The following is a 56,038-nucleotide window of genomic DNA, read 5'->3' as shown; positions in this document are numbered from 1 at the left end:
CTTTCCTAGGTCTATTAGCAGGGAGCTGGATCAGAAGTGGAGCAGCTGGGATTCAACCCAGTGCCCATATGGGATGCCAGCATTACAAGCAGCAACATTAACCACCACACCGCTATGCCAATCCCCAAATTTTGGACTTTTAAACAGAAATTTCACTGATTGGAAGCTAAAGATGTTTGTTATCCATTCCCTCATAGACTTGGCACTGTTTACCAATAAACCCAGAGTGCCCAACTTTACTGTTTAGATTGCCTGTCTACACTCAGGTACATGTATTGCGAGCTGTCACTTCCCTGTGTGATTTGATTGTACTTAAAAACAAAGCAAAGGAAATACTAGCACTGTTCACTGACATAAAATTTAAAATAAATATATAGACCTTCAAATGCACAACAGTCCATAGTTTCCCAGTTTTATGCTGTAAATTTTCAAAACATCATAAGCCAATAAGAATAAAATGAACAATAAGATAAAAAGAAAATACTTAGTAATACTGCTAATGACAATAATGTTAACATTTTAGTTACCAATTATTTTCTTTCAAATTGTGACTCAAGCACACAGACCCCCATAACTAGCTTAATAAGCACTCAGGAATCTAGAATCTTACGTAGAGAAGTGCTAATCTAACCCAGCTTTCATTGGACAAGAGAAAGCATGACAATCTCTAAGATTCACACTGATGTATCATAATAAAGGGGAAAGAAAGCCAAGGCTAAACAGTCTAAATGAGGAAAACTTTGCACACTGAGATTGCAGATCATAAATTTTACAGGTGTTCTTATGGATAATCCCCACATACATAATTTATCTTTCATTTTCATTGATTTAATTTTTCAAATAGGGCAAAATGTAGTCAATAATCTTTTTGAAAGGCATTACAGAAACTATTAACCAACACTGCATGGGAGTATAACCTAGACATTCATTTCTCCAAGTTGGGACAATGAAGATATTTAACTAGCAAGTGGTTTTAATCAGGATTTCTAAAACTCAATAAAAACACTTAAGAAGAAATATTTGTCTAAATACGTTTTTATTATTCAGTCAACTAGTTTAAAACCCTGAAGAAGCCAGCACCGTGGCTCAATAGGCTAATCCTCCACCTGCGGTGCCAGCACACCACGTTCTAGTCCTGGTCGGGGTGCCAGATTCTGTCCCGGTTGCCCCTCTTCTAGGCCAGCTCTCTGCTATGGCCCGGGTGTTCAGTGGAGGATGGCCCAAGTGCTTGGGCCCCGCACCCACATGGGAGACCAGGAGGAAGCACTCTCTGTCCACTCTGCCTGTCAAAAAAAAAAAAAAAACTAAAGAAAAAGAGTACTTAAAACTCAAGTCCACTCTCACTGTATTCCAAACTTTTCACTCTGGTTCTAAATTAAAATTGCATCAAAATTTATTTTCAGGCTCCATAAATACTCAGAATGTAAGTCTACTGCCTGGATGGGAACATCAGTTGTGGCTGCCCTACATTGCAGTGGGTGAAACATGGGGAGATTTGGAAAGTACATGGAAAGAGACTTAAAAGTATGAGTTTACTTTGGTATAGTTTTTTGGCAAAAAAGACATTTTTTTAATATATGCAAAGTGTGTAAGCTAAAAATGCATTTTATGAATTCCAAATATTTACTGCACCAAAATAAAATCATATATTTAATTTTATTTATGAACCCTTAAAAAATATTTTTTATTTGTTTATTTGAAAGTCAGAGCAACAAAGAGAGCTGTCTTCCATCCTCTGGATCATTTCCCAAAAGCTTGCAACAGCCAGGGCTGTGCTAGTCTAAACCCAAGACCAACAAATTCCATCTGGGACTCCCATGTGGGTGGCAGTATCGAAATACTTCTGTCATCATCATCTTCTTCTTTTTTTTTTCCAGATTTGCTTATTGCTCTCTTCTCCCTTCTCTCTCTCTCTCACTCTTTCCTCTCTCTCTCTTTCTCTCTCTCTCTCAGCTCTTCTCATCCCTGCTGTCTCTCTCCCTCTCTCTCTCCTCTCTCCTGCTCCCCTCTCTTCTTCTATTACTTTCTTTGTCCTTCTTCACCCCTTCCCTCTAGTCTCCTGGGTTTTCCCCAATAAACCCTTACCCTTAGGAAAAAAAAAAAGATTTGTTTATTTATTTGAAATACAGAGTTACTCAGAGAGAAAATGAGAGGCAGAGAGAGAGGTCTGCAATTCTTCTGGTTCACTCCCCAACTGGCTGCAATGTCAATCCAAAGCCAGGATCCATGAGATTCTTCTGGGTCTCCCATATGGGTGCAGGAGCCCAAGGATTTGGGCCATCTTCTACTGCTTTCCCAGGCCATAGCAGAGAGCTGGATCAGAAGTAAAATAGCCAGGATTTAAACTGGTGCCCAAATGGGATTCCAGTGCTACAGGCAGAGGCTTAGCCCACTATGCCACAACACCAGCCCCTAAAAATTAATTTTTAAGTTACAATAACTGACCCTACTTAGTAAAGAGTAGGTTTTTTTTTAACATGGCTATTAAAGCAATATGCAGTATGGATAATTAAATTAAATCTATGCAGACAGGGACTAGATATCATTAACCTTGATGTATAAATGCAGTTAGCCACAATGTAAAATTTGGGCTTTTCTGGATTTTTTAACAGCTATTCACTTTATTAATCTCTTTAATTAAAAGCACACTCCTGAAAAGGTCATGTAACTATCTTGTAAGAAGGGCCTTTTCAATGGTTCAACTACAAAGTTTGCCTAGTTTTGCCACAACTGCTAGTACCTTAGATTTTTTAACAGTTTCTAAATGCATAGTATAAAGGGAGATGCATACAGCCACAATGTTCAACTATTGTTTCTATTACACTATCTTGAATTTTTGTATGAGTTAATATGCGATCATAATTCTCACAAAAACAACTTGGTTGAACATTTTGTAACTTGGTCACTGCAGTTTCACTAAAATCTATCACAGTGGAGCAAGGTCAGAGAAGTTTTGTTACATTACATTATTTTCAGCAGAATTATTTTAATGTCTCAAAATAATTTACTATGCTAGACAAAACTTTAAAGAAAAATAGCATCAAAAATGGCAGCCTAATCAGGATATACCGTTGAATCCAATGTGCCAAAGACAGCATGTTAATAGCATGTGTAATACCAAAACAATGTAAAATTTTACACTTAGTTTGGAGATGGCTTTTCTATGGGACTGGCGCTGTGGCTCACTCAGTTAATTCTCTGCCTGTGGCGCTGGCATCCTGTATGGGTGCCAGATTCTAGTCCTGGTTGCTTCTCTTCCAGTCCAGCTCCCTGCTGTGGCCCAGGAGGGCAGTGAGGCCCTGTACCTGCATGGGAGACCGGGAGGAAGCACCTGGCTCCTGGCTTCAGATCAGCACAGCTCCGGCCATAACAGCCATTTTGGGGGATCAACCAATGGAATTAAGGCCTTTCTCTCTGTCTCTCTCTCTCTCATGGTCTAACTTTGTCAAATAAAATAATAATAATTAAAAAAAGGAAATGGGTTTTCTAGATCTGTGATTGAAATGCTCTTAGAACACCAGGTACATTGAACTAGGATGGCATCTGAAATTAAATTGATTTATTGATCAGGGTCAATCTTTACTCTTCCCCTTATTGTTTGATTTTATAGGTTATGATTGCTGAAATTTTATTTTTACTACTGTTAAGAGTGTGGTGGGGGGCCAGTGCCATGGCTCACTTGGTTAATCCTCACCTGTGGTGCCAGCATCCCATATCAGCACTGGGTTCTAGTCCCGGTGGCTCCTCTTCCAGTCCAACTCTCTGCCGTGGCCCTGGAGGGCAGTGGAGGATAGCCCAAGTGCTTGGGTCCCTGCACCCCCATGGGAGAACAGGAAGAAGCATCTGGCTCCTGGCTTCGGACTGGTGCAGCACTGGCCATTGTGGCCACTTGGGGGTGAACCAATGGAAGGAAGACCTTTCTCTCTGTCTCTCTGTCTATAACTCTACTTGTCAAATAAATTAAAAGAGTGTGCCATAAGGCACATTGTTGAGATTTTTATTACTGTTGAAAATTGAATATATTGGCTACTTATGCACTTAACCATAATTTGGTTACAAAAGTGTGAGCAGTGTCTAAGTGTTAATGGATTGGATAAAAACTGCTTATGTTTTCTTTGTTAATTGCCTCAGGTTATCTTTTTTTTAGATTTTTTTTACTTTTATTTAATGAATATAAATTTCCAAAGTACAGCTTATGGATTACAATGGCTTCCCCCCCATAACATCCCTCCAACCCGCAACCCTCCCCTTTCCCACTCCCTCTCCCCTTCCATTCATGTCAAGATTCATTTTCAATTCTCTTTATCTACAGAAGATCAGTTTAGCATACATTAAGTAAAGATTTCAACAGTTTGCTCCCACACAGAAACATAAAGTGAAAAATACTGTTTGAGTACTAGTTATAGCATTAAATCTCAATGTACAGCACACTAAGGACAAAGATCCTACATGAGGAGTAAGTGCACAGTGACTCCTGTTGTTGACTTAACAAATTGACACTCTTGTTTATGGCATCAGTAATCACCCTAGGCTCTTGTCATGAGCTGCCAAGGCTATGGAAGCCCCTTGAGTTCACCGACTCTGATCATATTTAGAAAAGGTCATGGTCAAAGTGGAAGTTCTCTCCTCCCTTCAGAGAAAGGTACCTCCTTCTTTGATGACCCGTTCTTTCCACTGGGATCTCACTCGTGGAGATCTTTCATTTAGTTTTTTTTTTCCCCAGAGTGTCTTGGCTTTCCATGCCTGAAATACTCTCATGGGGTTTTCAGCCAGATCCGCATGCCTTAAGGGCTGATTCTGAGGCCAGAGTGCTGTTTAGGACATCTGCCATTCTATGGGTCTGCTGTGTATCTCACTTCCCATGTTGGATCGTTCTCTCCCTTTTTGATTCTATCAGCTAGTATTTGCAGACACTAGTCTTGTTTATGTGATCCTTTTGGTTCTTAGGCCTATCATTATTATCAATTGTGAACAGAAATTGATCACTGGGACTAGTGAGATGGCATTGGTACATGCCACCTTGATGGGATTGAATTGGAATCCCCTGGTATGTTTCTAACTCTACTGTTTGAGGTAAGTCAGCTTGAGCATGTCCCGAATTGCACATCTCTTCCCTCTCTTATTTGCACTCTTATATTTAACAGTAATCACATTTCAGTTAGGTTTCAGCACTTAAGAAGAATTGTGTATTGATTACAGTATTCAACCAAAAGTATTAAGTAGAACAAACAAACAAAAAATACTAAGAGGGGTAACATAATAAGTTGCTCATCAACAGTCAGGGTGAGGGCTGATCAAGTCACTGTTTCTCCTAGTGTTCATTTCACTTTAACAGGTTTCCTTTTTGGTGCTCAGTTAGTTGTCACCGATCAGGGAGAACAAGTGGTGTTTGTCCCTTTGGGATTGGCTTATTTCACTCAGCAAAATGTTTTCCAAATTCCTAACAGGGATCACTTTTCAGTTAAAATTTAAACACCAAAGAATAATTGTGTGTTAATTACAGAGTTCAACCAATGGTACTAGAACAAAAAAAATACTAAAATGGATAAAGTATTACATTGTACATCAACCGTCAGGACAAAAAGCCGATCAAGTGATTGTTTCTCATAGTGTCCATTTCACTTCAACAAGGTTCCCCTTTGGTGCTCAGTTAGTTGTCGCTGATCAGGGAGAACATATGATATTTGTCCCTTTGGGACTGGCTTAATTCACTCAGCATGATGTTTTCCAAATTCCTCCATCTTGTTGCAAATGACTCGGTTTCGTTGTTTTTGACTGCTGTATAGTATTCTATAGAGTGTATGTCCCATAATTTCTTTATCCAGTCTACTGTTGATGGGCATTTAGGTTGGTTCCAGGTCTTAGCTATTGTGACTTGAGCTGCAATAAACATTAATGCGCAGACAGGTTGTTTGCCAACTTAATTTCCTTTGGGTAAATTCCAAGGAGTGGGATGGCTGGGTTGAATGGTAGGGTTATATTCAGGTTCCTGAGGAATCTCCAGACTGACTTCCATAGTGGCTTAACCAATTTGCATTCCCACCAACAGTGGGTTAGTGTCCTTCTTTCCCCACATCCTCTCCAGCATCTCTTGTTGGTAGATTTCTGAATGAGAGCCATTCTAACTGGGGTGAGGTGAAACCTCATTGTGGTTTTGATTTGCATTTCCCTGATTGCTAGTGATCTTGAACATTTTTTCATGTGTCTGTTGGCCATTTGGATTTCCTCTTTTGAAAAATATCTATTGAGGTCCTTGGCCCATCTCTTAAGTGGGTTGTTTGTTTTGATGTTGTGGAGTTTCTTGATCTCTTTGTAGATTCTGGTTATCAACCTTTTATCAGTTGCATAGTTTGCAAATATATTTTCCATTCTGTTGGTTGTCTCTTCACTTTCCTGACTGCTTCTTTTGTCTTTTTGTACAGAAACTTCTCAATTTGATGCAATCCCAAATGTTAATTTTGGCTTTGACTGCCTGTGCTTCTGGGGTGTTTTCCAAGAAGTCATTGCCGATACCTATATCTTGCAGGGTTTTTCCAATGCTCTCTAATAATTTGATGGTGTCAGGTCGTAAATTTAAGTCTTTAATCCATGTTGAGTGAATTTTTGTGTAAGGTGAAAGGTAGGGGTCTTGCTTCATGATTCTGCACATGGAAATCCAGTTTTCCCAGCACCATTTATTGAATAGACTGTCCTTACTCCAGGGATTGGTTTTGGATCCTTGATCAAATATAAGTTGGCTGTAGATGTTTGGATTAATTTCTGGTGTTTCAATTCTGCTCCATTGGTCTATGCATCTGTTTTTGTACCAGTACCATGCTGTTTTGATTACAACTGCCCTGTAGTATGTCCTGAAATCTGGTATTGTGATGCCTCCAGCTTTGTTTTTGTTGTACAAGATTTCTTTAGCTATTCGAGGTCTCCTGTGTCTCCATATGAATTTCAGCACCATTTTTTCCAGATCTGAGAAGAAGGTCTTCGGTATCTTGATTGGTATTGCATTGAATGTATAAATTGCTTTTGGGAGAATTCACTAGGTCCTAATCTCCTGTTAATTCACCCCCTCCCCCCAGAGTCAGGTTTTTCTGCTAGGTTCAGGGCTGGTGCAGACCAGAGGTCACTCTGCTTATGACGTATGTCCAATATGGTGCCTGCTCTTTGTCTTGCTCGCCTTTGAGAGGTGAGCAGAGAGAGAGAAACCCGTGTCCGTATCAGTCACTTTTTTTTCTCTCTCTCTCTCTTCTAGTTAGCCTGGTGAACTTTTCCCCACGGGGTCATTCCCTCTAGTCTCCTCTTTCCACTTGCCTGCCGGTGTCTTGGGCTATTGAGGTTCGGCTCACCTCGTGTTCCAGTGATGGTGTGTTGAGTCTGCCGCTGGTGTCCTGAGCTGTGGGCTCCCACGCTCTCCACGAAGGTGCACTGTGAATCACTAGTTCTGGAAGAGTTTCTTCTGCTGTTTCTTCCCCTACTCTTCCTTGAATCTGCAGTATCTCCACTTTTATTAAACTGTCTCTCCCTGGACTATCAGTGTGCTCCCTTCCTATTCCACCATCTTTGAAAAGAACATTTTCTTGAAAATTCTAGAAGATTCTCCCATTTCCTGTAGTCACTGGATTGAAATTGCTAAACACACACACACACACAAACACACACACACACAATTATTTAGGTTGCTGAATTAGGATGCCAGTTGAATTCTCAACCTTCTATGTTTTTTTCATGTGAAATTTATGGGGATTATTGGTAACGAGTGAGATACTGACATTTGGAATCAGCACATCTTATTTGGACCCCAATGAAACTCACCATATGAAACCATTTAGTCATTTTGGGATCCTCTTACCAGAAGTAATTTACAGTCCAGTGTCCAAGAGACTAGCTTTCCTCTGAAAACCAAAGCATCATATGGAGTGGAATCTTCAAAAAGGGATGATCATTGGCTTCCTGGCCCACTAGAACTGTTCTGTTGCAACTAGATGTACTTGGGTGCAAGCACATATTGTGACCCAGGAAGAAGTAACATCTTTACTGTTGTTGTCTAGGCAAATCATAAAAGTGCACACTGGCTGGCTTACATAATATAAATCTTTTTGTTCATAGTACTGAAAGTTAGAAGTCCAAGATGAAAGTATCAACAGGTATGGTTCCTTCCAATGCCTCCTTCTTTGATTTGAAGATGGTCACATTCTTGCTGTATGTTCACCTGTTCTTTCCTTTGTGTGTGAACATACCTGTTCCTTTTGTCCAAATATCTTTCTTTTGTAAGAACATCAGTCCTTGGATGAGAGTTCATCCCAAAAGGCTCACTGTATATCAGTTATTTATTTAATGGTCCAATTTCCAAATAACTTTATATTCTAAGGTACTAGGGTTTAGCTTCTTCAAATTATGAATTTTTAGGGTACACACTTTCTCCCCTAACACACACCAACAAGAAATGTGGGAGCAGAGTGGTAACTGTTATAATTGTACATTTTTGTACTATTTAACTTTTACAAACGTCTTGATGTATTACACATGCAATCAAACAGGAATCGAGTGATAATGTCAGAGAGTATAAAACAGGAACAAACAAACTTAAATGAACTTCAAATGAAAAACAACCACACTGAATGGGGTAAAACATATCCAAGTAAACTTGTATACATTATTTTGATTATGATACCTCAGTATAAAGACAGATAAAACCGTGAATAGATAATGAGTTCTACTATGCTTGATTTTTACTGCAGTATGGATTAGCATCCTAAAACTACATGTTTATATATTCTAGAATTGATGAAATTATAAGATTAAGATTAAAATATTATTTAAACTAAATAAGTGCTGTAATCCTTTCACTTACATCTTATTTTCTGCGTATTCTTCATTGCAAGGAAACAGGTTTATAGTGCAATGGCTTCTTCCAGACTGAAGAAAGAGACTAGTATTTAGAAATGACATTGGAACATTTAATCATGCCAATAAAATGGAAATGATTAGATTAATGGAGAGAATTCAAAAGGATACAGAAAGCAGCTTGAATGGCTACCACTGGTCAAATACAGGAGTTGAGTATCTAAATAGTAGCACATTTTAATTTGTTAAGTAAAATAAAATTCTATGAGCACCTCTTGTTATAAAAGTGGATAAATAGGTGTGGGAGAAGGGATCACTTTTAATAAAGTAGGACAACCACTGTTATCAGGTGAAACTGCTGTCTGCAATGCCAGCATCCCATATGGGTACAGATGGGAATCTTGGCTGCTCCACTTCTAATCAAACTCCCTAATGATGTGCCTAGGAATGCAGTGGAATGGCCATGTACCTGGGCCCCTGCACTCATGTGACAGACCCAGCTGAGGCTCCTGGCTTCTGGTTATGGCCTCACTCAGCCCTGGCTTTTGTGTCCATTTGAAGAGTGAACCAGCAGTTGGAAGACTCCTCTTACTCTCCCCCTATCTCTCTCTGAAACTGTGCCTTTTGGATAAAGTAAATCAATCTTTTAAAAAATAAAATTAAAAAATAAATTAAAATAACAACTAATTAAAACAAAATAATGGCAATTGTAAAAACAACCATTTAGAAAACATGCTAGTAATAACAGAACCAAACAATAATTATCAATAAATACTAAAATGGTGGATGAAATTTTCCTAATAATTTAATTACCATTTCAAAGTATCTCACCACAATTTATTACAAATAGATAACTACCAATTTCACAGTAGAGAAACATGGTAGATATCACCTTAAGAAATTATGAAATTAACATCTCCAAAGATAGAGCAAGTCAGCATCATGTATCTCCTGACCCAATGTGCTGAGAAGGACACAATATCACTTCTGGGGTGGTTTTGCCACAAAAATCAAAACCTGAATGTGGTGTAGAGAATCACAAGGCAAATCAAAGTTAACTGGCTTATCCATTTAATGAAAGAAAAAGAAAGACAACAATTCTTCCAGGTTGAAAAAGGTTAGAAATATGGTAAATAAATTCAATGTGTGATGCTAAACAGGAATAGGAGTGGTACATAGAAGAGAGTAAACTGCTGTAAAGAACGTTACTGGGATGAGTGGAAAATTCAAATATAGAGTTTGGGGGTAAGTAACACTAGTATCAAACTGTTATAGTTTCTTAATTACTGTATTATGAATTAAGGGAATACTCTCATGCTTAGAAAATGTTATATAGTGAACTGCTTAAGGGAAAAGTGGCAAAAAGTTTGCAATTCACTTCCAAACAATAGAGATACAACAAGTATAGTATGTGTTTGTGTGTGATGTGCATGTAGAGAGAACAAGCAATTTCAGGGATTAACTTGTAAATCTGAGTAAAGAGTATCTAAGAACACTTGATTCTATTTTATAATTTCTTAAAGTTTCATTAAAATTTTAAAGTTACAGAAACAATGCACACTCTTAAATCATTCTCATGTTAAATTTTATGAAACTAAATGGGAATACATACTAGATAAAATGAATTGAAAATGAGAACAATATATATCAAAAATTGAAAAAAGAAATGATTGATAAAAGAATAATAAAATTAAACACCTCTAAATAAAGAAAACCAGGGCCAGTGCTGTGGCATAAAAGGTTTCACTGCCACCTGAAGTGTGAGCATCCCTAATGAGTGCTGATTCATGACCTGGCTGCTTCACTTCTGATCCAGCTCCTTGATAATGTGCCTGAGAAGGCAGCTGATGGCCCAAGTCCTTGGGCCACTGCCCCCAAGTAGCAAACCTGTGAGAAGCTTGCCTGGCCTGGCCATAGCCATTGCAGTCATTTGGGGAATGAACCAGCAAGATGAAAGATCGCTCAATCCCTCTCCCCCTTTCTCTCTCTCTCTCTCAACTCTGCCGTTCAAATAAATATTTTAAAAAATAAAATTAATAAATCCAATTTGAATTTTATTCTGCAATGAAAGAATATCTAAAAAGTGGAAAGTTAGCTAAGATAAAAAAGTAGAAAATAAAAAAAGTAAGGCTCAGTAACCCAATGCTAGCTTTTGAAAAGAAAGAATACCACTGAAGAACCTGTAGAATGTATGCGAACACATGGAGACAGAACAGCACACTCCTGAAAGAATGTGAGTCACAGAAGAAATCGAAAGGGAAATAAACAATTCTGGAGACCAAGACAAAAATACAACATATCAAAACCTATGGATGTAGCAAAAGCAGTGTTTAAAGGGAAGTTCATAGCAATTAAAGCCTACATCAAGAATTTAGAAAGGCATCAAATAAAAAATCTATCAATGCACCCAAGTACCTCAAAAAACAGCAAAACAACCCCCAAATTAGGAGGAGGAAAGAAATAATTAAAATTACAGGAAAAATAAGCACATATGAAACAAAAGAAAACCCTCAAAAACTCAGTGAATATATTTTGAAAATAAAGAAAATTGATACACCATTGGCAGAACCGAAAAAGAGGGGTAAGATTCAAATCCATAAAATCAGAGGTGAAAAAGAAGAAGTAATAATGGACATCAGAAAAATAACAAAAATCATCAGGGAATACAACTATATGTCAACACACTCGAAAATCTAGAAGAAATGACTGGATTCTTGGACATATAAAATCTACCAAAAGTGAATTATGAAGTCATGGGAACCTAAACAGATCAATAATCAAGACAGATATTGAACTTTTTAATCATTGTTGATTTTTCTTTGATTTCTCAAGTTTAGTGCACATGAAATACACATTAGTTTGTCCAGTTCCCTTGTATATATTTGTCAGGCTATTATTGCTCCTACATTATTGTGCACTATTAGTTCCAGTAATCAAGATATAGGCTATATATTAAGTATATTTCTTTTCATTGTTTATCTTTTTATATAAAGATTTATTTATTTACTTGAAAATCAGAGTTACACAGAGAGAGAAAGAGAGGCAGGGTGGGGGGTGTCTTCCATCCAATGGTTTACTCTCCAGATGGCTGCAACAGCCAGAGCTGCACTGATCTGAAGCCAGGAGCCAGAAGCCTCTTCCAGGTCTTCCATGTGGGTGCAGAGGCCCAAGCACTTGGGCCATCCTCTACTGCTTTTTTAGGCCATTACAGAGAGCCAGATTGGAAGTGGAACAGCCTGGACCTGAACTGGCACTCATATGGGAAGCCAGCACTGCAGAAGGCAGCTTTACCCGCTATGCCACGGCACCAACCCTCCATTGTTTATCTTTTATTTCCATGTCATGTATACATCAATGATGTACACAAAGGAAGACCTTTGTCTCTCTCTCTCTCTCTCTGTCCACTCTGCCTGTCAAAAAATTAAAAAAAAAAAAGAAACAATGAATGGCCTTTGTCTCCCTGTAAGAGAACAAGTCAGATGAGACAGAGGCAGCAGTAAGCAACTTAATGAGGCTGAATGAAGGTATACATGTGAGAGGCCAGGTGTTATTGTTACCTGCCTTTTACTTTGAAAGTCATACTGTGCCTGTGCTTTGGTTCTCTAGTACAATCCTGAAACGTTGTCACTATTGACACATGCAGGTAGAAATACCCTTATTGATGCAAAATACTTTACTGTGTGACTAGGAATGAGCCCAGAGAGGGTACATTCTTGGGTCCCTTCACAGCAGCCTCTGGTCAGCAATGACAGGAGGAGGGGGAGTGAAAGGCTGGTTTCTTAAGCTGCTCATTGCTGTCTTCATAGATCCTGTCCAGTCATGACAGGTGTCCCTCTTTCCTGTCATTTTCTCAGTTCTTGGTTTCAATTTCCTGATGTCCTGCACTGGGAGCCTCACCTCCCCACACTTTCTTCACCTCCCCTCCCCTCCAGGCCTGCATTAGGGAAGAAGGTGACTGATGACTCATAGTGGTGGAAGAGGCTTCCCATAGGGTCTGGGTACCTGCATGGCCTGAAGGAAGGGGTGGGGCCTCTGTGACAGTGTGGGTGGTAGTAGAGGCCCTGGCTGTAACCAAGTTACACTAAGCAGAAAGGGTCACCTCCAAAGGCTTAGAGAGGACTAAAGCTTTTGCTGTTTTAAAGGTTTTTTTTTATTTCTTTGAAAGACAGAGTTACACAGAGAGGTAGAGCCCTAGAGAGAGAGAGAAGTCTTCCATCTACTGGTTCACTCCCCAAATGACTACAATGCCTGGAGTGGGCTGATCTGGAACCAGGAGCCAGGAGCTTCCTCCAAGTCTCCCACGCAGGTGCAGGAGCCCAAGGACTGCTTTCCTAGGCCACAGCAGAGAGCTGGATTGGAAGTAGAGCAGCCGGTCTCGAGCTGGTGCCCATGTGGAATGCCAGCACTGTAGGCAGCAACTTTACCCACTATGCCACAGTGCCAGCCCCAGGACTAAGGTTTAAATAGCAGTTCTCCACCCCACCCCTCCCCTACTCCTGTTCATTCTGCAAGTGGCAGAGGGAGCTTCAGATTCAACAGTGTGCACACAAGCCAGATCTGGCAGTAGGAGGTCATGTGCTCCAGGCAGACTCCAGAGGTAAGCAGAGCAGCTGGGGGCTGAGCAGAGATGCTGTCTCTGCTCCTGTCTGTCCCCCTGGGGGCTGTGGCTGCACAGAGCTGGGAGCACAGGGATGGGGGTGCCAGCCCAGAGGAAGCTACAGGGACAGGATGTGTCTGGGGACACTGGCCGAGAGGCTACAGGTGACTTTCACCAAAACAGGGTTGGGTGGGGGCTGGGTGCCATTCTGTATTTCCACAAGACTCTGGGTGTGAGCTTCTCCCATCTGCACCACAGCCTCTGGCCCAGAGCTGGCTTGGGGACCCAGGCTTTTGGGAGAGCCACTCAGCTTTGTGAGGCAGCGTCCTTCCCTGACTGCCCTCTGGGGAGACCCTGGCTGCAGTGAGGTCGGGAAATCAAGGCAGGCCTCTCTCGATGATCTGATTTTCCAGCTGTCTGAACGACAGGTCCTGGCCCCGGATGACTGCACAGCCCTCATTCCTCCCACTTCTCAGAAGCTTCCTTGGATTCTGACACACCCGGCTAAGGCAGCTCCTGCAGATTCTGGCTAAGCCTGACCTTCCTCTGAACCAGCTTGCCTGAAAAAGCCCCACCCAGCCTCGGTTGGGCCCAAGTGGCTTTCTCTGAAGAGCCCTGCTGTCACAACAGGAATTGCTGGCTGTCCTGGCAGCAGACAGGAAACATCATTCTGTTGGGGGAAAATAACCCTCTCAGCACAAAGTGATAAATAAGTGGCTAGCTTATATACTGTGCTAAATTGACCCAGGGCTGACTCTGCCATGTCTGAGCAGAGCCTCAGGGGTGGAGTGGCCAGGACCCTCCAGTGAGCATCCTGGTGTTTGGGAGGCAGGAGCAGCCAGTGAAGGAGAAGAGGACAGAGGACACCTGTGTGGTCACATGGCAGGGGAAGGAGGAGATGCAGTGAGGTTTCTGGTCACAGCCAGAGTGGTGTCAGGCACTGGGTCACCTCACTAAATGTGATGAAATGCAGCTTTCCACTCACATCAGGACCTGGTTCTCTGTGTCCAGTAGGTGCAGTCCCATGAGTCCCCTCAGATGGTTGCAGTGGACACCAGCAGGATGGGGAATCCTTGGCAATGCCCACTAGGGAGCCAAAGACCAGGTTCCCTGGCACAGCCGCCCCCTTGCAGAGTGTGTTCAGGGAGAGGAAGCCTGCTGCCCTGCAAGGAAAGAGACACGGACAAGGTTGAGAGGACACAACCAGCAGGGTCAGTTGTGGTCACTGTCACTGACCCTCACATAGGTCTTGTTGCAGACACGGTTCTTCATAACACATTTCCATGGATGGTTTGACGCCCTCTAAGCTTGGATTTCAAACATTTTCTGCACCCAGGTAAACCCATCTTTTGATTGCCTTTTCTATAGACTTGCAGCCATCTCCTCCGGTGTCGATGCAGCAAACAGCAATGGCTGTCAGAAAAGATGGCAGGGAAGCCAGGCTGCCAGAACTGCTCCCTCATCCTCTGCTGTTTTTCTCACTATACCTCTGCCAGTTCATGTTCTGCCCAAAGCTTCACATCTATCATAACTGGAGAAGAAAGGGAATTTTAGGAGCAAAAAATCTTGGGGCTAGTGTTGTAGACAGCGTGTTGAGCCACCACCTGAAACACTGGTATCCCATATGGGAGTGCCAGTTGGAGTCCAGGACGCTGTACTTCTGAGGCAGCTCTCTGCTAGTGCACATGGGAAGGCAGCAGAAGATGGCCCAAGTATTTGGGAACCTGGAACTCACATAGGAGACCCAGATGGAGTTCCAGGTTCCTGGCTTAGACTCAACTGGTGTAGCCATTTGGGGAGTGAATCAGCAGATGGAAGAACTCTTTCTCTCTGTTACTCTACTTTTCAAACAAATGAAACAAAACAAAACAAAAATAAGAATCCCTTGGCACGGTGATGTTGGAAGAAAGGGATCTTTCAATGAAAACTAATTGTGACTGACCCAGAATCTCCTCTCAGGACAGAGGCAGGCATGGAGCAGGGCTCAGGCTGGAGAGGCTGGTCAGTCCCTGCTCAGATGCAGGTGTTGGGCCACCTCCCTCTGACTGTAGGGAATTAGGCCACCTCCCTCTGACCCAGGCCAGGTGGGGGGAATGTGGAGCAGCTTCCTATCCTGGTCTCCTTACAAGAGTGACCTGTGATTTTACATTGTCAGTTTCCACAATTTCAGAAACATCCATGGACAAGAGGAGATTTAACTTTCACCCAGAGTTAAAAAAAAAAAGATGTACAATGGTGACAATAATGTTAGAATGTCTCTTGCTTTATTCCTCTTATTAGAGGAATTGATGTGCTAGGCTTTAAGTAATTAGAGCCCATGGGATTTTTGGAGAAACTGGCAGGCATGGAGTCTCAGCTCTCATCTCCAGGGAGCCCTGCCTTCCTTACATGTTTTCAGCAGCAGGGACTGAGCTCCAGGCAGAGATTCCCCAGTGAGTTCTGGTGCCAGGTCTCAGACCCTCCCCAGAGCTCCCTGTCACGGTGAGGGGCATGGGTCCCAAGAACATTTTACAGGAGACTGGGGCCACTGTGCTGGAACTACAGTGAGACAGCCATCACTTACGGCAAATGAAAGGGAAGGAAAGCTTGTCCAATCTTCAGTGGATGTGGATTGAGTGACTTTATCAATGATTTTGAGTCAGTAAACTAAGCTTTGTGTGTGAGGGCACACAGCCCACCATACCCATGGAGTGTGAGATCCCATAACTCAATGCCAGTCACAGGGTGACTGTGTGTTAAAGGCACAATGAGCACAGGTGACCTGTGGACACCTAAAGCCCAATGAGAAAGCATCTTGCATGCTGCACCAGGGAGCATTTGGTTCTCGTCTGTCTTTGATCTGTAAATGCACCAGTGTCCTGAGGCCTCTCCTCACTGCCTGTGCTGTTCTCAGCTGCCTTGCCCACAGGAGTCGTCCTCGTATTCAGTGATGTCTGCTGTCTGCTGCGGTCATCACTCAGCCTCCCCTGCACCACACACACACACAACACAGGGAAGGACACAGTCTCCTCTAAGGACATGAACTTGTTCAAGTGTGGATGCAGACCTAGACCACACCTAACGCAGGACAGTGAGCCATGCTGTCCTCTGATTGAGACACCTGCAGAGCACAGGGAGTCTGTGGAGTGGTGAGGCTGCCACAACTGGGGATAGTGCAGAGGGAAATGGACACTCCGAGTGGAGGAAATATGAGCTCCATGGGGTGAGCTGGCCACATGGAGAGCCCTGGAACAGCAGCACCAATAGGAACTGCTGGAGGCTGTTTCATCCAGAAGGAGCTCATGTAGAATGGCAGCATCACCAGCAATGTGCACCTGACACCCTGGGCTCAACAGACTCAACAGGCTTCATTATGTTGGTCTTTTAAATTAACAAACTTCCCCAGCAACTTCCAGAGGCTTAAAAATTGCGTAAAAAGGGGTGTTTGCACTGCCCAGTTTCCCAGTTGTCATGATTAAGAGTGTATGCTTGCTGCTGCTGCTAAGCCAGCACCCAAACCTGATAATGGCCATGTCCATGGTCCATCTGCACATCCTGCTTGGTGCTGCATGCTCTATGGGCTTTGAAAAGCAAACAGCAACAGGTGTACCCATACAGGAGCACACAGGATGATGGCATCACTGATCTGGGCACCCCCGGGCTCTGCCAGTGCAACCCTGGGAACTCCTGGTCTTTTCGTATCTCCATGGCTTTGCCTGTTCCACATGTGCTATGGTTGACGTTATGTAGTGGGTACCCTTACACACCAGCTTCTCTCACCTTTTAAAATCAGACTCTAGGGTTTGGTGCTAGGCCTGAGGTGCTGGCATCCTGTATCAGTACCAATTTGAGTTCCAGCTGCTCTACTTCCAACCCAGCTCCCTACTGATGGCTTGGGAAAGCAGTAGAAGATGGCCCAAGTGCTTGGGACCCTGCACCCACATAAGAGACCTGGAAGAAGCTCCTGGTTCCTGGCTTTGGATCAGCTCAACTCCAGCCTTTGTGGCCATTTAGGGAGTGAACCAGTGGATGGAAGACTTTTATCTCTCACTCCCTCTGACTGTCTGTAACTCTACCTCTCAAATAAATAAATAAAATATTTTTAAAAAAGAAAATTTACAGAATTTTAATCCAATTGATGAAGACACAATGAAAAAGTTAACTATATTGGGCTTTTGTTCTCTGTACTAAGATTGGCTTACACTACAACATCATTGATGTATACATGACATAGAAATAAAAGATAAACAATGGAAGGCTGTCACTGTGGCATAGGGGGTAAAGCCACGACCTGCAGTGCTGGCTTCCCATATGGGTGCCGGTTCAGGTCCAGGCTGTTCCACTTCCAATCTGGCTCTCTGCTATGACCTAAGAAATCAGTAGAGGATGGCCCAAGTGCTTGGGCCCCTGCACCCATATGGAAGACCTGGAAGAGGCTTCTGGCTCCTGGATTCAGATCAGTGCAGCTCTGGCTGTTGTGGCCATCTGGAGAGTGAACCAGCAGATGGAAGACCCCTCTCTCTCTCTCTCTCTCTGCCTCTCCTTCTCTCTCTGTGTAAATCTGACTTTCAAGTAAATAAATAAATCTTTATATAAAAAAGATAAGCATTGAAAAGAAATATGCTTAATATATAACCTATATCTTGATTACTGGAATTAGCAGTGCACAATAATGTAGGAGCAATAATAGCCTGACAAATATATACAAGGGAACTGGACAAACTAATGTGTATTTCATGTGCACTAAACTTGAGAAATCAAAGAAAAAATCAACAGTGATTAAAAAATTCAATCTCTGTCTTGATTGTTATTCTGTTTAGGTTCCCATGATTTCATATCTCAATTTTGGTAGGTTTTATATGTCCAGGAGTCCAGTCATTTCTTTTAGATTTCTCAGTGTGTTGACATATATTTGTATCTCCTGATGATTCTTTTTATTTCACTGATGTCCATTCTTACTTCTTTTTCATCTCCGATTTTATAGATTTGAATCTTACCCCTCTTTTTTGGTTAGTTCTGCCAATGGTGTATCAATTTTTTTTATTTTCAAAAAATATTTGACGTCCAGCACCGTGGCTCAATAGGCTAATCCTCTGCATGTGGCACAGGCACACTGGGTTCTAGTCCCGGTCGGGGTGCTGGACTCTGTCCCAGTTGCCCCTCTTCCAGTCCAGCTCTCCGCTGTGGCCCGAGAGTGCAGTGGAGGATGGCCCAAGTCCTCAGACCCTGCACCCGCATGGGAGACCAGGAGAAGCACCTGGCTCCTGGCTTTGGATCAGAATGCTGACCTCAGCAGCCATTGGAGGGTGAACCAATGGTAAAGAAAGACTTTTCTCCCTGTCTCTCTCTATCTCTGTCCACTCTGCCTGTTAAAAAAAATTTTGACTGAGTTTTTTAGGGTTTTCTTTTTGTTTCACATGTGCTGATTTCTCCTGTAATTTTAATTATTTCTTTCCTCCTCCTAATTTGGGGGTTGTTTTGTTATTGTTTTTTGATAGATTTTTTATTTGATGCCTTTCTAAATTCTTGATGTAGGCTTTAATTGCTATGAACTTCCCTTTAAACACTGCTTTTGCTACATCCATAGGTTTTGATATGTTGTATTTTTGTCTTGGTCTCCAGAATTGTTTATTTCCCTTTTGATTTCTTCTGTGACTCATGTTCCTTCAGGAGTGTGCTGTTCTGTCTCCATGTGTTTGCATATATTTTACAGGTTCTTCAGTGGTATTCTTTCTTCTCAAAAGCTAGCTTTGGGTTACTGAGCCTTACTTTTTTATTTTCTACTTTTTTATCTTAGCTAATTTTCCACTTTTTTGATACTTTCATGGCAGAATCATATTCAAATTGGATTTATTAATCTTATTTTTTTAAATATTTATTTCAAAGGCAGAGTTGAGAGAGAGAGAAAGGGAGGGAGGAATTAAGAGATCTTTCATCTTGCTGGTTCATTCCCCAAATGGCTGCAATGGCTATGGCCAGGCCAGGCAAGCTTCTCACAGGTTTGCTACTTGGGGGCAGTGGCCCAAGGACTTGGGCCATCAGCTGCCTTCTCGGGCACATTATCAAGGAGCTGGATCAGAAGTGAAGCAGCCAGGTCATGAATCAGCACTCATTAGGGATGCTCACACTTCAGGTGGCAGTGAAACCTTTTATGCCACAGCACTGGCCCTGGTTTTCTTTATTTAGAGGTGTTTAATTTTATTATTCTTTTATCAATCATTTCTTTTTTCAATTTTTGATATATATTGTTCTCATTTTCAATTCATTTTTATCTAGTATGTATTCCCATTTAGTTTCATAAAATTTAACATGAGAATGATTTAAGAGTGTGCATTGTTTCTGTAACTTTAAAATTTTAATGAAACTTTAGTAAATTATAAGAATAGTATCAAGTGTTCTTAGATACTCTTTACTCAGATTTACAAGTTAATCCCTGAAATTGCTTGTTCTCTCTACATGCACATCACACACAAACACATACTATACTTGTTGTATCTCTATTGTTTGGAAATAAATTGCAAACTTTCCCCTTAAACAGTTCACTATATAACATTTTCTAAGCATGAGAGTATTCCCTTAATTCATAATACAGTAATTAAGAAACTATAACAGTTTGATAATAGTGTTACTTATCCCCAAACTCTATATTTGAGTTTTCCACTCATCCCAGTAATGTCCTTTACAGCAGTTTACTCTCTTCTATGTACCACCCCTGTTCCCGTTTAGCATCACACATTGAATTTATTTACCATATTTCTAACCTTTTTCAACCTGGAAGAATTGTTGTCTTTCTTTTTCTTTCATTAACTGGATAAGCCAGTTAACTTTGATTTGCCTTGTGATTCTCTACACCACATTCAGGTTGTGATTTTGTGGCAGAACCACCCCAGAAGTGATATTGTGTCCTTCTCAGCACATTGGGTCAGGAGATACATGATGCTGACTTGCTCTATCTTTGGAGATGTTAATTTCATAATTTCTTAAGGTGATATCTACCATGTTTCTCTACTGTGAAATTGGTAGTTATCTATTTGTAATAAATTGTGGTGAGATACTTTGAAACTGTAATTAAATTATGAGGAAAATTTCAGCCACCCATTTTAGTATTTATTGATAATTATTGTTTGGCTCTGTTATTACCAGCATGTTTTCTAAATGACTGTTTTTACAAATCCCATTATTTTGTTAGTATTAACTGCTTGTTATTATAATTTATTTTTTAAAAGATTGATTTACTTTATCTGAAAGGCACAGTTACATAGAGGGGAGAGTAAGAGGAGACTTCCAACTGCTGGTTCACTCTTCAAATGGACACAAAAGCCAGGGCTGAGTGAGGCCATAACCAGAAGCCAGGAGCCTCATCTGGGTCTGTCATATGAGTGCAGGGGCCCAGGTACATGGCCATTCTACTGTATTCCTACGCACATCATTAGGGAGCTTGATTAGAAGTAGAGCAGCCAAGATTCCCATCTGTACCCATATGGGATGCTGCATTGCGGGCAGCAGCTTAACCTGATAACAGTAATAGTCCAACTTTAATAAAAGTGATCCCTTCTCCCACACCTATTTATTCACTTTTATAACAATAGAAGCTCATAGAATTTTATTTTACTTAACAAATTAAAATGTGCTACTATTTAAATACTCGACCCCTGTATTTGACCAGTGGTAGCCATTCAAGCTGCTTTCTGTATCCTTTTGAATTCTCTCCATTAATCTAATCATTTCCATTTTATTGGCATGATTAAATGTTCCAATGTCATTTCTAAATACTAGTCTCTTTCTTCCAGTCTGGAAGAAATCATTGCACTATAAACCTGTTTCCTTGCAATGAAGAATATCCAGAAAATAAGATGTAGGTGAAAGGATTACAGCACTTATTTTAGTCTAAATCATATTTTAATCTTAATCTTATAATTTCATCAATTCTAGAATATATACACATGTAGTAGCAGGATGCTAATCCATACTTCTGTGGAAATTAAACATAGTAGAACTCATTGTCTATTTATAGTTTTATCTGTCTTTATACTGAGGTATCATAATCACAATAACATATAAAAGTTTACTTGGATATGTTTTCCCCCATTCAGTGTGGTTGTTTTTCATTGGAATTTCATTTACGTTTGTTTGTTCCTGTTTTATACTCTCTGATATTATCACTCAATTCCTGTTTGATTCCATCAACACATTTGTAAAAGTTAAATAGCACAAAAATGTTCAATTACAACAGTTATCACTCTGCTCCCACAGTTCTTCTTTGTGTGTGTTAGGGGAGAAAGTATACCCTAAAAATTCATAATTTGAAGAAGCTAAACCCTAGTACCTTGAATATAAATTTATTTGGTAATAAGACCATTAAAGGAATGAATGATATACGTGAGCCTATTTCAGTGAACTCTCATCCAAGGACTGATGTTCTTACAAAAGAAAGATATTTGGACAAAAGGAACAGGTATGTTCACACACAAAGGAAAGAACAAGTGAACATACAGCAAGAATGTGACCATCTTCAAATCAAAGAAGGAGGCCTTGGAAGGAACCAGACCTGTTGATACTTTTATCTTGGACTTCTAACTACCAGTACTGTGAAAAAACAGATTTCTATTATGTAAGCCAGCCAGTGTGCACTTTTATGATTTCCCTGGATAACAACTATAGTAAAGAAGTTACTTCATCCTGGGTCACAATATGTGCCTGCATCCTGTATTATGCTACATTGCACACCAATAGATCTAGTTGCAACAGAATGGTTCTATTGGGCCAGAAAGCCAATGATAATCCCTTTTTGAAGATACCACTCCAGATGATGCTTGAGTTTTCAGAGGAAAGCTATTCTCTTGGACTCTGGACTGTAAATTACTTCTGGTAAGAGGATCCCTAAGTGATTGGATGGTTTTATACGGTGAGTATCATCCGGGTCCAAACAAGATGTGCTATTTACAAATGCCAATATCTCACTCTTTACCAACAGTCTCCATAAATTTCAAATGCAAAACATGGAAGGTTGGGAATTCAACTGTCATCATAATTCAGCAACCTGTTAATTTTGTGTGTGTGTGTGTGTGTGTGTAGCAATTTCAATCCAGTGACTACAGAAAATGGGAGACTCTTCTAAAATTTTAATGAAAAATTTCTGTTTCTCAGGCTGTGGCTTAAGCTGAGTTTAGAGTGTGAACTTGTCAATGTTTGTTTTATATTTTTAAAGATTTATTTACTTGAAAGTCTGAGTTACAGAGCAGCAGAGGCAGAGAAAAAAAAAGAGAGAGAGATAGAGGGAGAGGGAGAGAGAGAGAGAGTCTTCTCCCTGCTGGTTCATTTCCCAAATGATCACAATAGCAGGAGCAGAGCCAATCCAAAGGCAGAAGCCAAGGGCTTTTTCCTGGTCTCCCGTGTAGGTGCAGGGGCCCATGGTCTTAGTCCATCTTCTACAAATTTTCCAGGGTATAGCAGAGTGCTGTATTGTAAGTAGAGCAGCTGGGACTCAAACTGGCACCTGTGAAGGATGCTGGTGCTACAGGCAGTGACCTTACTATGTCACAGTGCCAGCCCCTGTCAATATTTTTTTGTATGTGCCCAACAGGCAAATGAATCCACCTATACAAGAGTCCTTGTGAATGATCATTATGGCCATAATCAAACATAGCCACTATTTGGCTTCCAAGTCATGTGTTTTACTTGCCACTACATCAGAATCTACCACAACTTGTTTCATTTTTATGTCACTGCAGGTCACAGACTTCTAATACCAAAATCCCATTGTCACAGACTCTGCACTATAGTTAAGTCCAAAGGATTAGTAAAAAGAATGGAACAGATCTTTGCAACAAAGAATTAAGGGATGGTTAAAATACAGGGCCAAACTAATCCCTATATTCCATCTATATAGGCCTAGTTCCTTGGATGAATTCTGTAACAATCAATATCTAATGAAGAGAGAGAAAACACTAGTAACTTGAACTGAGAAAGTTTTATATAAAATTATCTGTAATACAAATACACTTACAAACAATTGCTGACTAATAAAGACAGGTCATTTAAATGTCATTAGATTGGCAGATATAAGGATGACTGAGGTAGAATACCCAAGAAAGAGTCTTTCCCAGGGTTAAGGTTCATATCTGTTGATATCTGTTGGTTAGGGCACAGCTGTGACTCACTGGCAGAATAATTTTTATGATGAAGACTCAGACTAACATGAGCCAAGTAAGGCATGTAGGGTGCAAAACAGGAAGAGGCCCTCATTCTTATATGTCAACTGTACCACTTCTGTGAGAATGAATGCCTTAGATTTTACATCTAAGTCTGGCATTATCTTTATATTCTCTTTAAGTGAAAATTACATGGACTCTTTTTCACTGGAAACCTGTATTTGTGCTTCTCACCTCATAAGTGATTATGTCAAATCACTCATTCATTTTAATCAAAATACAGTGGCTAGTGCTGTGGGGCAGAAGGTTAAACTGCTCTCTGTGATGCCAGCATCCCATCTGAGCACACGTTGATTCTTGGCTGTTCCACTTCCAATCCATTTCACTCCTATGGAAGGTGGCCCAAGCGCTTGGGACCCTGCCACCCATGTGGGAAACCCAGAGAGAGTTCCAGGCTCTTGACATCCCCCTGACCCAATAGAGGCTTTGTGCTCATTTGGGGAGTGAACCAAGAAATTAAAGATATTGCTCTCTCTCCTCTGTCTTTCTCTCTCCCTCCCTCCCTCCCACTCAGCTTTTCAAGAAAATAAAATAACTCTTTAAAAAAAAACAATTAAAATAAATACCTTGGGGCTGGCGCTGTGGTGCAGCAGGTTAACACCCTGGCCTGAAGCGCTTGCCTCCCTTATGGGTGTCGGTTTGAGTCCCAGCTGCTTCTCTTCCAATCCAGCTCTCTACTACGGCCTGGGAAAGCAGTAGAAGATGGCCCAAGTTGTTGGGCCCCTGCACCCACGTTGGAGACCTGGAAGAAGCTCCTAGCTCCTGGCTTCGGGTCAGTACAGCTCCAGCCATTGTGGCCAATTGGGGAGTGAACCATCGGATGGAAGACCTCTCTCTCTCTTTCTGCCTCTCCTCTTTCTGTGTAACTCTTTCAAATAAATAAATAAATCTTTTTTTAAAAAAATAAATACCTTACGAGTTCATCCCTTTTCAAATTTCACTTTGTCTTTGAATTATTACTATTACCTAGGTATATCATCACTAACCTAGTTTATGCCAACACTATAAGTAACCTGTTGATTTATTGGTAGGCACTATCATTGTGACATCATCAAGTAACTCAAAATTCTGTCGTTTGCTATAGTGATTTTATTGTACACAGCTCCCTATAACCAGGTATATGAGGATCTTTTTATAGGCACATATTAATTTTACTTTATTCTTACATTATTCAAAATTAATTATTGACTTGAAATTTTGTTATTTACATTGAAACACTGGTATCATCTTTTACATTATTCTAGTAATAGCCACAATATTTTCATTTAGTTCCTCACCATTACCATTTTCTTGTATGTTAGTGCCTGTAATGTTAGGCATACTTTTCAAATATTTCCGTGTATATTTGTGTCTGTCTGTTAATATTCATACCATATTATTCATCTCACCTATGGTAATCAAACTACAATGTGAATAATAAAATTAATGTCCCTTATTTATTTTCCATTTTGATTCTGAGTTTGTCACTGTCATATGTGTATATAATTAGTAATCTTTCTTTTCTTAATATCCTACCATGGGTAAACTGTGGCTGAAGAGTTAAAATTGTATATGTGCAGGTGTAAAAAGTTAAGCTTAAGCTTACAGGTTTAAACCTTCCTGGTACAGCTGTAAAAATATGACAGAGTGAAGTAGCACCTTGACAGTAGGGACTCCATTTTGGAGCACTTGAGACTCCATTCTGGGAAAGCACCCCCCCACCGTGAGACTCTGGTTTGCAACCATGATCTCAAATAGTCGGACAATAGCAGTGCACTACATCACCCTTGGCAGAGCACAAAAACCCCCTAGCATGATTGCTCAAGCTTAAAAGTAGAAAGGTTGCACCTGGGTTACCTGGGCTAATAATAAAGATGTGATTTGTCTGTGTCTTACATTAATGTCAAGTCCTAATTGCTAATTGTAATATTGTAACTGGTATTGTCAAGATTATGATAAATATTAATTTCACTTAGGTTTTAGGTTATGTTGACCCCAGTAACCATATACTCTCTTTTGATTTTATGTACTCTCTTTTGATTTTAGCAACTGTGTATAGCAACCGTGCATAGCAACCATGTATTCCCCCCCTTCCCAGTTTTGCGGTTTTTGCCTTTATAAACCCAAATCTTTGGTTATTCGGGGCTGCTCTGTTCATGTATGATCAGACAGCCCCCGCATGCTGGATAATCAATAAATCTTTAACCCTTTGCTGGTTGCATGAGAGAAAAGTCTCTTGGAGTCGTTCCTCGGGCGGTGGGCTTTTTCAGACTCTAACATGGCCATCCTGGTTTTCATTTTGTTGCTATTGTTGTTATGCAGTCATCAATCTCCTGCATATTCTGGTGGAATACTTTTTTTATCTTGTATTTTTAACTTTTAAAATGCATATTGCATACATATATGCAAGCAAGAGAATGTTTACCTTTAAACTATGTGGCCATATTTGTCATTATTGCAGACTCATCTTACTCAGAGTAACTTTGATGTACATATATTTCTCAAAATCATGTTGATGTCAAAATTTTCCATACATTAGATTGAAACTCTGATAATACTGTTTTACAGTTTTTCTACAAATAGCTTGAACTTGTACAGACTTAAGATACTGTAATATTTCCAAATTGTATTGGAAGAGATTACTTAGGAGTATTTTTCAAACATGATCTCTATCTTCTTGGAACTTTATAATCAAAACTACTAAGTTACCATTTCTTGTTTAATTTTTCATTTATTTTGTTTGAGGAATACAACTTAATACATTTAATACATACAGATTTGGGAATACGATACTTGTCCCTCCCCACCCAGACTCCTGCCTTTCTTCCTTCACCCTCTTCCTTTCCTATTCTTACTTTTTAGAGATAAATTTTTAGTTAATTTGTAGACTCATAAGGTTAACCCTACACCGAGCAGAGAGTTTACTGATTAGTATGAAGAAAAAAAGAAGTAAAGGACAAAAACAAAAAAGAAAACCATTGTTCTCTAACAATCAAGGGCTAAGTTATCCATTTCTACCCTTAATAATCATAACAGAATATATAGCATTATACTTAAACCAATTTTATTTTGTTTTGTCTTGTCATTGATTATTGCCACTTGTTTATATTTTCAATAATGTTTACCAAATCTCCTATGAGGAATCTGGATGTATTCTGGTTTACTTGGTTTTTGTTTTACATTCATCAGAATTTAATTTTCTTTTATTTCAAATACTTTAAAAACAAACAGGCAAGTTGCAGGCAACAGGTTGCACTTTTATGTTCTTGCATTGCAACGTCTTCCTTCTTCATCCATGCTTCAGGCAACAGTCAGAAAGACAGCGTCACCTGAGAACGTTCCCACCACTGTGTCTTCCCCCTAGGTGCTGCTTTGCACTGCTGCTGAGTAGGCTGCCAGACCCTGATGGCATAGCTAGCACACTGCCCAAGAACCTCCAGCTCTGGTGGCAGGGCCACTTGAAGCAGAGTCTCACAGAGGCTTTATAGGGGGAGCAAGCAACACAATGCAATGGCTGGTCGAGGCAGGTGCTAACTCCATGAAGACAGTCCATGGAAAGTGGATCCCTATGGTCAAAGAGAAGCATAGCAAGAATGTCATCAGGGGTAGCAGCTTTGCCAAGACCTCAAAAAATGAGCTCAAAGAGAAGGAATCTGTAGGACTGGTTATTGGTGCTCTTCATTTTCTTGTTTGTTGCTGTGCAACTCTCCAAATTATTCAAGCATCTTGATGGGCATGTGAAGTGACTAGCCTTTTAGATGCTTCCATTCTTCAGTGAATTTTAACTTGAACTCATCCCTGATGTTTGATACCCTTGTTAAAACAATTCAGTAAGCCTCCTCCTGCAGTGTCAGAATCCAATATTGATGATGGTTCAAGTCCTGCTGCTCCTCTTCTGATCTAGCTCTCTGCTATGGCCTGGGAAAGCAGTCAAAGATGGACCAAGTGCATGCCCCTGCATCTGCATGGGAGACCCAGAAGAAACTCCTGGATCCTGATTTCAGATTGGCCCAACTTCAGCTGTTACAGACATTTGGGGAGTGAACTGGAAGACCATTCTTCCTCTCTCTATGCCTATAACTCTCTGTAACTCTGCCTTTCAAATAAATTAATAAATTTTAAAAAATAATTTTTAAGATATGTTTATTGCTCTCTTCTCCTTTCTCTCTCTCACACTCTCTCCTCTTCCTCTCTCAGCTCCTCTTGTCCTCACTGTCTCTCTCCCACTCTCTCTCCTCTTTCTTGCTCCTCTCTCTTCTCTCTCTCTTACTCTCTTTTTCCTTCTTCACCCCTTCCCTCTGGTCTGCTGGGTTTTCCCCAATAAACCCTTTCCCTTACAAAAAAAAAAAAAAAAAGATTTGCTTATTTGAAAGGCAGAGTTACACAGAGAGAAAAGAAGATGCAGAGAGAGAGGTCTGCAATTCTGCTGGTTCACTCCCCAACTGGCTGCAATGCCAATCCAAAGCCAGGATCCAGGAGCTTCTTCCGGGTCTTCCATGTGGGTGCAGGAGCCCAAGGATTTGGGCCATCTTCCACTGCTTTCCCAGGCCATAGCAGAGAGCTGGATCAGAAGTAGAACAGTCAGGACTTGAACCGGCACCCAAAAGGGATTCCAGTGCTGCAGGCAGAGGCTTAGCCCACTATGCCATAGCACCAGCCTCTAAAAAAATAATATTTAAGTTTCAATAATTGACCCTACTTCATAAAGAGTAGTTTTTTAACATGACTATTAAAACAATATGTAATATGGATGATTAGATTAAATCTGTGTAGACAGGAACTAGAGTTCATTAACCCTGATGTATAAATGCAATTAGGCACAATGTAAAATTTGGGCTTTTCTGGATTTTTTTTTAACAGCTATTCACTTTATTAATCTCTTTAATTAAAAGCACACTCCTGAAAAGGTCATGTAACTATCCTGTAATAAGGGCCTTTTCAATGGTTCAACTACACAGTTTGCCTAGTTTTGTCACAACTGCTAGTACCTAAGATTTTTTTAACAGTTTCTAAATACATAATATAAAGGGAGATGCATACAGCCACAATGTTTATGTTTAACTATTGTTTCTATTACACTATCTTGAATTTTTGCATGAGTGAATATGCGAACATAATTCTCATAAAAACAACTTGGTTGAACATTTTTTAACTCGGTCACTGCAGTTTCACTAAAATCTATCACGGTGGAGCAAGGTCAGAGAAGTTTTGGGGTCCAGCCCGTGGCTCACTTAGTTAATCCTCCACCTTGCAATGCCGGCATCCCATATGGGTACCGGGTTCTAGTCCCGGTTGCTCCTCTTCCAGTCCAGCTCTCTGCTGTGGCCTGGGAGGACAGTGGAGGATGGCTCAAGTGCTTCAGTGCCTGCGCTCACATGGGAGACCAGGAAGAAACACCTACCTCCTGGCTTCAGGTAGGCACAGCGCCAGCCCTAGCAGCCATTTGGGGGGTGAACTAATGGAAGGAAGACTTTTCTCACTGTCTCTCTCTCTCTCACTGTCTATAACTCTACCTGTCAAATAAATTTTTTTTAAAAAAAGAATTTTTGTTATGTTACATTATTTTCAGCAGAATTATTTTAATGTCTCAAAATAATTTACTATACTGGACAAAACCTTAGAAAAAATAGCATCAAAAATGGCAGCCTAATCAGGATATACTGTTCAATCCAATGTGCTAAAGACAGCATGTTAATAGCATATTTAATACCAAAACAATGTAAAATTTGACACTTAGTTTAGAAATGGCTTTTCTAGATCTGTGATTAAAATGCTCTTAGGGTACCAGGCACATCAAACAAGGACAGTATCTGGAATTAATTCATTACTCTTCCCATTATTGTTTGATTTTATAGGTTATAATTGCTGAAATTTTATTTTTACTAATGTTAACAGTTTGTCATAAGGCATATTGTTGGGATTTTGAGTACTGTTGAAAATTGAATGTATTGGCTATCTATGCACTTCACCATAATTTGGTGACAAAAGTGTGAGCAGTGTCTATGTTTTAATGGAGTGGATAAAAACTGCTTATGTTTGCTTGTTAATTACCTCAGGTTATCTTTTTAAATAAGCATTTTTAAGAGGAACAGAAGAGAAATTTCCTACCTAGTCTATATAAACTGCAAAACTCATAACCTCAGATATGGAGGAGAGGAGAGGAGAAAACTGCAGTGGTTAGGATATATAGGAATTAACTACTCTGGAGTCAGAAAGGAATCAGCTGATGTTGGATCAGATTTTTAATTGAATTGTTATGTGCCTTTCTCACCAAGTAAATCAATCCCTGTATTTGTTTCCCCTTTGAAACAAGTCACGGTTAACTAATTCTATTTTATTCCATTTAAAATCAAAGTTATTTTTATAAATTCATAGCAGGTGCATTTACTTTAAATCAAATAATTCCATTTCAAAATTTCTTTTGGTTCACTATAGATAATTAGCTCTGAGTTTTTGTTTTCTTAATGTACGTTGTCTTGATAACTATTACTGCGGAATTATGATAGCTATAGCTAGCAACCATTTTACATGAAAATTGTATTCCCTTTGTGATCTCTGTGTGATTTACCAATTGAGTGCATTTGATATTCATGGGTGGGTAAATGAAAACTATGTCTATTTGATTTAACAATAAAGTTTCCTAATATGTGATGCTTTTCTTCTAAAACAAAATGATAAAGAATTCTTAATTGAGTATATTCTTTATAGTTAATAGAAAAATTTTTAAAGGCTGCCTAATGATATGTGATAATTAAATTGAATGATAGTATACAAAGAAACAGATATGAAGTTTATTACAGCAAACTGAAACAAAGGAAAATATATAAAAAACACAATGAACCAAATACTTCTCTGCTTAGAATTTACCATCTCATTATTACTCATGTCTGGTTCAAAGAGAAAGCACAGTTCTTTGATATTCCTTTCTCAGTTGCATTTTTACATATTATCTAATGTTGAGCACAACATGATAATAAATACTTTCTTAGGAAAAAACAGTAAAGTCACACAGAGCAGAAATTTGCAATGCATACATCTTCATACAACTTACATACAGATGTTTATAACTCAACAATAAAACAAGCCAATAAAAAATTTTTTGAACGCACTTCATAAAAGAACACATACAAATAAGAGCACATCAGGGGCCAGCATTGTGACACAGCAGGTAACGTCTTTGCCAATAATGGAGCATCTCATATGAGCACCAATTCATGACCTGGCTGCTCCACTTCCAATGCAGCTCCCTACTAATGGCTTGGGAAAAGCAGCTAAAAAATGTCCAAGTCCTTTCACTCTGCCACCTACATGGGAATCCCAGATAAGGTTCCTGCCTCCTGGCTGCTGGCTCCTGGATCCTAGTTTTGACCTAGACCAGCCCTGGTCATTTTGGCCATCTGAGGATAGAACCAGCAGATGGAAAACCTAACTCTTGCTTTCAAATAAATAACAATAAACATCTTAAAAATAAAACACATAAAAATGCTCACCATAATTGGTCATCAGTGAAATGCAAATTAAAACCTCAATGAGATACCTAGTCAAACTCAACAGAATGAAGTATATATTTTTAATAATTTATTTTATTAATATTAAAAGAACAGATGCCATGTAGTTAAAAACATAAAATTACAAGAATATTATCAATATTTAGACAGGGGCAAAAGCAAAGTGGAAGTTCCCTCCTCCATTCAGAGAAAAGTACTTAGTTCTTTGATGACCACTTCTTTCCACTGGGGTCTCACCCACGGAGATCCTTCATATAGGACATTTTTTGCCACAGTATTGTGTCTTTCTGTGCCTGAAATGCTCTTGTGGACTTTTCAGCCTGACCAGAATGCTTTAAGGTCTGATTCTGAAGTTTGAGTGCTACTTAAAGCAACTGTCATTCTATTAGTCTGCTGTGTGGACTGCTTCCCATGTTGGAGCACTCTCCTTTTTAATTCTATCTATGATTGTTACCAGATGCTTAATCCTATCTGTATGATCACGTTAACACTTAAGATAGTATTTTTACCTCCCAGCTTAAGGAGATTTGTGGTCTCATAGTGAGTTTTTAAACTGTACCATTATAAGTCAGTCTATGGAAAGTATGTAGAACTACTTTATAGTTACAAACTTAATACACTTCATAATTACAACTTTAGGAATATGGTGACCCTTCCTACCCACCCCTCTTCGTCCTCCCTCTCCTATTCCTATTGTTATTTTTTACTGCGATCTATTTTTTTCTGCTATTCTTTCTCTTTTTCTTTCCTTTTATTTTCTTTTTTTAATAGATTATTTATTTGGAAGGCAGAATTACAGAGAGGTAGAGGCAGGGAGAGAGATCCAGCTTTCATCTGTTGGTTCACTCCCCAAATGGCCACAATGGCCAGGGCTGGACCCATCTGAAGCCAGGAGCTTCTTCAGGGTCTCCCCCATGGGTGCAGGGGCCCAAGGACTTGGGCCATCTTCTACTGCTTTCCCAGGCCATAGCAGAGAGCTGGATTGGAAGTAGAGCAGCCGGCGCCCATATGGGATGCTGGCACTGCAGGCGGAGGCTTTACCGAAGCCACGCCGGCCCCTTCCATTTCTTTTCCGAGGTCACAATCACTGAGCTGGACAGGCACTAACATAAATTCGTATCCTGCACAGCCAAGGAACAGGATGTCCTAGGCCATCAGATAGCTACAATCAACACAAATTCCACAGCAGGTGGGGGGAGGGGCAGCGTGTGGCCCAACAGGTAAGACACCACTGGGGACACCCACTTCCCACACTGCAGTTCAAATTCCAGCTCCCTGCTGCTGTGCACCATGGGAGGTGGAGGACCTGAGTCCCTGCCATCCACGTGGGAGACTTGGACTGAGTTCCCAGATCCTCCTGGCTTCAGCCTGGCCCAGCCCAGGCTGTTGTGGGCATCTGGACAGCGGAGCAGCGGCTGAGAAATTTCTCTCTCTTTTTCCCTCTCTCTCTCTCCTCCTCTCCTCTCCTTTCTTACCTTCCTCCCTCTCCCTCTAATATATATATATAATAATTTTGATTTTTAATTCACAAAGGCTTAGACTCTCAAATGCATAAAAAGAAAAAACACTGCTATTAACCAATAAGAAAAAAAGACAACCCCACATGAAAAGATTATTGAGGACAGCTCGGGTGGGCACTCAGAAGTGAAGCCATAGGAACAGCTCTGGAGTAAGCCACCACCTGGAATACCCTACCCGCATCCCATATGGGAGTGCCCAGGTGAGAGCCCCAGCTCCCTGCTAATGCATCCTGGGAGGCAGCAGGTGATGGCCCAAGTGCTTGGGCCCCTGCCTCCCACGGAGGAGACCTGCATGGAAGATCCTGACTTCAGCCTGGCCCAGATCTGGCTGTTGCAGCAATTTGGGGAGCGAACCAGAGGGTAGGATCTTCCTTTCTTTCTGTCACTGGGCCTTTCACATGAATAAGTCTTTTTTAAAAGCGAGAGCGCTATCTGACATTATCTGCAACAGTTGTTTTTGTTTTTGTTTTTCATGTGAAGCTTTCAAAGGGAGAGGAGAACCAGAGCAAAGGCAGCAAAAGGCTCTGCTCAGCACAGACCTGCCCACAGCGATAGAAAACTGAGCCCGTGGAAACGCAGGCAGGAGAGCGCCGGGAGGCCCACCTGTCCTGGGCACACGCGTGAATGGCACGTGAAAACAGAACGGAGGGGACCCAAGCCAAGCTGCTAACCCTGGTCGCCTGCTGCAGGAGGAGGTGGGGACTGCAAGCAGGGTCAGGCTGGAGCTTAACACCCGCCCCACGTTAAGAAAAGATGCTTGTCCACGCAGCACATACCGGACAGGGGGTTACCCTGTAGAGAATTCACGGTGCCTCCCTGCCCCAGCAAACTCTCACAGCTCAGGGCCTGCACAACCTTACCCTCAAGCTCCTGGAGGGCGTCCTTTATGGCAATCCCAGAGGCACCAACAAAGAAAGGGACCCCTGGGTCCCGCCCGGCCCCCTGGAACACTTCCGGTGGGCTCTGGCCAATAGTCAGGGAGCTGGGAATCCAGCGTGCTCCTGGGAGCAGCCAGGCTACTCCTGCAAGTCGCCCGCTCCACCTCTGCCTGAATCCAGCCCTCTGGGCACGCACGCTCTCCCGAGGCACGGCCTGCGGCAGGCACCTGCCGCACGGGTTCGGTTTCCCCGAACACGGTTCGTTATGGCACTGCACCTCCCGGCCGGCCACGAGGCGACAGGCTGCGTCCCAGGAGTCCGCAAACCCTCCCACTGCGGGGTTCCCCACGCCAGCAGACCTCACGGGCACGCCTGACACAAGTCCCCAGCGTCCCCGAGTCGGGCCAGCCACCTGCAAGAGCGCCAGGTGAGGTCAAAGGCAAGGGAGCTCCCCGAGGATCTCGGAGCCCCGACCGCTGTCGGTCACCCCGCAAAGGCACCCCCACCGCTCCAGAGGCCCGGCTCCCACACGTGACCTCCGGAACACAGCGCTGGGACCCCCACACCGCCGCACGCCGCACGGAGAGGCCACCGCGCAGCGGCTCCGCGAGCCCGCCCCGCCGGACACTCCCCTGGGTGCCTCGCCGCCACTCCCCTGCGGCCCCAGAGACGCCGGCCCGGCGCCGGTCCATGCCCCCCTCACGCGCTGGCCACGAGGGACGCCCCGCCGCCAGAGGAACCACACCCGTCGCTGTGGCCGGGGCCACGCCGGCCACGCCACCCGCCGTGGGTCGCAGGGACGCCGGGCGCGCGAGCACCAGTGGACGCAGCCGCACAGGTGGCTCCTGACCGGGCGCCCGCGTTGCCTTGAGCGCTGCCAGAAACGCCACAGGCATGGCGATCCCCGAGGGAGGGGGTGCAGGCCGCGCCAAGACCGGGACCGGGCAGAGCCTCTGGGCGGTACCTGCTGCTGGGGGATCGCCCTCCTCCTCAGCTTCCACCTCAGCTGCAGCCCCGACTGGCCGAGATCTATTTTCAATTGACTTTATACACACAGTTTAACTCTGTGCTAAGTAAAGAGTTTGACAAATAGCATGAAAAATAAACACTGTTCCTAAACAGTCGAGATAAGGGCTGTTCAAGTCACTGCTTCTCAAAGCGTCAATTTCACTCGAGAGAGAGCCTTTCAGGTTCTCTATTAGATATCACAGTTCAGGGAGAACATATGGTATTTGTCCCTTTGGGACTGGCTTATTTCACTAAGTTTGATGTTTTCCAGACTCATCCATTTTGTTGTGAATGACTGGATTTCACTTTTTTTAACTGGTGTGTGGTATCCATGGCATATATATTCCATAATTTCTTTATCCAATCTTCAGTTGATGGGCATTTGGGTTGTTTCCATGTCTTAGCTATTGAACTGCAATAAACATGGGGGTGCAGATAACTTTTTCATATGCTGATTTCATTTCTCTTTGGTAAATTCCCAGGAGTGGGATGGCTTTGACTTATGATAGGACTATTTAGATTTCTGAGGGTTCTCCATACTGTCTTACATGCCCACCAACAATGGATTAGGGTGCCTTTCCCCCACATCCTTGCCAGCATTTGAAGTTTGATGATTTTTGTGTGAAAGTCATTCTAAGTGGAGTGAGGTAAACCTCATTGTGGTTTTGATTTGCATTTCTTTGAGGGCTAGTAATCCTGAGCATTTTTTCATGTGCTTGTTGGCTATTTAGGTTTCCTGTTTTGAAAAATCTCTGTTTAGTCCCTTGCTCATTTCTTAAATGGGTTGTCTGTTTTATTGTTGTGGAGTTTCTTGATCTCTTCATATAGTCTGGTTATTAATCCTTTATCAGTTGCATGGCTTGCAAATAATTCCTCTCATTCTGTTGGTTGCCTCTTCACTTTGCTGATTATTCGTTTTGCAGTACAGAGGCTTCTCAATTTGATAGAATCCCATTTGTCAATTTTAGCTTGGATCACCTATGCCTCTGAGATCTTTTCCATGAACTCTTTGCCTATGCTAATGTCTTGCTGGATTTCCCCAATGTTCTCAAATAATTTGATGGTTTTATGTCTTAGATTTAGGAATTTAACCAATTTTGAATGGATTTTTGCATAAATTGTAAGGTAGGGTGTCGCTCCCCCTCTTCGTGGAGGAATGATACTAAACCCTGCGCTGTTCTTTTGTCTGCTTGGCCCTCCCCGGGTTTGCTGCTGGTTCTTCCCGGGTTGGCTGCCATCCCTCCACCTCCGTGGAGGGGCGGGCCCCCCTGCCACTTTCCCCACTTCCGCGGGGTAGCGGCACACTGCCAGCCGGCTCTCTCGGGGGCTGCTCAGATGTTATCCGGATGTTCCCGTTAGATGTTCCTGGTGCATGTTGTCTCTCTCCTCCTTTATAGTCCTCTTCCACCAATCCCAACTCTGCTACCCACACGCCGAGTACGCTGCTCTCCTCCAATCAGGAGCAGGATCAGCTCCTGAAGCTCATCACTCAAGTTGGCGAGAGGCAGCTGCGTAGAAGTTGTTTACTCCTCTCCCAGCGCCATATTGTGGGAGAGCAGATGCATAGAATAAGTCTTAATTCGAGTAACTTAGTCTAGTTCGAGTTGCTCCCCACAGTAGGGGTATTGCTTCATACTTCTGCATGTGGAAATTCAGTTTTCCCAGCACCATTTGTTGATGATACTGTCCTTCCTCCAGGGTTGATTTTAGCTCCTTTGTCAAAGATAGGTTGGTTGTAGATGTTTGGATTGATTTGTGGCATTTCTATTCTGTTCCACTGGTCTATGCATATGTTTTTGTACCAATATCAGGCTGTTTTGAAAATAACTGCCCTGTAGTATGTCTTGAAATCTGTGTTGTGATGCCTCTGGCTTTGTTTTTCTTGTATAAGATTGCTTTAGCTATTTGGGGTCTCCTGTGTTTCCATATGAATGTCAGCATAATTTTTAAATTATTTACTTACTTATTTATTTATTTATTTACAGGCAGAGTGGACAGTGAGAGAGAGAGACAGAGAAAAAGGTCTTCCTTTGCCGTTAGTTCACCCTCCAATGGCTGCCGCGGCCAGCGCACCGCGCTGATCTGAAGCCAGGAGCCAGGTGCTTTTCCTGGTCTCCCATGGGGTGCAGGGCCCAAGCACCTGGGCCATCCTCCACTGCACTCCCTGGCCACAGCAGAGAGCTGGCCTGGAAGAGGGGCAACCGGGACAGAATCCAGTGCCCTGACCAGGACTAGAACCCGGTGTGCCGGCGCTGCAAGGCAGAGGATTAGCCTAGTGAGCCGCGGCGCCGGCCTACTTATTTATTTGAAAGAATGACAGGCAGAGGCAGAGAGAGAGAGAGAGAGAGAGGCCCTCCATCCACTGTCCCATTCCCCAGATGGCTGCAATGGCCAGAGCCATGCCGATACAAAGCCAGGACTCCCAGGAGCCACCTCCAAGTCTCCTATATGAGTTCAGGAGCCCAAGAGCCAGGGACATCCTTCACTGCTTTCCCAGGCCACATAGAGCTGGACCAGAAGTGGAGCAGCCAGGACCCAAACCTGAGCCCACATGGTGCACCACAGCACCAGCCCTAGCATCATTTTTCCTTTATCTAAGAAGAATTTTCTTTGTATTTTGATTGATATCCCATTGAACCTGTAAATTCCTTTCAGAAGTATTGATGTGTTGATGATATTGATTCTTCCAATCCAGGAACATGGAAGATTTGTCCATTTTTTGTATATTCTTCTATTTTATTCTTTAATGTTTTGTAATTCTCATCATAGAGATCTTTGACATTCGTGGGGCACACTGGTTTTACATTTTCTTTATTTCTAAAGACTCATAATTGGCCAATCACTTTAAAATTCCCAAGCACTAGATTAAGACATTGTTTTATCTTAGGTTTCAGACCACCAGCTGATAACTGGATAAAGAAAATGTGATACATACACACACACACACACACACAATATGGAATACTACTCAGCAAAAAAAGAATGAAATTCTGTCTTACGCAGCAAAATGGTTGCAATTGGAAATCATTATGCTTAGTGAAATAAGCCAGTCCAGAAAAGACAAATATCATATATTTTCTGATATGTGTCAATTAACATAGAATACCAAAAATGTACAGAAATGAAACTGACATCTTAGTATATAATTATTGTTTTTATTCCTTTTTTATACTCCTGTGGAACTTTAGTCTTTCACTTTTTACTTGTTGAATAGTAAAGTCAGTAGTGAATTTAACCTGTGATTAAAGAGTGGAATTAAATTTTGTCTTTGAAAAAATTAAAGAAAACAAAGAAGGAAGTGAATGGATGGAGGGAGGGGGAAGGGAAATATGGTTATCATCAGATTTGTAGCTATGAAATACATGAAAAATCCATTTATACTAATACAATTTTCAAAATATTATTGAATTAAACTGCTTAGCATTTCCGTGACTTAAGAGACTGCAAATTTTCTGTATTTTTAAAGGTGTTTAAAAACTATTTATCTATACCCATTACATCTCTTTGTGATCCTATTTCTGCTTCTACTGAAATTTTCATTGATAAACACAATTATCAAAATACAATGTGTGTTGAAATTACACATTTGTCTGTTTTTCATATTATATTTGAATTTGTAACTACTACCTGAGTAAATTGTCAATAAACTAATTTATGTCAGTCTTTGCACAGAAGCTTCAGGCTACCTTAGTTTTCTTTATCAGTTTTAGGCCATCAGTTCTATAAATTAGGAAGGTGTCCAATCAAATATGTTCATAGTATCTGAGCACAATCTATGGCTGATTTCATCTCCCTCATTAGGAGGAGATTGCATTTTAGCCTTATGGACATTCATGTAAATTGAAATACAATTTCAGTGTAGAAATGTAGGATTTTGTTTGATCTTCAAAATCATTGAGCTCACTTTTCTTCAAAATATTCTAATCTAGACCAATTCCAGCCCTGTGAACCTGTAGTCATGACAACATAAATTTTTATTGTGAGGTCATCATCAGCTCCAACATTTTATAAGCTATCCTGGAAACCTTCAGATTCACAGTGCCTCAGAGCCACCTTAGTCAAGGGTAATGATTCTCCACATGTGTGTGTGTGTGTATACACATATATATATATGGGCACATATTATCATTCTCCCTTTCATGGTGATAAACTTTTGACTCTTTTCTGGTAACTGACATGGTATTTTCTTTACTTATTGTTGACTTTTTTCTGTTATTTCTCAAGTTTTGTGTTTATCTAATACCTATTGCTTCACCCAATTCTCTTGTGTTTGTCTTGCTATTATTGCTGCTACATTGTTGCTTACTGCTATTTCCCATCATCAGAATATAGGTTATATACTCACATGCATATTCCTTTTTAATTTTTTATGTTTTATTAATATTAGAAAATAGATTTCAGGGACTGATGTTGTGGCGCAGCGGGTTAACTTCCTGGCCTGAAGCGCTGGCATCCCATGTGGGTGCTGGTTCAAGACCCGGCTGCTCCACTTTTATCTGGCTCTCTGCTATGGCCTGGGAAAGCAGTAGAAGAGGGTGCAAGTCCTTGGGCCCCTGCACCCACATGGGAGACCCAGAGGAAGATCCTGGCTCCTGATTTCAGATCAGCACAGCTCTGGCAGTTGTAGCCAACTGGGGCGTGAACCATCAGATGGGAGACCTCTCTCTCTATCTATCTATCTATCTCTCTCTCTCTCTGCCTCTCCTCTCTCTGTGTAACTCTGACTTTCAAATAAATAAATAAACCCCTAAAAAATAGATCTAATGTATTTCATAGATACAGTTCTAAGAAGACCACCATACTTCACCCTCCCTCCCTTAATCCTCTCGCTTTCTTTTCCTTTTTTCTTTAACTTTTGCAATAAAATACTTTAAATTTACTGTATAATTACAAGTATAATGCACCACTATCATAAGGTTTAACAAGTAAAAAGTAGAAAGGTCACTTTTATTTCTATAATATGTATACATCAATGATGTGTAGTATAAGTCAATCCTAGTACATAGAACCATAGATAACCATGGTAAACTTTTATTGTGGCTTAATCAATTTCATGAAAACTTAAATTTTCAAAAATCTATGATTTTAAAAATTTTCTGGGAGTAAAATAATTTGAGACTCTTAATCCACAAGGATCTTCATATCTGCTGATCATACTATTATTTAACCTATATATTATTAAATATGCATTATTTTATTTATCATTGTTTTTATTTTTTTATTTTTATTTATTTATTATTTTTGACAGGCAGAGTGGACAGTGAGAGAGAGAGACAGAGAGAAAGGTCTTCCTTTGCCATTGGTTCACCCTCCAATGGCCGCCGCGGCGGGCGCGCTGCGGCCGGTGCACCACGCTGATCCGATGGCAGGAGCCAGGAGCCAGGTGCTTTTCCAGGTCTCCCATGGGGTGCAGGGCCCAAGCACCTGGGCCATCCTCCACTGCACTCCCGGGCCACAGCAGAGAGCTGGCCTGGAAGAGGGGCAACCGGGACAGAATCCGGCGCCCCGACCGGGACTAGAACCCGGTGTGCCGGCGCCGCTAGGCGGAGGATTAGTCTAGTGAGCCGCGGCGCCGGCTTTATCATTGTTTTTAATGCACTTGTGTGACCTATTTTTATCATTAGTATCTGATTGTGAATCAGAACTGCTATTATTAATCCCAGGACTTATTGGGGGGCTTTATCTTTGTCACATGGACTTGATGGAAATAATCTAAAGTGTCTTTGCAATTATTTCATGTCCCCAGATTCTTAGAGTCATCTTGACCCATTCAATATTTCTTAGTTCCCAGAGGTTATATTATTTTAGTTTGGCTGAAATTCTAGAGAATTATAAATTAAACTGCCATGTTGAATGCTCAAAGTGTAGCTGTAAATATGAATATTGTTTTCTATGAAGCTCCAGGTAATTTCCAAGACCTTTGCTTTATTTCCATTCACTTTGTCCCCTTATTTTCCACTTTAAAGGTAATTGAATGAACTATTTTTTAACAAATTCTCTTTTATGTGTTTATCACTTTATTATTACTCCTACAAAATAGCATTTCTACCCTCAGTAACCACAATGTAATTTATATCTAATAAGTAAAAGGTTTTTAAGCTTTACTTTGTATTTGAGTTTATTTTTTATTTATTATTTTTTTTTTACAGGCAGAGTTAGACAGTGAGGGGGGGGGGAGAGACAGAAAGAAAGGTCTTCCTTTTTCCTTTGGTTCAACCCCCAAGTAGCCACTAAGGCTGGTCCGCTGTGCCGATCCAAAGCCAGGAGCCAGGTGCTTCCTCATGGTCTCCCATGTGGGTGCAGGGCCCAAGGACCTGAGCCATCCTCCACTGCACTCCCGGGCCACAGAAGAGAGTTGGACTGGAAGAGGAACAACCAGGACAGAATCCAGTGCCCCAACCAGGACTAGAACGCGGGGTGCTGGCGCTGCACGTGGAGGATTAGTCTAGTGAGCTGTGGCGCTGGCCCTGTATTTGAGTTTCTGAATATTTCCCAATTATATCATCAAATCATAGTGCACACCAGTGCTAGCACCCTGAGCATGTGACCATGTTTGTTAGCTTTTTCATTGTGCTGTCAATTCACTCCAGATTCTGGAACAAGCAATTTCTATCTTCAAAACTTCTCAGAGACATCTAGGCCAGAGTACTCTTTGTTTCAAGGATGCTTTTCACCCTTTTTGGATTTTTTATGGGATTACTTTCCTATTGATATTGAAATTTAATAGTGCTCATGTTGTTCCTTTAAGATCACTCTGGAAAGGGCAAGACCTGTTCTGGATTTTAGTTTCTGCAATTTTTTATATGATTTTGATTATATTTCTAGGCATTCATTGTTTCTGCCAAAATACTTTAATCACTCATGGTTATCACAACATCATTTTATTATAAAAATTACACCCATCCATTTTTGTCTTTGAATTCAAAGATATTACCTACATATAATTTCTATAATTTCATTTTCTTAGTGTATCTTGATCTAGCATCAAGAGCCCATAGACAGCTGCATTGGCTTTCTCATTGTAAGATTATTAGCCCTCTGAAAAATGTCTAAGTTGTCTTGGAATCCTTCATGTACACAGTATTTCTGAATGGTTTATCACCAAAGTATTTGTTCATGCTATGAGAATCACACATTTTTAAACTATTTTGTGGTTTTAGGGAACTCTGAATTTATCACTGGTACTGAGATTTTTGGTAGCATCAGTCAACACAAGAGAATACCGCAGATATTATCCTGGTAACTGCCCTGATGTTTACTTGATTTAACTTTTTTAGCTTTTTGTAATTATCTAATTATTATTTAATTGTAACGGAACATTGTGTAGCAAATTGCTTTTATTGACTCTTACTCTACCATTGCTCCTGCACTAATTACAGTAATTAGCATATAATTGTAACACATGTATTCTTTTTTTTATTGGCGCCTTTTGCTTAATTAACCACAAATGCAGACCAGGGGCCCCAGCCCCAGCCCCAGCTGGGCTGACAGCAGCCAGGCACACAGAGGGAGTGGAGTGGCCAGGGGCTGTCTGTTCCCATTGTAGACAACGTTATTAAAAAGTAAACTTTAGAATAACACCTTTTCATTCATCTTGGGAGGGAGGAGTGGAAGGGGTATTATTTCGATAGGTCCATTTCTTAAAAAAAGGAAAAAAACAGGGAACCACAGGACACACGGATGTGATGTGCATATACACACATTTGGAAAGACTGTATGTACAGCTGACTTAGGTCTCAGAGATGGAGGGGGGCATGGGCATGAGAGGGGCATGCAGACAACTGCTGGAGACCTGCACCCACCGCCGGATCCTGCTGCCCCTCTCCAGCGAGACCACACACCCACCCACCCAGCACCAACAAAGCCTCATTTCTCTCTGACCCTAAAACTCTTGCCACCAAGGAGGCAGAAGCCCCCACCTCCACCCTGGAGCTGGTGCCCCAGGTGGGCTGGGCTGGGCTCTCTGCCATCCGTGCCTCCCAGGGAGCTCAGGGTACATCACCCCTTCTGCAGGGGTCCCCTACCCATGCCAGACTCTGGCCCACCGGCCTGCTGAGGGCACAGAAGCAGTCAACACTCCTGCAGCTAAGAGGAGGGGCAGATGGGACCCACAGGTTCCCAGTGCCCATTGCCCCTGGCAGGTGTCCAGCATGGGCTGCCCTGCCTCAGCCTGCAGCAGGCACAGTCACAGTCCCCCTGGCAGCAGGGGTCTTGGTCTCTTGCTTCAAAGGGGTCCAGAGAAGAAAACTCCAGCCGAGGATGGAGGCTGCCCCCCTGCTTGTCTGTCCAGCTTAGAAAAACTTCTCCAGAGAAGAAACCTGGGAGGAGACAGGCTCAGAGACAAGACTCGCTTTTGTCCTATTTTGTTTTGTTTTGTTTGCAAGGTGTGTGTGGTTGTCTCGTGTGTTTCTGTGTCTGCTGTGTCAGGCAGGAGTTCTTGTCAGAGGCGCTTCCAGAAGCCTTGTGGACACAGTTCCCCGGGGTAGGGTCTACAAGGACCAGGTGAGCATGAGGAGGGGGAGTGCAGTCAAGGCAGCTGACGGCCTGGCTCGGCTGAGGCCTGAGTTGGGTTTGATCACCTTGCTGCTTCCTGGGATGATGTCTGTCATCAGCTCCGTGAAGGACAGGCCCAACTCTGGAGCTCCTGGCCTTCAGCCCCTGCTCCTGGACAGAAGGGCAGGTGGTCATGGCACTCATGCCCAGGCCAGTGCTGTCACCCAGGTCATCCGGCAGAGAAGGCATCTTCTCCACCCGAGGGCCTACGTGGCCAGAAAAGAGGGGCCCTTTGGGGACATGCTCACATCTGTGCCATTGCTGAAGGCCTGGATGGCATTCCAGAGGTGCAGGTTCTCAGTGAAGTCCCTCAGGAACCTCTCACAGTCTTCCTCTGTGTTCCCCCGCTGCGGCAGCTGCACCACACCAGTGGGGCTGGAGTCCATGTAGTGGGGTGTCATATCTTAGCCAACCATGCCCGCGTAGGAGCCCAGACACACTTGTTAACTGTCCCCTGGGCAGCAGGTGAGTGTCCGGTAGGAGGCTCGACAGTTGGTGTGGAAGTTGGCCAGCCTGGACTGGCACAGGTGGTCGGTGTGACTCAGGGCACGCAGGTCCAGGCAGGTAGGCGCTCCTTGTCCTCGTAGGAGCAGCTGGGCAGGATGGTCTGGTGGCGGCGCTCGCACACGCCTGGTCTCGGCAGGAGCAGAGGAGCATGTGGTAGGTGTACTTGCTGGGCACGCAGTTGAAGAACAGGCACAGGGCCTTGTGGCACTGGCAACAGCTGCAGAGCTCCGTGTGCGAGCTCCTGGGTTGAGGATGGAGATGTAGGAGGAGCGCAGCTTCTTGCAGTTGCCGTTCAGGTTGCTGGCCTGGTTGCTCTTGGCGCTGACCGCCGGGTCTGCCCCTGTCCCTGAGAAGAGGAGGCAAGCCTGAAGACATCGGAGAGGTGAGAGGTGACCGGCTGGCAGGGAGAGGCCTCCTAAAACTCCTCCCCCTCGGTCAGCCCCGGGTGGAGGCTCCAGTAGATCTGCAGGCACTGCAGCTCCTTCATGCCCCACTTGCAGCGGCCGTCTCACAGTGGGCTCTCCTGCAGGGCCTCCGGGGCCGCCTGGCACTCCTTGTGGGCCAGCCCGGGGTTGCGGTCGCGGCCCGCCAGGCACTGCCACAGTGTGCGGTAGCTGGAGCTGCAGTCGGATTCCGCTCCGCACAGCTCAGTTGCCTGGACACAGTCACCAGGGCGCCAGCGGTGGAGCTCGGGCCCTGCAGGGAGGAAGGGCTGGCCGAAGAGCGGAGGGTCTTGGCTAAGAAGAGGCAGAAGGCGTTTGCCAAGATCACGTTAAATAAATCCCACAGGTTTTTTGTTTTTGGGTTTTTTTTTTTTTTTTTTGGCTTTCTCCCTGGTGCCTGGGCGGGAAACTCACTGGCTCCCCCCCACCCGTCCTGCTGGGGCGCAAACCCACCCACCCAAGCCTCTGCACCCTCCTCCTCCTCCCGGTCCCCACCCCGCCCCGTGGCAGCAGCTGCCTTTATTTTGTTCTATTTTGTTTTAATTTACTGTTATCACTTGTGTGAATCATCAGTATCCTAGGGACAGCCAATTACAACAATATGATATCATCAACAAAATGACAATTTCTATTTTGTTAACAATTTTAAGTACCCAGTTTTTAAAATCTTGTCCAGTATATTCATTTTCACATTCCAGGTGGTATATTTTTAAATCTTACTTTAGTTCTGATAACCCACAAATTATCATATTGTTATATCATATTGCAGCCACCTGGGGAGTGAATCACTAGATGGAAGGTGTCTCTCTCTCTCTCTCTGCCTCTGCTTCTCTGTACCTCTGCCTTTCAAATAAATTAATAATTCTTAAAAAATTAAAGATCAAGACTTCTTAAAATCATCAGCTAACATGTTTTTTAAAAGATATATGTATTTATTTGAAAGGTAGATTTACAGAGAGAGGGAGAGAGGGAGAGAGGGAAAGAGGGAGAAAGGGAGAGGGAGAGAGATCTTCCATCTGCAGATATTGACTCCCCAGATATCTGCAACTGCCAGGATTAACCCAGGCTGAAGCCACAGCCAGGAGCTCCCTCCAGGTCTCCTACATGGATGGCAAGGCCCAGGCACTTAGGTCATCTTCTGCTGTTTCCCCAGGCCATTAGCAGGGAGTTGGATCAGAACTCAAGCAGCTGGGACTTGAACTGGCACCTATATAGGATGCCAGCATCATAGGCAGTGGCATTGCCTACTCTGTCATGATAACCTTATTACTAACAATATGTTAAGAAAACCTTGTTGCTTCTATAGAGGGGACTAAGTTTTAGTTTTATGTCAGTGTACTTCTGATACTAAAGCTTAAGTTTTGAAAGACATAAATCATTTTTATTTAACTTCTGTCAACAAATCTCTCAAAAGATTTAGTTTTTTTTACAAACTCTTAATATATTTTAATTTGTAGGATAATTATGATTGTTAGTCAAAATATATCTCTTTTATTCTATAGCTTTACATATCAAAAACACATTTTATGTTTAATTTTTAAAAATATTTTTAAAATTACCTACCTAATTTTCTATTTTATATTTTTACATTGAATTTGAAACATTCCCTTAAAAAATATCTAAGAGTTGGGGCCAGTGCTGTGGCGCTGTGGCACTGTGGGTTAATGCCCTGGCCATATGGGTGCCAGTTCAAGACCCTGCTGCTTCACTTCCAATCCAGCTCTCTGCTTTGGCATGGGAAAGCAGTGGAGGCTGGCCTATGTCCTTGGGCCCCTGCACCCATGTGGGAGACCAGGAATAAGCTTCTGGCTCCTGGCTTAGGATTGGCACAGCTCTGGCTGTTGTGGCCATTTGGGGAGTGAATCATTGGATGGAAGACCTCACTCTCTCTCTGTCTCTTCTCTCTCTGTGTAACTCTGACTTTAAAATAAATAAATAAATCTTTAAAAAAAATAAAAACAAGAGCAAAAGTTTTTAAGAAAAGTACATATAGCTGTTTCATTCTATTTTATATATTTTTCTTTTTCCTTTAAATTTTTTTTGTTTTTTAAATTTATTTTTGATTTTACTTTTTTCCTTTTCCTGCTTGTTCTTACATATAGAAATTTTGGCCGGTGCCGCAGCTCACTAGGCAAATCCTCCACCTTGCGGCGCCAGCACACTGGGTTCTAGTCCTGGTCAGGGCACCGGATTCTGTCCTGGTTGCCCCTCTTCCAGGCCAGCTCTCTGCTGTGGCCAGGGAGTACAGTGGAGGATGGCCCAAGCCCTTGGGCCCTGCACCCCATGGGAGACCAGGAGAAGTACCTGGCTCCTGCCATCGGATCAGCACGGTGCACTGGCCGCAGCACGCCGGCCGTGGCAGCCATTGGAGGGTGAACCAACGGCAAAAGGAAGACCTTTCTCTCTGTCTCTCTCACTGTCCACTCTGCCTGTCAAAAAATAAATTAAAAAAATTAAAAAATAGAAATTTTGCTCTTAGTTATTTTGAAGTAGTCTTGAATTGTCATATATGAATACTTTTCATAAATTTTTAAAATTTATATAAAAGGAACAAATTTCATGTATCTCTTATGTACAGTTTTTTTAAAAATAATGATATTTCCAAATTATCCTTGTAACCTCTTTTGCTCCTACCCTCCCTCTTCTTTCTTTGTCTTTGAGTTTCTGCAATGACATACTTCCAATTTACTTTATAATCAAAAGCTGACCCTTCCACTAAATAAAGAATTCAACAAGCAGTAACTAGAAAAAGCACTGTTCCTCAGGTGTATACATAAGGAATATAAACAATCATCAAATCCAAAAATGTAAATTTCATTAATATATGTTACATTTTTATGCTGTATATTTACAAAAATCTAGGAAATCATATAACATTTGGCGTATTTCACTAAGCCTAATAGTCTCAACTTGAATCCATTTTTGTTGTGAAAGAAAGGATTTCATTCCTTTTTATGGCTCAGTAGTGTTTCATCACGTATGTATGCTACAATTTCTTTATCTAGTCCTAAGTTGATGGATATTTTGGTTGATTTCATATTTTAGCTATTATGAATTGAGCTGTTATAAAAATGGGGCTACAGATAACTCCTTCACATGCTGTATACTAATAATTTATACAAGCATACTTTTAACAGACCCAAAAATACTGTTATTATAGATTTAAGAAGCCAAGCCACTAAATTGATATCAAAATATTTATCATATTTACATTCACCTAGTTCACATTTAACAATTATATTTAGTTATGAAAACTGAAACAGCAGGCAAGCATAGTCTAGTTAAACTGTAATCCCTGAAACACAGAATGCTATTTTATTTTGACACGATGTTAGGTTACATTTATACTTTTAGGATCTTAAACATTTAACTGACATAAATATGATCCTGATTGGCAGGAAAACACAGGCACAAATACATGTTAATAAACAAAGACATATTTATTTTATTGGAGCTATTTATCAAAAAGTTATAGAAGTCCCTTGAACTAAAAAGTATATAGCATAAGTTAATAGTTCTAGATTGAGTGCTTAATACCCATAAGCCAATTAAAATATAACTCTTAAGTGACTTTTAATAAGTAGACACGAAATACAACATGTGTACAATTTTACACATATATCACAGGAAAAATATCAAGCAGTTTTCTAACAGGTATAAAAAAAACCTTTTCCTTTCTTTCCTTAATAACATTGACCAATTAGTATTTTTTCTTGCTTTTAGTTCCTTTAATTAAACAGTTTTTGTGGATAACATAAGAAGTAGTTTTAACTATCACAACATCTCAGCTGGAACATGCAGAAGAAAAAATACAATTTGAACATTTATGTCTCAAAACAACTCTAATCCCAGCAAATGTGTGTTGAACATTTTCTCACACAATGAAAGCTACCTGAATTTCAGAGGCATTAATTGATACCCCAATAAAGAGATGCTTTCTAAGGCATTACTCTTACGAGTCTTCTTCCTCACTGGCAGCTGCACCAGGGGCTTCCGTGGGAAGCTCCAACTGGCTTTAGGGGAACAAGGGAGTCATGGACCTCATTCTTTGGAATCTAATACATACATAAGGCCATGCAGTATTTCCAATTTGTTCTCATAGATGAATAATTATAGGCTGCCCAAATCAGCTGGGATAGGGCTCAGAAGGCTTTTGGATGGAATTTGAGTTTCCATATTTTACCAAAGATTAATTCTCAATGTACTCACCCAAGGCAAATCCTCCTTGCTGAGGGACTGGCACTAGAATCTTAGATTCTTGTCTCACACCAACCGGAACTGGAACAAATGACCAGCATGAGGTCCAACTTGCAGGAAGTCTAAATAAATGGCAGAGAAATAGGGTTCCCAGTGTCCAACGAGTTCAACTTACCCAGTCTTGGATCCCTGGGACTTTGTCCCAACAAAATACTCAGAGGCAACCACTGTCACAGTAAAGACAGAAGGGAAGGCATCCACAGAAACGGACTCCGCAGCTTCGGGGATAGCCCTGAAATCCCAGCCATGACGTCAGCTCACCGAGAGCCGCCTGCAGGACACAAGCAGTGCTCAGCTTCTCCACTCACACGTGAGGCCCAGACCCCCACGCTGGCTGCCATTCGTTACCAGTCAAAACACTGCCAGGCTGCTCACCCCTGAGCAGCCAGTTCACCAGCGATGAGAGCTGTCGCAGCGAGACGCAGCATTCTCCGAGGAAAAGCAGACCCCTGGGATCCCAAACAGGCCCTGTCCAAGAATCCTGGCTCCTTCGAGAAACCTGTTTCCCTTCTCTGACTCTCATCTCTGGTGTGCGGCCTGTCTGGAGGCCAGCAGCCTGGACCTACTCTTGACCCCTATAAACACTGTGGCATTTGGATACGAGATGCAGACGTGTCAACCATTCACGTAACTGCCAAGCCAACTGTCCACTCTACTGCTAGCTTTTAGGCACAGGGTTCCCCCAGCCTCGAGCTGAAATCATTCCCTCAGTCAGGGCGAGTGTGGACATCTGAGAAGTCCGCGTGAGCTGACCCCAAATCCACACGCTGGTGAGGACCCCAAGGTGGACACAGCAGCAGCTGCGCCCGCCGCCCCCAGCCCAGCCCAGCTCTCCGGCCTTGCACCGAGGAGCAGACCCCGGCTGCGGGAAGCCAAGGAGCATCTGGGGTCGGCCTTGGGGCGCCATCTTCTCACTCCAGCGCCGCAGAGCCGATGACGGCACCAGGCTCCGGGTAGCAGCTGCCGGTCTAGGACTGAGGGTGCCCTCCCTGCGGTCTGCAGCGACGCCCAGTGTCAGGCGACGTCTCGCTGGGCCCACGAGAGCCCTGGCGGCAAAGGGCGGGTCAGCTCGGGCCGCAGCCAATCCCTGCTAAGAGAAAAACTCGGGCACTGTGACGCGTGGCGGAGCAGGGGCGGTGCGCCAGCCCTCGAGGAGTGTGTGAGCGCACATGCGCAGAGTGGAGCCGCGGCCCCAGTTGTGCGCATGCGCCTCCTACTCTGCGTGGGCACGGTGGGGCTAGGACTGGCACCTCGGACAACTTGGACCCAGTGCACTGTCTCCCAGTCGCTCCCGGCGCGTTGTCGGCCAAGCAGGTGTATGTGCGTGAATATCTTCTCTGCTCTCTGGCCTGCGTGCCTGCCGACAGGAAGAACAGAAGCATTCCGACATGAACACAGGAAAACAGTTCAGGTGTTCAGAATGTAGCAAGCAGGTTTCCGTGAGACTCGAGTAGTTTTCCATTGTAGCTGAAGTTTGTCCGATTCTAGGCTTTGACGTCTTATTTTTTTTTTTTTTTAGTTTGTTGTCTTTCCCACGTTGACTAGTTATGCCTGCTACATGACATGCATGGGTAATAAGAATTTCCTTATTCAATAAGGACTTTTAGTATTATCAAAAGTGCTGATGTGTACACAGATTTATAATTAGCTATTTTTGCTTTGTAAAGAACTTAAATTTAATCATATTTATTAAAATTTTACATTTTACTTAAATTTTATATTTTAGACAGGAATAAATATAAAGAGCTGTCCAAACAGATTGAGAAACAGGAGAGGATGAGTGAATAGAAAGATTGTGGGAAAACATATCCTGTTGATTGCTGGGGTGGTGCTGAGGTGCGTTGGGTTAAATCTCCACCTGTGATGCTGGTATGGACACAGGTTCGAGTCCTCTCGGCTCCATGTCTGATCCAGCTCCCTGTAATGTACCTGAGAAAGCAGCAGAATTTGGCCCATGTGATTGGGCTCCTGTCACCCACAAAGGAGACCTGGATGGAGTTCCTGGCTCCTGGCTCCTGGCTTCAGCTGGGCTCAGCCCTGGTTTTTATGCCCATTTGGGTAATGAACCACAGGACTGGAAGATCTCTCTCAGTCTCCCTTCTCTGTTATCTTTCCTTGTAAGTAAATAAATAATGTCGTTACAGAAAAATGACATCTGATTGGTGTTTTCATTTGTACTCTAGCTCCTGCCACAATTTTATCCTTAGGGTTACTACAGGGTTCAATGTAAATGGTCCACTCATGACCTTGACTGACTTGCCAATCCTTGGCCTCTTCTCTCCCCCAGGGAGATTTCTCTTCCCTTGATTTGAGTCATCCACAGTCATTCCCTGGGCCCTGTGATCCGGAGCTCTCACACTTCTGAGACCACTTAATTGAAATCTGTTATGTGTACTGAGTACTTGTCATCTGAATTGGCTTCCCTGATGGTCCACTCTGTTCTAAGACCTTGTCAGGATCTTCACTGTGGATCTTCTTATCCCCTCTACCTGTATCACTTCTCTAGCTCTGCATTTCCTTTTTATCCATTTTATATTCCTTGGCATCTTTTACAAATTTCTGTCTACCTAGGATTTTGGTTCTTTCATCATTCCTATCTTCCCATTCTAGAACCAAAATGTCTCCCTAATGTTCCTGGAGAGCATGTGTGAGCATATAACCTGAAAGAGAAGTAGAAGCAGCCAAATGAAAGCTTTGCAGGTCTCTGGCTTGATTTAACAATAACACATGATGAAAAAGTTCTGTAGATTATTGTTAAATATCAGTGTAAGTACCCACATATTCAGTAGATATGAGGTAAGAAGGTATGTCAGAAAGTTTTTGGAAAAATAAAATCTAAATGTTTACTTTGGTACAAAAATTTTAAATCCGTGACTATGAATGGTCTTCAAAAACTTCAAGGGAAGCCGGCATCGCAGCTCACTAGGCTAATTCTACGCCTTGCGGTGCCAGAACACCGGGTTCTAGTCCTGGTCAGGGTGCTGGATTCTGTCCCGGTTGCCCCTCTTCCAGGCCAGCTCTCTGCTGTGGCCAGGGAGTACAGTGGAGGATGGCCCAAGCCCTTGGGCCCTGCACCCCATGGGAGACCAGGAGAAGTACCTGGCTCCTGCCATCAGATCAGTGCGGTGCGCCGGCCACAGTGTGCTGGCCGCAGCGGCCATTGGAGGGTGAACCAATGGCAAAGGAAGACCTTTCTCTCTGTCTCTCTCTCTCAATGTCCACTCTGCCTGTCAAAAAATAAAAAAAATAAATAAAAAAAGTTCAAGGAAAGTGTGTATTAGGAGGGGACTGGCACTGTGGTGCAGTGGGTTAAGGCCCCTGCCTGAAGTGCTGGCATCGCATATGGGCACTGTTTCAAGACCCAGCTGCTCCACTTCTGATCCAACTCTCTGCTATGACCTGGGAAAGCAGTAGAAGTTGGCCCAAGTGCTTGGGCCCCTGAACTCGCATGGGATACCCAGAAGAAGCTCCTGGCCCCTGACTTTTGATTGGCTCAGCTGCAGTCATTGCAGCCATTTGGGGAGTGAACCAGCAGATGGAAGAACTCTCTCTCTGACTCTGCCTTTCTCCATACTCTGTCCTTCAAATAAATAAAAATAAATCCTAAAAAAAATTTGTATATTAGGAGAAACCATACATGGATTTCAAAATTTTTGGCTGCAAAATTAATGTTTTAATAAACATTTTATTATGTGATGTTAACTCTACACATAATCAACATTTAATGTGTTAAAATCCATTTTTGTTTTTATTTATTTGAAATGTAAAGTCAGATCTAGTCTCTTATTCACTTGATGAATGCCTACAACAGCTAGGGCTCAAGCATGCCAAAGCCAGAAGCCAATACATGGATGGCTAGAACACAAGTACTTGACCTTCATCTCTCTACTGCCTCCCAGGATGTGCATTAGTGAGAAGAATGATTGGAATTGTGGCAGGACTCAATCCCAGGCATCTGATATGGGATGTGGTTTTCCTAAGAGGCGGCTTAGCCTTTACACCATAATACTTGCCCCTTTATTCAATTTATCCATAGACTTTTTGATGTACCCTCTTATGACATATGAGAGTGACCATGATGAAAAATACAGTATTGGATTGACTTAAGATGAAATAGAAGCAATTAATCCCTGGAATTTGTTGTCAACTTTTCAGGGTTGTGGGTTGACATTCTTGCCTGAGTGAAAAGCCTGGGCTAGGTAGTTTCTTAGGCGGTTCTCACTCTGTAATTATTGGTGCTTGGACATTGTCACATTAGAATCTGTACCTAGTAAGAGTAAAAGGAATATACAGAATATCTGATTCATGTTTTGCTTGGTCTCTGAAGATATTTTAAAGCAGTTTCATGTTGTACAGGATATTTCTGGTTAGCCTTTTTATTCAAACTACTATGAATTAAGTAAAACATACTTACCAAGAAGGGTTTTTCTTTGAATAAATTGATTCTTTTAAGGTTTTACCCTTTCTCCAGGTTTGAAATTATTAGACTTTCAGCAGAGCACAGGAGGATGAACCTGGAAGTGAATGGGGAGCAGAAAACAGTACACACATCATTTCTATGATGATAAAGCATCCTCAAATGTGTTTGGTGGATTCAGTTGTTGTATTGATGCTGATTAATTATGAGTGCCATTTCAAGTCCCATCTGTGACACTTGTGATCCAGCTCCTTGCTAATGTGCTTGGGAAGGCAGTAGAAGATGGTCCACATATTTGGGACACTGCCACCCACATGGGAGACCAGCATGGATTTCTCAGCTCATGTATTTGGCCTGGCAAAGCCCCAGCTGTTGTGGACATTTGGAGAGTGAACCAGTGGATCAAAGATTTTCTCTCTGTCCCTCCCCCCACCTCTATCTGTGCCTCTCAAAAATTAAGTAAGTCTTTAAAAGTGAATAGAAGGAAGCAAGAGCAAGCATTTGGCCTAGAGTTTAGGCTTTCCATGTCTCACATCAGAGTTCTCATAGCTAATACCAAATTCTGCCTCCCAGTTATGACTTACTGCTAGAGAAGAACTGGGGGTTGGTGAAATAATGACTCAAGCCGTGAGCTTCCTGCCACCTATCGGAGACTTGGATTGAGTTCTGGGTACTTGGGTTTGACCTGGTCAAGTCTTGGCCAGTGCTGATAGTTTGGGTGTGAACCAGTGGATGGGAGTGCTCCCCTCCCCATTTCTCTCTCTGAGCTCTCTGTGTCTCTGCCTCCCCCACGGTAATGACATAGAATTCTCCTTCAGTAGTGTGAGACTGGGTTTTTCTTTAAATATCCAATGAGACAAAATCTGTACGTTCTTACTTGAAAAGAAAATGTCAATAATGAAACATAATTAGAGGGTACTAACAATGAAGCATAGCAGGTAACACCACTGATCACAGGGCTGGACTCCATATGGATGCCAGTTGGAGTCCCAGCTACTCTGTTTCCAGTCCAACTCCCTGCTAATGCACCTGGAAAAGCAACAAAGAATGGCGCAAGTTCTTGGGCCCCTGAAAGCACATGGAAGACCCAAAGAAGGTCTTGGCTCCAAATTTGTTTCTGATTGTTTAAGTGATCTGACAATTAATTTTCTGTATTTCATTTCTGGCATATCCTCGATCACTTCTCCTTCAGCTTCTATTATTTAAGATTTGTAGTGTCGGCCGGCGCCATGGCTCAATAGGCTAATCCTCCGCCTGTGGTGCCAGCACACCAGGTTCTAGTCCCGGTCGGGGCACCGGATTCTGTCCCAGTTGCCCCTCTTCCAGGCCAACTCTGCTGTGGCCCAGGAGTGCAGTGGAGGATGGCCCAAGTCCTTGGGCCGTGCAGCTGCATGGGAGACCAGGAGAGGCACCTGGCTCCTGGCTTCGGATCAGCATGGTGTGCCAACTGCAGTGCACCAGCTGCAGCGGCCATTGGAGGGTGAACCAATGGTAAAAGGAAGACCTTTCTCCCTGTCTCTCTCTCTCTCACTGTCCACTCTGCCAGTAAAAAAAATAAATTAAAAATAAATTAAAAAATAAGATTTGTAGTGTCTTTGGGGGTGGCGGCTCATAGTGTTTTCGTTATTCTTATTACTATTTTTCCTTTGTTTTTGGGCATTTCTGGAAGCTTTTCTCTTTAATATGTGTCTTGGTGCTTGTGGTGAGGTTTCCCTCTGCTATCAGCTGCTATGTGTCTGTGCGTTGCAATTGGAAGCCCGCAGTCCCAATTCCAAGAGTCCTGCTGACCTTTCCATCATGAAGGGGGTGGGTGCAAGAGCTTGGTGCACTAAGCCCTGGCTACTGCGGCCGGACTCTCTTTTCACTGGTGCATAAAATGAGCTCGAAATTTCAATATTTGGGATTTCTCCTTGTTATACAGCTTGCATGGTGGAATTTACTCTGAAATGTTGTGATCCTTGTTCCCAGGTGGTAGGTTTTGTAGAGTGGCCCCCAAAATTGATAGGCATTGCACAGAAGGCAAACACATTAGGCCCCTGCTTACATTCAAAGATGTAAACAGACAATATGGCTTGCTCTAGCCAGCTGCAAGGCTGGTGAGGGGAGGAGGGAGTCAAAGATGGACAGGGGTGTGCTCAACCTCTCTGCTTGTTCCCCTATTCTTCCCGCTTGGAAATTCAAATGCAGCTCATCAGGCTCCCCCACCCACTGCTGTTGCCATTGATTTCTCAACAATGTTGCAGTGGATTCATTTCTGAGAGGAGCAGCATGGTGTGGGCAAGAGGAGTGGAGTCACCACACAGACCCCGGGAGTCAGAAGAAAGCAGGCTTGAGGTGAGCAGCCCGCAGACTCATTTATTATAGTTGGAACTACATCTTATATAGCCAAGACCAGCCAATCCGGTCAACGGGCAGTCTATGCCCCAACCAATCACAGCCTGTCGCCAGGCAGGCTCTGTTGCCAGGTGGGTTTCAAAGCTGTTCCTGAGTAACTGACACTCGCTTGCCAGTGGCCACCTTGGCATGGCCTTCTCATTCCGCCACACACTGCTATCTGCAGTTCAGAGGACTCGTGACCTCATGTCTCACCTGGTCTGCCAGGGTGGGGGGTGGCATCAGTCTCCCCATTTGACTTTTTTAAATAAAATATTTATTTATTTATTTATTTGAAAGAGTTACACTAAGAGAAGAGAGGCAGAGAGAGAGGTCTTCCATCTGCTGGTTCACTCCCCCAGTTGGCCACAATGGCTGGAGCTGTACCGATCCAAAGCCAGGAGCCAGGAGCTTCTTCCAGGTCTCCCACATGGGTGCAGGTACCCAAGGACTTGGGGCATCTTCCACTGCTTTCCCAGGCCATCGCAGAGAGCTGGATTGGAAGTGGAGCAGCCAGGTCTCAAACTGGCACCCATATGGGATGCTGGTGCTTCAGGCCAGGGTGATAACCTGCTGTGCCACAGCACTGGCCCCTTTCATTTGACTTTTCTACCACACCTCCACTGCACCTCTGCAATGTGCCTTTCTTTTTTGCTCCCTCAGCATGGACCTTCCCAGTCTCTGTTGGATTCCTGGGCTTCTCTGTGCTAAATTCTCATGGCTATGTCACCAGCTTGTATCCCCTTTCCTTATTACCTATTTTGCCCTATGTGACTCAGAACATCCTGTTGCTGTACCGCCATCTTGGCCCCCTTCATGTTGAGATGCAATTCTCTGTGATCTTCTGGGCTGTCATGATGAGAAACTGCTCTTACAGCTTCAAGGAAGTGTGGGTCCTGAAAGCTGAATGGGCATCATTGTCAAGTATAAACAGGCTGCATAGAAGAGGTGGGTCCCAAGTCATGTCTGTGCC

At 42.6% G+C, this 56,038-nt stretch overlaps 1 long non-coding RNA gene and 1 pseudogene across 1 annotated transcript; both read right to left on the bottom strand.

The window, feature by feature from the left end:
• Window positions 1-573: 573 nt before the first annotated feature.
• On the bottom strand, window positions 574-49,918 carry LOC138847944 (uncharacterized). Its single transcript, XR_011385818.1, has 4 exons — window positions 48,228-49,918; window positions 14,418-14,595; window positions 8,843-14,102; window positions 574-1,283 (listed from the first exon to the last, which is right to left on the bottom strand). It is a non-coding gene; the product is annotated as an uncharacterized lncRNA (long non-coding RNA).
• Window positions 32,597-44,347, bottom strand: LOC127486344 (GDNF family receptor alpha-2 pseudogene; annotated as a pseudogene).
• Window positions 49,919-56,038: the final 6,120 nt, after the last annotated feature.

This window comes from Oryctolagus cuniculus, unplaced genomic scaffold (genome assembly GCF_964237555.1).
Source record: "Oryctolagus cuniculus unplaced genomic scaffold, mOryCun1.1 SCAFFOLD_55, whole genome shotgun sequence".
Classification (NCBI taxonomy): domain Eukaryota; kingdom Metazoa; phylum Chordata; class Mammalia; order Lagomorpha; family Leporidae; genus Oryctolagus; species Oryctolagus cuniculus.
Note: the sequence above shows the minus strand (reverse complement) of the source record. Positions and strands in the feature narration are given on the sequence as shown.